This window comes from Hibiscus syriacus, unplaced genomic scaffold (assembly GCF_006381635.1).
Source record: "Hibiscus syriacus cultivar Baekdansim isolate YM2019G1 unplaced genomic scaffold, ASM638163v2 tig00109926_pilon, whole genome shotgun sequence".
Lineage (NCBI taxonomy): Eukaryota > Viridiplantae > Streptophyta > Magnoliopsida > Malvales > Malvaceae > Hibiscus > Hibiscus syriacus.
The window spans coordinates 1,418,116-1,487,748 of record NW_024062532.1 but is presented as its reverse complement, the minus strand read 5'-3'; the positions used below and the strand labels follow the sequence as shown (position 1 = coordinate 1,487,748).

Below are 69,633 nucleotides of genomic sequence, written 5' to 3'. Positions count from 1 at the left end.
TACGGTTGAGATAGGTGCACCACATGCTAGAAAGTGGATATTGTAATAAATAGGTTCACGAGCTCATATTAGGTTTCCAGAATACGAGCCTCTCTACCATTATTTTCTTACATTTAAAAAGAAAAAAATAACTTATGAAATAAAAGAGAGTAGGGTTATTTTTGAAGATTTTGAATTCGAATAGATATATTTATAGGGTATATATATATACATATATATATTGCTAATTGATTAAAGAAAAATTTTATAACGTTCGACGAATATCGATGAATACTGCTAACGATGAACACCGTTTGAGTTTTTCTATTTATGTATAATGAAATTCAACCATATTTATCTATTAAAACAATGTCTCCTTAACTATTTTATGCTTCCGAATGTAAATAAGATTAGTAGGAGCCTTCTTTTGCTCAGAAGATTCATACGAGCTTTTTTCAATCATATGAAGAAAATGTTTGAAGCTAAGGATGTACGAAGTTATAATTAAATATTAAGAGGTGTAAAAGAATAATTATTATTTAAATTAAATATAATATTAATAATTATCTTATAGATACTTATTTTCGTCCATTTTATTTTATACGTATATATATATATATATATATATATATATATATATATAGTTTGCAAACGGTGTTTGAAAATACATATATAATATATAGTCTTTAAAAAAACATTTTTAAAACCATATATATTATATAGTTTTTAAAACAATTTTTTGAAATATATATATTATATAGTTTTGAAAAATAGTTTTTTAAAATATATATATTATATAGTTTTGAAAATTAGTTTTTAAAAATATATATTATAGTTTTGAAAATTAGTTTTAAAAAATATATATTATATAGTTTTGAAAATTAGTTTTTAAAATATATATATTATATAATTTTGAAAATTAGTTTTTAAAATATATATATTATATAGTTTTGAAAATTAGTTTTTAAAAATTATATATTACATAATTTTGAAAATTATTTTTTTTCAAAACTATATATTATATGGTTTTGAAAATTATTTTCTTTAAAAACATATATATTATATAGTTTTAAAAAATATTTTTCTTTATTTATTTTTCTTTATTTCATTTATTATTATTTTTTCTCGTTTCAGGTCCAGAGTTATTATCCAATTAGTCCAAGAATATCGGGCCTGAATCAGTCCAAACAGTTAGGGTTTTCACGTTTGGGACCAATACCGCTCAATACGAAACCGTTAGATCATATGAGGATCAATGGCCAGGATTGCAAGGCAACTAGGGTTTGTCTAACCCCCAAACGGCCAACAGAGTCAAGCGAAACGGCCGGCCGGAAATCCCGGGACTGACCCATCCCAGGATGACCGGCCACAACGTTCACAACCCTCATATCATCGGAAACAGTCCCCGACGGGGCTGTATAAATACATCATCAAGCAACTCACAGGGGGTACCGTTATCGATCATACGAACCACAAAAATAACACACAGTACACAGACAACACCTATCATCATCGAGAGCACCATCGAGCAGAACAACCAAATACAACAAATCGGTGAGAACGCCGAACCAAATCCAAGCACAACCCACAAAAAACCCACACAAGCCAAAACTACACATATAACAAAAAAACAGATACAAAGCAAACCATTCGCACAAGAGGAAAGGCTCCGGTCATGGTGCTCGTTGGAACCGAGTGGGCTCGTCGGGAATTGAACTGTTTTTTGCAAAAAAAAGGTAAAAGGCTGAGACTTATTTGCTTAGATCTACGCCGAGATTTAGAATCTCGGGGGATGGTGAATGTCTCGGGGTGTCGACGGCCAGAGCGACGGCGGCACGGTGGAGAGAAGTCACCGGGCGGTGGCCGGGCTACGGCTGACTTAGGAGAGAGGGGAGAGTGTTTAGTTTTTTTTTTTTTTGGTGTTTTGGTGTTAAATGATAATTTTAGGGTTTAAAGGGGTATTTATATACCAATGATCGATTTGTAAATAGGGGATTCTTAAATTCTCTCCGCAGTCCCTGGTGTTTAGGCCTGTAAACGAACCGAACGCACACGAATGGAAGTATGTTCATGTTCGTTCATTTAATAAATAAACGAACACGAACATAAACGAACAAATTTTTTTTTGTTCATGTTCGTTCATTTAATAAATAAACGAACATAAACGAACACAAATATAAATAAACACGAACATAAATGAATATGAACATAAACGAACATAAATGTTAGAGACCCTACCTTCCATTGTTCTTTCTAGGGGTGTAAACGAGCCAAGTCGAGCTCGAGTATTGTTAAGCTCGACTCGAACTCAAAAACTTTAATAGCAAGCTCGACTTGACTCAAAAACTCACAAGCTTAAAATTATCAAGCTCAGCTCGAACTCAAAATATAATAATGAAACTCGACTCAAACTCGAACTCAAAAAAAATTCATCAATTCGAATAAAGCTCGACTCGAGCTCGATTGAAGCTCAATTTTGAGCTCGATTCAAGCTCAATTTTGAGCTCGATTGACCCAGTCCAGGTAAGTATGTTGAAAGGAGGTAGATGCCTTTTATTTATAATGTCAAATAAGTGGTCCACTCATGTACTTCCCCAATGTGGGATATTGCTTCAGCAAGGCCACTGAGCTATCGTGGGGCTGATGTCTTTATTCTTGCATTTTCTCTCATCAGCGAGGCCAATTAAGAAAATGTTTAACCACAATGACTATGATTTTCTTTTTGGTTAGCTATAATGTCCGTGCTTATAATTTGTTCCTGTGCATTCTGTGGGGGGAAGGCAGAAGCATCTCCTCAAGAACCTGGTATGTTTAACCACAATGACTATGATTTTCTTTTCGGTTAGCTAAAAACTAAAGCTTGAGTTGTGTGATTTTGTGCATCTTGTAAAACCTTGTAATAAGAATGCTGATTGATTCTGCATTACTGGTTTTAATTCAGTCTTGCAGAGTGCTTAGGTTTTTCTTTTCTTGTAGTAAAACCAAAGGCTGCAGATGCGGTTGCACAAGCATGGTCTCTTCCCCGCCCAAGCAACACTTGGTTTCTACAATATGAAGAGCTCAAAGAAGCAACAAACAACTTTGCACCCGCAAGCATGCTTGGGGATGGCGGATTCGGCAGAGTTTTCAAGTGTATTTTAACTGATGAGACGACTGTAGCGATTAAAAGGCTTATCAGTGGAGGGCCTCAAGGAAATAGAGAGTTGTAGTTGAAGTTGGGATGCTTAGCATATTGCTTCATCGTAATCTTGTGAAACTTGTAGGTTACTATAGTAGTCGTGACTATTCACAAAACTTGTTTTGTTATGAGCTTGTTCCAAATGGAAGTTTAGAAGCCTGGCTCCAAGGTAATTTGCCTCTCTATACTTGAACCACTTGGCAGCTCATTAAATGATGTTATCCTTTTTTTCCCTGGAGGGGTTTTTAATATGTGGAAATGACTCCGATAACAAGTTAGTGACGGTCGATAACAAGTTTAATTTTACACTTACTTTAATTTAATCATCATTCTAAAGTTAGTATATTTAGCTTAAATTAGTCATCACATTTAGGTTTCTCTTAATTTAGTCCCTGTTTAGGATTGTTTTCTTTAATTAGTTATGTATATTTATTTTGCACGTTGATATGTTTATGTATAAGTATGCGAATGATTTATTTAGGAGTCACATAACATCATTTTGCATAATTCGTATGTTACCTTCATGTGCATAACTTAACCCCCTATCACATAATCAGATTAAAGGTTTAGATTTTAGGGGTTAGGGTTTAAGTTTTAGGGGTTAGGGTTTAAGTTTTAGGTTTTATGGATTATGATTTAAGATTTAAGGTTTAGGATTTAGGGTTTAGGGTTTTTAATAATTAGATTAAGGGTCTATGGTTTATGGTTTATAGTTTTAAGTTTTAGGGTTTAGAATTTTTAATATATTTTTTAATAATGTAATTTTAAAAAATCTAAAGTTATAAAATAACATTATAACTTACAAATTGGTCACCAAAATTGATTTAAGAAGATTGGGTTAAACATAAATGAATGAACATAAACGAACGAACATAAACGAACATAACCGAACGAACATAACCGAACGTAAATGAACGAACGAGACCTATGTTCATGTTCGTTCATTTTATGTTCTCGTTCGTTCATTTAATTAAACGAACACAAAATCTTGTTCATGTTCGTTCATTTAATAAATAAACGCACATAAACGAACTTCTCGCCGCACGGTTCATGAACGGTTCGCTGAACGTTCAATTCATTTACAGGCCTACTAGTGTTTTGAGTCGCATTACAATTTGGTCATCGTTTGTAATTTCACCTCTGGATTCTCAATTCATTCAATTTAGTCACTATTTATGCTTTGCAAATTAACCCTCAAATTTTGTTTTTTTGCAGTTTGGTCTTTAGTATCAATTTCGGTCCACAAAGTCCAATTCAATTCATTTTGGTCCCTTTATCTATTTATTTACTTACTTTTTTTACTTTTTTTTCTTATTTTATTTTCCTAACATTTTTTTCACAACTTAACCTTTTTTTTAATATTTTTATAGGTATTGTCATTTCCATTTATTTTATTATTTTATTAATTATTTTTATTTTGGTATTTTCTCCTTTTATTTTGTCTGTTTTTCAACAATTTTCCCTTTTAAAATTTAATATCCTTTTCATTTTTAATTAATTTTATTCGATATTTTTTATTTATTTACCATCTAACATTTTTGATTTCCAGTAGTAACTCCAACCGATCAAAGGTAAGCAATTCGAATCAGGTTTTTAAATTTAAATTTAAATTTTTAATTTTCGCAACTAAGACAACCGACAAATTAATTGGTACCGAAAGGGCGGTTCAATGGTGCTAATCCTTCCTTGACCGTAACCGACTCCCGAACCCGACACATTTCTGGTACAACGCAGATCATGTAAGATGGTGTCCGACCCACCTAAATTTGTTTTAAAACGGTCGGTGACGACTCTAACCCAACCAATTCATTTAATCCAAGTCGAAGCCAAATTCCGGGTCCAACCGAAAGACGGTTCCGACATATTTAAATTCATAATTATTTAAAATGTTATTTTATCAAAACATTTGGGAGCACAACTTTCACTCAACAAATAATTCCGCTTTTATCTGATATGTCTGAATTAATTATATTTAATGATAATATATAAAATCATAGTACTAATAAAAATGCAATAAGTTTCTAGGCATGGAAGTTAACGAGGTACACATATAAAAATGATATATATATATATATATATTAAAATACTAAAACTTATAAATAAATATTTAAATTTATAAATAATTAAAAATATTAAAATTTTGAAAATAAATATAAAATATAAATTTATAAATAATTAAAATAATATTTTAAAATACTTAAACTTAAAACTTTCAACAGAAAATTTCTTAACGATCTCTTTTCAAATTTTAATTTATCAAATATAATCAATATAAAAAATTGACACAAAACTTTCTCCACAATAAATTTTAAACTCTTATTAGTATCATAAGTTCATTAACATTTTTTTTACTTTTTTCACTTAAATGATAAATAAACTCTTATTAATTTTTTAATTTCATATCAGTCAAGAGCAAATATGGCAATATAATAACAATTAATAATAAAATTTATTAATAAAACATAATATTAACATTTTTAAATCCAAAACTTCAATCAAATAAAAAAATTTTGTAATTAAGAAGAATAAAATACTGTTATAAGTTTTTTTAATATAATTTCACATTAATGAATGGGAATAAGATATGCATGCTTTAGAGATTGTACTTTCCGGGTTATGTGGTAAAGAAAGAAGAAATTAATATCCCAAAAATAAAATAATATATACTGTAACCCTAAATGAAAAAAATGAATAAATTATATTTTTAGCATCTAAATTATCAGTTTTGATATGATGTAGCACTTAAACTTAACGTTAAAATGGATAAATTATACCTAAAGTTTAATTTTTATTTCATTTTAATACACTTGTTAGAAGCTTAACTTTAAAATTTAAAAAAATAAAAGTCTAAGTACTAAAATAGATCAAAATTTATAGTCTAAATACAAAATACATAATTTACCCAAAAACTAATAAAAAAAAAAGGAGTCGATGTCATAATCTAGGGGGTGAAATAAAGGTGAAAAAGTAGGGGCCTAGGGGAAGGGATTTAAAGCATTGTCGGCTGACAGACCGAGTCTGAAGCAACATCGAAATCCACGCAACTTACCTATCAAATAAGGAGTGGCCCTATCTAATTATTTACAGTAACGTATGAATCCATGAAAACCTGGTCGAAGGGCAAACAGTTACCACACCAACACCCCCCAACCCCCCAAAACAAAAAGCACTAGGAATTTTCAATATTCACATGCAAACATATATATATATATATATATTAGAATTGGAAGCAATACCAGTTGTGAGAGAGCCAGATTTTGTGTAAGTAAATATTGTCATGTTGAAGAATAATTAATTGCCTTTGGCTTGGCCTCTTTCGATCTTACCTGGGTCAGCTGGAGACGCCCCCTTCTTCAGTTTATACAAATCACCTACTATCCCTGTATGTACAAACTCAAAAATATATTACCATTATTATTATTATTACTAATCCAAAGAAGACGAATGTAAAAAAAGAAAACAGAAAATCTACAAACTAAGTCGGCATCTTACTGTGTTGTTGGACTTGGATTCTCCTCTTTGATTAATGCCTATTTTTCCCAAATCGACAAGCATCATAATATATACCGTAATCAACTAATCATATGCTTTTTAGTGATTACGTTCCAAAATGAAAAGAAGCTTTTTAGCATTACTCAAAGGCAATATTTTACCATAGATACTACAACTTTAGCCTTTGGTGATAACCCTTTCATCTCAAATGGGGTACAAATACAATACAACTTTACTAATAACGTATCTAAAACGTCAATCGAGAAGATTCTAGCAGTCATTAAAAGTCTTTTCGCTAGTGCTAAAGTTGCTTTCCGTCAATTATCAAACCCCATTTCTATAATAGACCCTTTCAGAAACTCGGTTAAGAATATAATAAAGTAGGCAGCATCAAGAAATTATAAGGCACATAGACAAGCGAAGTGAATCCAGGCCAAGGGTGAGTGTGTTAGAGTTCAAGAAAACTCAATTTAATTTAGGCTATATATGCTTACCATAGCTCTTTCTCGTCATCTGTTACGGATTCCTGGGGGAACAATATCCCCAAGTAACCCTTCATCTGTGGGGAACTGTGGGGATGGTTCTGGCAGCTTACGAGAATCTACTACTACTTGCTTCGACTGTGTTATGCTTGGAGGAATTTGAGTGTGTAACTGTATCCCTGGAGAGTGAAATTGAAAGGCTGAAGGCGCTAATTGACCAGCAAAGGCAGCTTCATGGTTGATGAATCCACCACGGGGGAATCCAACTCTGTGATGACAGTGTTGACCTTCATATGTTGTAATGACAATGGTAGAATCTTCAGAGGAGCGTTCCACCATCTTCTTCACTGTGCATTTGCTATTTGTGCAGCGATAGTAGCTCCTGCCAAATCAGATTATGCACATCAATCCAATTTTTTCCACAGCAGATTATTTATTTTAAAAATCACTAAAAGTGGAAATAAGTGGATCCTCAAAGGGACTCATACCACTATGAAATTACCTTAGATCTACCTCAGAATATCAATCAATCCCCCTTATTACAAACCCAAAACCTAAAATTCATCTAAACTTGCAAACTCTGCAATAATATTTTGCTATCACCTTCTATTTGATAGCCTAATTTCTTTATAAATGTCCAAACTGTTAAACTTCCTTAGGTATGACTTTTTTATTATATTATTGAAATCCGAGTCAGATAAGAAGGAATTTACCAACATCCTCATTAGGTACTCTAGACAGAAACTTTCAAGTCATGACCTTTTTGAATTAAGATCAGAAGTTTTGAAAATTGGGAGTCCTAGCTATTACATATTACTGAACTGATGGAATCTCCCTTTTTAACAATATTGGTTTAATAATAAGTATTTAACTTTGTTCAAGAAGCATCATTAACAGGTGGAATCTCATTGCCCTATAACAAAGATCAAAGTGGGAAGCATGTCAGTTTTTTCTCTCTCTGAATTACCTAGGGAATGGACTATTTTTAACAGCCTTTTGTCCATATTTCCTCCACCGGTAGCCATCTTCAAGATGGTCGACTTCACTCTTGGTCATGAATGCAAAACGTGGCTGTCGAATTCGCTTTTGTCCCTTATACCTGACCTTACTCCTACAAAATGAAAAAACATATTCCAAATTTCCACTTACAACTATCAAAATGAAACAGAAAATCCTAAACATTAAGAGATTTGCTTGAATGTTAACGCATATGCTTCAATTAACTAACAAACATGCCAATACTAAACTAGATACTAATGTAGCCATCGATGTTGTAAAAAAGACAATTTTACTTCAATAACACAAGCAACTTGCCTTGAACATGAAATGCATTTGGAAGAAAGTAATCCATGATTTCATGAGATGCATGCCTCTGAGCAATGGCAAAGAATAGATTTCAAAAACCTAGTAAGTATGAAACAATTAAGTACACCATTTCCAAATTCCAAAAACAATGAAGAAAACCCATCAAAGATTCAACACTAGAATTCCAAATAAAATAAGGATCCGTTGCTTTATCTCATGGGATGAATTCAGAACAAAAGACAGACTTCATAGGAAAAAGAATAATTGAAACAATACTGTTAAGGTTTATATTTCACTAAAAATAGGGCTTTTTCCGAGCTATATTCATGCTTATTGCCTTTGTATTAACGTAACTGAAACGTGAAAATAAGAGCCGAAAGGGTTAATAAATAGGTAAAAGAAAAATAAAAAGGGGATTTTTCTAAACACCCCATTAATAGCTGCGGTGTTCAAGGCCACTTCGTTTATAAGTAGCCAAGAATTCCCTTTTATTTTTCAATCTTTATTCCCTCAATTGCACCTATGAATTCACTAAATTTACGAAGTAACCTTAACCTTAGCCTTAGCCTTAGCCCCCCAACTTGCATGAAACAAAGGCTGCTGCTTTTTTGACAGTTATCCAGTGTACGGACACCGAAGATTGCACCCATCTTCTCTCTCTCTCTTCATGACTTTTGATACGGTTGTTTTTATTGTTGCATCTGTACTTAATTATGATTCAGACCCCAAAAAAAACCCAAACAAGGAGAAACAAAAGAGAAACAAAAAGGGACATTTCTTTCCAGTTTTCATGCCAATTCTTTTTCCTATTTTCGTCAGTGATGACGGGTATTTTGTTCATTACTCACGGTATCTCGGACGGCTTCCCGCCGGAGCCAGTAGATTTCTCCAGCGTATCCTCTCTGGAGCTTGAAGGAATCAATGGATTCGATATCAACACGTCAGCTGACCCGCCGGGGATCGAAGACGCCACTGAACCCGAACCACAAGCAGCAGCGCCAGCGGAGCTCTCTGAAACGCTGAAGGTTCTCGCCAAATCAGGTCTGGTGTCGGTCCGGTCAAGTTCATCGCACCGCTCAATCTCTTCAGTATGATTAGGTTGTAGATTCCAATCGAACTCGCTCAGTATAGCGCTCTCCCTATCGAAGAAGTAATTGACGGTGTCGGAGACTGGGTCAGTTCCTCCGGCGAGTGCCCAGCTCGAACCGTTAGTAAATTCATTGAGTGGATCGCCTCCCTCTTGATCTTCCATCCTCTTAAACGGAAGGAAAAAACATAACGAAGGACTCAAAGCATCCAAACAGAATCTAGAAGAAAAGAATTGAAGGGGAGAGAGAGAGAGAGAGATGTAGGGTTTTGGTGTCTAAGTTTTAGTGCTGGGAAGGGACGCCCGGTTCTTCCATTTGCTTTTATTTTAAGGGTCGCGTCAATCCAAATCTAAAGCGCAGAGTAAAAACTGAAACGAACGCGCGAGTAGAGAGGTATAGTAGAATTTAGGAAAATATAATTAGGGATGATCTACTCGAGTAAAATGATTTTGAATTATTCGAATTTAAGATTTTTTATTTTATAATTTGAAATTAATTTAAAATTTTCTTGAATTGAGTTAAGTTAAAATTTTAAGTTTTTATTTAAATTTAATTATAAATATTTATAATATTATGATGTTATTTCGAATTAAATTTTATAACTTGATTTAAATTTAATTTTTTTAATAAATTCAAATTTATAAAATTATAACTTAAAATTATTTCTATTCAAATTTTCTCAATTCAGAGGTTTTGCTCGCGCATGACAGTAATAACGGCGTTAGCACGTGTAACTGCCGTTGGAAGGCGTAGAAAGAAAGGAGCGTGGAACCCACGCGCGTGAATGCAAAAAGGATAATTTCCAAGATAATCTCGTAAGAGCATGGCTGATACAAGACAGTTCGTGAGATATTCGAGATCGTTGTAAATGAGACGAGACAGATCGTGATCTATTCGAGATCGACTCAGTTAAGGCTCGATAAATAATTGAATGGACTAGACTCGAAGTCGAGCATGACTCGAATTCTTAACGAGTCGAAACGAGCTATTTAATACTCGACTCGAAAAGCTCGTGAGCAATTCGAAAATATAATATATTAAAATTTTATTTATTTTTAAATAAATTATTAATAATATTAATATTTATGTGTTAATTTTTTTTAAGACAATAAGGCTTTCATGTATTTATGGTTCAAGTTCGAGTTTGAGAATTCAATCTTGTTAAGTTTAAGTTTTTTTTTTCATTTCGAACCTTTTCGAGATGCTCACGAGTTTCAGTTCAGGATTTCGAGTTCGAGTCGAGCTTAAAAATTTTAAGCTCGCGAGTTTTCGAATTGAGTCGAGCTCCATTTCAGAGTTTTCAAGTCGAGTCTAGCTCAATAATACTCGACTCGGCTCGTTTAGACCCCTAGTAAGAGCAACATGTTAATTTACGGGGTTTTGGATCGGATAAGTCCATATTAACAAGATTTCGTAATTAAATTACTATGTATGATTTAATATATATATATATACATTATTTTTCATGTTTAGTTCAAGCTTTCCTTCTAACAATTTAATTTTATATTTTAAAATTTTATTTTAAAGTATAATTTATCCTTTCATTACAGCACTAAATATTTAATGATTCTGACTTAATAATTTAACCCTTGTATATTTTTAGAATTTAATATTACAAAATGAATCACATAATAATTAATTTTTTAAGTGCAATACCTATGACCCATAAGTTTACCCAATCGGCCTAATTACAACCTCTAGCCCACCTAAACCGTTAAAATTGGCCCAATACCATAGGCATACTAATTATTTAGCTAAATACGATACTAGATATTATATTTTGAAAACTACGACATTTGTTAAACTAACTTAAAAATCGTCACGTGGGCATGACAAGTTATAATAAAATATATTTTTTTCATTTGAATTTGTCACTTTATGTGAAAAAATTATAATAAAAAATTATATTTTTTAAAACTTATCATCTCGACGTGACCAATTTGAATAAAAAATATTATTTGGACAAATTCGTCATGTAGGCACGACGAGTTTGTCTTGCACTACAACATTTGCTATAAATCCCAAATTAATTTTGGAGATGACCTAGTTCGGATCAATTTTACCCACTTAAACCAACGCAAACCTAATTGTAAAATCCAATTAATAAAAATCAATGGTGTCATCAATCTTGATGAGCGTATGGGAGAACTTCAAAACATGAAAATGATAAAAATTTAATTTCGATAAATAAAATTAATTTTTGTGCCATTTATATTATCAAGACATTTATAATTCAATTGAAAATTTTATCCTTAATTTATCTGATTTATCAATAATACCTAAAAATAAAATATTATATTGCAAATTGTTGTTTTTAATATTTTTTGTGGTGGCCAAAATATGTTTGGTGTTGTTTTGTTCTAACTTGTTTAGTGAAATTTTAAATTTTTACCTTTTAAGTAATAATATTATAATATATTATATACTTTTATATGATATTTAATTTATTAAATAATATTCTAAATCTCAATAAAAAAAATTATATGTATATTGGATATAGTTAGAAAGAATAATTTAAATAAGAACCAATTAATAACATAACATTATAAATAATGGAAAATTCTACAACGCTCGAAGAGCACCGATGAACATTACTGGCGATGGACACCTTTAATTTAATTTATAAAAATTTAAAATTTTGAAGGACTTAACATATAATTATAAATTAGTTAAAAGTTTAAAAGTAAATTATTTAAAATAAAGTCACTTGCCGTTTTTATTTTAACCATCATTTTTGAAACTTTGTCAATTAGGTCACTCAACTATTTAAATGCATTCAATTAAGCCACTTGCCGTTAGTATTTAACTGAGATGTTGATGTGACAGTTAAAATATTTGGTATAACTACACATTTGATCATTGTTACTTATATATTCTATCAATTTGATCATAATTTTAATAAATTAAAATAAACTTAACCCTCAAATCAAGTGGTGCCATGTGTCACTGGTGCCTCTTCCACCTAAACTCTAAAACAAAACATGGTTACTGCTGCTCAAATCAGCAAAAAACGAAAGGCATCGTCTCCAATCTTCTCTCTTTTATCTTTTCTTCTATCTTTCTCCAACTGGTTTTTGTATATTCATTCTTTATTTGCCATGGAGTCTTCTTTGTGGAGCTCAACAAGGTGTTGACAAGGGAACTTGCTGAGGATGGATACTCTAGAGTCGAAGTTAGAGATACCCCCATGCATATTGAGACCATCATCAGACCCACCCGCACCCAAAATGTTTTTGGTATTTTTTATAAAAAAAATCTACTTTATTTTAAATATTTTACTTTTGAAATTTTAACTAATTTATACGTTAACCCTTTTAGAATTTTAATTTTTTTTATAAATTAAACTAATGATGTTCATCGTTAGTAGTGCTCGTCAAGCGGGACAGATTCATCCACAAATAATTGAAAAATTAAATTTGAATAGAATTTCAAATAAATATTTTTGAATACTAAAATTTCATAAATTTTAATTAAAGACTAAATGATAAAATTTAACTCGTCAACTTGATTAACTTAAATTTTTTTAACTCAACTTGATTAAATACTTACTCTTACTAAAAAAAGAATCTAGTTGATGGTGAGTAGGGATGACAATGGGTCGAGTCGGGTAGGAGTTTTGCCCGTTCCCACTTCGACCCGACAAAATGGAACCATAACCCATCCGAACATGATTTAAAAGACTCATGACTAAAAATTGTCAGATTTTTTAATAGAATAGTAAATATTTTTCAAAGTTTAGTTAATTTTTTTTTCGAACAAAAAAAAAATCGAAGAGACCAAGAGAACATCTGGACAATGAAACAGAAAGCAAGTTAAATGTTTTTAACCATCAAACATTTGAGTGATAGAGATTAAACTTGAAAGAGAGAAAAAAAAAAAGAGAATGGATGAAGTATGCGGCAGAAAAAAGAAAAAAAAGAGAACAGAAGTACAATGAAAATGAAACCTTATAATGTGTGTGTGGGGTATTTTTGTAAATAAGTTAATACATATAGTATAACATAATTAAAATTATTAGGGTTGGGTCGGGTCAATTTTTTTTTTAACTTCAAACCCGATTTTGACCTGAACCTAAAATTTTTTACACTTCACCCTGACTTGCCCGAACTCGATTTTTTTTAAATCGCTTCTATTTAGATCGGATTGGGTCATATCCGTCGAATTCATGTTAAATTGACACTCCTAAGAAATTTACTCAAATTATATTTTATATTCTCAATTAATATAAAATAAAATATACTTTTAAAATTTTAATTAATTTAAAGCAAATAGAATTTGAGTTATGTTGGAATCACTTTGAATATAAGTGTGGCCCTACACCTACAAAATTACGTGACAAATTTGATGAAAATTGGTTCCCCCGTTTCCATGTGGGACTTGCCTAGCATTTAAACCCTCCCTCCCATCACCATCTTTCCTTCTCTCCTTGACATCATTTTGTCTCTCTAACCCAAAAACTGAATCAGATAATCACTTCCTACTTCTCCGCCATGTCTTGTTCCCGCCTCTTCTTCTTCTTTATACTCCTCTTCCTCCTCTTGCTCCCACAGGCGGCCTCAACTCCGCCGCCGACCCCAAGAAGCCGCCATTCTTGTGATTCTTTCTCTCGACCAGAGCAACGCTCTTTGTGTTTTCAGCTCCGAAGATTCCACAATTCCCAGCCTCTCTTGCCGCCGCCGCCCTCCGAAGGTGATGAAATCGACCCAAGATATGGTGTGGAGAAGAGACTGGTCCCCTCGGGGCCCAACCCTCTTCACAACTGAATACATCGATCCAAGATTCAGCAGTAGTAATTAAATCATTAGTTATTTCATTGTTTCAGCTTTTCAATTTTTTTTCCCACTGGTGTTTATGTTTCTTTAGACGAAGGACGATTGCTATTTCCATACTTGTTTTTGGAAGAAATTTGCAGGCAGCGGAAACAAGCAAGGAAATGGCGTACCGTCGGTGCTAGTTTAATGAATAGGGTATATATATATGGTTGGGAAGATGATCAAGAGAAACCCATGACTTTCATTAATGGAGGTTTGGATTGGTGGCATGTAGGTTTTGCATTAAATACGTTCATGGACTCTTGTGTCTGAATCTATGACTGTTTATATGTTTGTTTCAACTTTTTGCCTTTTCATAATCCTAATTTTCATATTCAATATTACGGTATATATTCGATGTTTATATCTTTTTATATTACTGATGTTCGAATCGAGATCTCAAAAAATTATAATCCTTTTATCAACTAGATCGTAAAGTGGCTCATCTAGTCCAGGATTAAGGCATACTTAAGATTTAATTGAGATTTACATAGAAATTTTCAGATTGACCACTAAGAGTAACAGTTATATAATTGGAATTTGGACTTACAAACTTAAATTCTTGGATCCCAACTATATATAATTAATTAAAATTTATTAATTTAAATATTAACGTGATATTATTTATTAAATATAATAAATATTGAATGCAATAACAATTTTTTGATAATTTAATAATTAACATAATTTAAGCATCGTAAAAAAGTTGAGGATAATTGAATTTTGGTTAGGCCCTTAATTAAGGAAGAGCGAACGATTCAAACAGAAAAGTGCCACGTGGAATCCTCACAAGCTGCCGATGTTGTAAAAAGCCGAGGCCACAGGTCTTCATCTGAACCGATCAGGAAATTACAATAAATAAAAAATAGGGAGAACTATGTGATTAGCAACCAAACTATCACTGTGGTTCCGGTTTGGTCACTTAACTGTTTCTTTTTTCAAAATTATACCAAAACTATAGTTGGATGATTAAATACAAAGTTTACCCTAAAAAATAATGAGGCAACCCACATGTTATTACCTCAACTATCACTTCTGTTCTATTTTGGTCATCAAACTATTTTTTGATTCAAAATTATACCTAATTTTATATTTTGATTTCATTTTGGTCATTCACGTTAAAAAATTAATAGAACTATTGATGTGACATTTTTAAAAAACAATTAACGATAATTTGGTATTACCTTATGGTGATACGTCAGTATCATCGTTAATTTTTTAACGGCGGGTGACCAAAATGAAACTAAAACATAATATGAGGTATGATTTTGAAACAAAAGTGACCAAAGAGGAACAGAAGTGATAGATGGGATACCAATCGTGTAGTTTACCCAAATATAAGATAACAAACGGCTTACCAAACTTAACTGAATCCTACACACTTGCAGCAAAAGATCTGTGAACTCATTTTTCCAAAAATTTCCTTGTTTCTTTTTAGTTTTGATGATCTCCTCCTTCACTCTCCATTCCTCATTTTATTTTAAATACAAAGAACAGGGGAAAATGGCGCGTTTATTCACTCCGCTCTTCCTTCTCTTTCCGTTTCTCAACCTTTCCTCCTGTAAAACTCTCAAACGCGACGGTAATTTTCCTCGTTTCTTAATTAAAGCTGTTTTTTATAATAATTTTGATGGCTTTTTCTTGGGATATTGTTTCGTTATTGCAGTTAGAGCATTGAACGAAATAAAGTTGTCGTTAGGGTGGAGAGTGGTTTACGCTTGGTCGGTGACGACTGACGATCCTTGCGGCGACGGAAACCGCGGCCGTGGTCTGGCATCACCTGCACTCTCATGGGTGACTATAGAGTTGTCACCGGATTGTAATTCTCAATTTTCATCTCCACTTTTCAATTTCTAATCAATTTCATTTCTCCTCTGTTTTAAAATTAAAATAATCTTGCTTCGTTTTAATTTGCAGGGAAGTTTATGCGGTGTCGATCGTGGGGCCGTTTCCCGTTCCGGTCACAAATTAGTTCGATCTGACAAGACTGTACGAATATAATTAACCTTTTCCTTAGCAGTTACCATTAACGAATTCATTCTTCTTCTTTTTTCGAGTGAATTTAAAGCTATTAAATTGTTGCTTATTACAGTGATATGCATAATAACAAGCTGACCGGACCGATTCCACCTCAAATCGGGCGGCTCAAACGCCTTAAAATACTTTATGTTCTTTTATTTTAAATCTAGATTATGAGATAATGGGTTTTCATGTAATTTATTTAATAATATGTTTTTGTTGTAGTAATTTAAGATGGAATAAGCTACAAGACTTTATTCCTTCTGAAATTGGCGAGCTTAAGAGTCTAACATATCTCTAAGTGTTGAGATAGGTATAAGCTGTGTGTGCACGTGAGCTAGAATAATCTAGAATACTCGTGCATGTCATGCATGTAGATGGTCATGCATGTGGCTAGCCATCATAGGGAAGCTGTTAGGAAACGGTTTAGGGTGGTTAGTTTGTTAAGAGGTTGTTATAATTGTGCTATATATGTCAAGTGTAAAGGTGAAGAAAGTATGCCATATCAATAAAGAAAATGCCTCTCTTCCTCGTTTCTGTTAGTTTGTTTTCTGCAATTCTTAATTTGCTTCACATGGTATCAGACGCCGGACGTTTCTGAGGATTCTTGCTTGCTGTGCTAAGCTCGTGATCATGGAGACTTCTGTTGGAAAGACCTTCACAAACAAAAAAATTAACATCATTCTCGATGAATCTAATTTCCTACTCTGGAAACAGCAAATCTTGCTGACTGTGCGCAGCCATAGGCTGGAGCGGTTACTAACAGGCGTGGCACGTTCTCCTCCTGAGACAATTGAGGCTGAGAATGGTGATACGGTGGTGAATGAGTTGCATGAGGAGTTTGTTGCACAAGACAGTGCGCTTGCTTCCTGGTTATTGTCCACGATCAGCCCACACTTGCTGTCCCAGTTTGTTGGAGCGGAGACGGCAGCGGCGGTCTGGAGCAAGGTGTTGCAGTTCTTCGCGAACCGGTCAACCACAGCAGTCATCAGCCTGCATTACAAGCTTCAGTCACTCAAGAAAGGCAGTGACAGCATGCGAATGTACCTCACTCGCATCAAAGAGGTGTGCGATGCTTTAGATTCCTGTGACAGTGCTATTCCTCAGGCCGAACAGGTTGCAAGTATTCTCAAAGGTCTTCCCCGAGAGTACCACCCGTATATTGCCTTCATCACCACTATGAAAGACGCCTTATCTCTCGATAGGGTCTGCTCGATGTTGATCGATGCAGAAACACAGCTTGCGGGCTTTGACGCTCAAGAAGAACTTCTGCCAATGAGTGCTCACGTTGTTCAGTCTGACTCTAGCTTGAAGACTGCAAGTCACGTGTATCATGATCGGGCTTCTGGCAGGTCTGGAACCAGCGCTGGAGGTCGGACTGGAGGTCGGGGCCGTGGTCGACCTCGTGTTCAATGTCAATTATGTGGGAAAAATGGGCATCTTGTCGTTGACTGCTGGTACAGGTTCGATCAGTCATTTACTGGTCGGTCGGCTGAAAGAGCTGTAAGCCGTGGTGGTTCGGGTTCAGTGAACTGCACCAGCCTGGAACCGTCTACTCTTGATGGATGCGCTTACTCGTCACAGCCGCAAAGTCATATCGCTTCTAGCACGAGGGATCACTGGGTGCTAGACTCTGGAGCTACGCACCACGTGACTGCTGATTCAACCAAGGTCTTCAACTCAAAAGAGTTCTCAGGACCAGGTAAATTGCTGGTTGGTAATGGTAGTTTACTGCCAATTCAAGCTACTGGTAAATCTGTTTGTGCTCTTCTACTCGAGCTTTACAATTAAATGATCTTCTTCATGTACCTAAGGTAACTAAAAATCTTCTATCCGTCTCGAAGCTTGCTAAGGATAACGCGGTGTATTTTGAATTCCATGCATCACGCTGCTGTGTTCGTGATGAAGCTACTGGTGATGTATTGCTGCATGGGAAGGAGAATGATGGTTTATATCTGTTTCAAGTTGATGATAGTTGTAATAGAGTGCTTGTTTTGTAGCAAACAAAGTTGATTCCTCCAATCATTTGTATGACTTGTGGCATAGGCGTCTTGGGCACCCTGCTCATGCCACTCTCGAGCAAATTTGCAAACTCATTGATGTAAACTGTGAACAAAAGATTAATGAGAATTGTATTGCTTGTCATATGGGAAAAAGTCACAAACTCCCCTTCACGGATTCAACTACTAAGTATGACTTTCCTTTTCAGCTTATTTTTTCTGATCTTTGGGGACCATCGCCTGTTATTTCAAACGGGTTTAGGTATTATGTCAGTTTTGTTGATGCTTTCACTCGACACACGTGGCTGTATTTGCTTAAGGATAAGTCTCAGGCTACACAGGCCTTCCTCCTATTTCAGCAGTTCGTTGCAACGCAATTTGGGTTGAAAGTCCTGGCAGTACAAAGCGATTGGGGCGGTGAATATCGTCGGCTGTCGCGTGTGCTTGCAGAAGCTGGTGTATCTCATCGTGTTACCTGCCCACACACGTCAGAGCAGAATGGTGTCGTGGAGCGCAAACACCGCCATGTGGTTGAACTGGCTTTAGTACTACTTGCGCAGGCGTCCATGCCGATCAGCTATTGGTCCTATGCTGTGGTAACATCAGTTCACTTAATTAACAGGTTGCCTACGAGGGTTTTAGCTGGAAAGTCCCCCTTCGAGTGTTTGTTCAACAAGACGCCTGAATATGGCTCGCTTAAAGTATTTGGATGTCGATGCTTCCCCACCTAAGACCGTTCAACAGTCATAAGCTTGACTTTCGGTCGCAACCGTGCACGTTTTTGGGGCCAAGTCCTCAACACAGGGGTTACTTATGTCTCACACCTAATAAACGAGTTGTAGTGTCTCGACATGTGAAATTTGATGAGTGGTGCTTCCCATTTGCTCAGCACAGTTCTACTGAACGATTGGGAGTTCGTTCGCAGCTGAGCCAAGCCATTGACATAGTAGCTGATGCTAGCAAACTGTGTGCTACTTCTGCTCGACAGTCGGGACTTGCTGACTTGTCTGCAGATGCTTCTGGGCACGGTTCTGCACAGTCGAGTGATGTCCATGAGTCTGCTGCTACATCTGTCGGACCTGGTGCTGGTGAAGTCGACCTGGAAGTGCAACCATCGACAGATGAAAGAACAAGCGATGTGGTTGGTACTGGGCACCCTATGTTGACTAGAAGTAAGTGTGGTGTGTTTCGACCAAAAATATACACCACGTTTTTTGATGATATTGTCCCAGCAACGATTGAAGAAGCACTTCAGTCTGGCCCGTGGTCTGAAGCGGTGCAAGATGAATATTCTGCGTTGATTAAGAATGACACATGGAGCCTTGTTCCTCTACCTGCTGATAGAAGTGTGGTCGGTTGTAAATGGTTGTTTAAGATTAAAAGAAATTCAGATGGCACTGTGCATAGATATAAGGCGCGGTTGGTGGCAAAAGGGTTCACTCAAGTTCCAGGGTTCGATTTCACGAACACGTTCAGCCCTGTTGTAAAGTTCTCCACAGTCTATGTTCTTCTCGCCTTGGCAGTTGCAAGAGGCTGGGCGTTGAGACAGGTGGATGTCAACAATGCATTCTTGAATGGTGACTTGAGCGAAGTGGTATACATGCATCAACCACCTGGATTTGAGAGATGTGCTGAAGATGGAACTCCACTGGTTTGTAAGCTGCAGAAGGCCCTCTATGGCCTTCGACAAGCTCCTCGGAACTGGAATGACAAGCTTAAAGCTTGCTTCTTAGAGCTTGGGTTTGTGGAATCGAAGGCTGATGTCTCTCTGTTTGTTCGAGTCCAGGACGATTGCAGTACTTATGCTTTGGTGTATGTAGATGATATCATCATCACCGGAACGTCGGGTTCAGCTATTGATCAGGTCGTTCAATTGCTTAGCCTACGGTTCTCAATTAAGGACCTTGGTGAACTCTCATATTTTCTGGGAATAGAGGTCAAGAAGATTGGTGCTGGACTGCTGTTAAGTCAGCGTGCCTACATATGTGAATTACTGAAGAAAACCAACATGAGTCAAGCCACATCTGTGTGTACTCCCATGGTGGCCACGAAGATTGATGGTCAACCGAGTGATCTAATGTCTAATGCTCGCGAATATAGGAGTATTGTGGGCGCTCTCCTGTATGTTTGTCACACAAGACCAGATATTGCGTTTGCAGTTAACAAAGCAGCTCAGTTCATGCAGTCTCCGCGAACGAGTCACCTTGCAGCAGTTAAGCGAATTCTACGTTACCTAGCAGGTTCTCTTGATCATGGGTTGGTGTTCTCAAAAGGAGATGCTCGGCTGTGTGTCAAAGCATTTTCTGACGCTGACTGGGCTGGTGATGCCAGTGATCGTCGATCCATGTCTGGATATTGTGTCTTCCTTGGAGAGTGTTTGGTTGCATGGAACTCCAAGAAGCAGAAAACTGTCTCTCGATCAACCATGGAGGCAGAATATCGGAGCGTTGCTGAGTCTGCTGCAGAGGTGACCTGGCTTACGGCGCTGCTGTATGACCTTGGGTTGTCTCTACAAGAGGCACCTGTCATTTGGTGCGACAACACGAGTGCTGTAGCCTTGAGCGTGAACCCGGTTTGTCATGCTCGGTCTAAACATGTTGAACTCGATGTGCATTTCATTCGTGAGAAAATTGCAGCTGGTGCTCTTCGTGTTAGCTATGTCCCTGCTGAGTTTCAAATAGCGGATGGATTAACCAAACCTCTCACCAAGGCTGCATTTGAGCAGTTTCGTGGCAAATTACAAGTATTAGCTTGTTAAAGAAGAGGAGAAGAAAGAAGTGGAGAGAATGTTGAGATAGGTATAAGCTGTGTGTGCACGTGAGCTAGAATAATCTAGAATACTCGTGCATGTCATGCATGTAGATGGTCATGCATGTGGCTAGCCATCATAGGGAAGCTGTTAGGAAACGGTTTAGGGTGGTTAGTTTGTTAAGAGGTTGTTATAATTGTGCTATATATGTCAAGTGTAAAGGTGAAGAAAGTATGCCATATCAATAAAGAAAATGCCTCTCTTCCTCGTTTCTGTTAGTTTGTTTTTAATTTGCTTCACACTAAGTAGCACTTGGAAATATTTTTTTCACATTATGATAATCAAGATTGGTGCTTCCTACTAATCGGAAAATTGATTAGGTATATGAGCTTCAACAAATTTAAAGGGGAGATTCCGAAGGAGCTTGCGAGTCTACCGGAGCTTCGTTATATACATCTGCATCAAAACCGGTTTTCGGGCCAGATTCCGGCAGAGTTAGGCACTTTGGAGAAACTTCACCACTTGTAAGATAACTGATCTCCTCAAATATATAACGTTCCTTGGTAAACTTGGAACTAAAGATATATGTTCCGCTGGTACCTCGGATTTTAAGACCGTATGTTCGTAGGGATGTCGGGAACAATCACTTGGTGGGTACTATAAAACAACTTGTAAGTCTGTATGGTTGTTTCCCGTCGCTTCGAAACCTGTAAGTTCATGTGTTAAAACTTTTTGCATGTTGAATGAATGGCTAATTGCAGCAAATTTTCCTGTAGTTACCTAAACAATAACTACTTAACGGGAGGAATTCCCGCGAAGCTAGCAAGCTTGACCAATTTGGAAATCTTGTAAGTGCTTTAACCAGCTTTACCCTATGGGGATATAGGAATGGAGTTCGCCTGGTTTTAGGATACCCTTTTAACCGGATAGAATATTCTGGTCTAACTAGAATTTTCGTTATTCGATATACTGGTTGCAGGTACCTATCCTACTAACTTTCAGGAGAAATACCATATAGCATTGTTCATCTCCCACAGTTGACATCTTTGTAAGTTTGTTCGAAATTGCTGATTCATTTGCAATGCATTTGTGCTTTATTCCAGCTTTCTGAGCTAATTATGCATTGATGCATTCATATGCTACATTCGATCTAATTGGACCGGCAGGCATTTAGATCACAATCAATTTGTAGGAAGAATTCCTGAAAAAACTCTATAAGCATCCCTTCCTGAAAGAAATGTAAGTTTTCTTCAACTCTCCCTTCCTATTAACTTACGATTCTTTTAATGTCTATTAATTGACAATCTATCAAACTTGTTTACAGGTACATTGCGGGAAATTCGTTCCAGAAAGGAGCAAAATCCATCGGTGTCCCGAAAGTCCTGGAACTTGCTGACTCAGAGTTCCTAGTTTAGAGTCTAACGAGCTATATAAAATTCTTTATTGTTTATATCAGCTATAGAAATTTTGATTATATTTGTCAAGACACTGATTCATCTAGTTCTCTAGCAATGGAAATAAACAGGTTTACATTGAGTCATTTAAAAAGAAAGAGAAGATTATTAGTTTCTTCCACGATAGACAGAAGCAACAGACAATTTGCCATTGGCCAAAATAAGGAATGGCAAAATGCAGGCTTAAATCACCAACATTGAACCGAGAAGAGGAGATCAGGCAACAAGCTATTAGCATGTTTATGCTATTCCTGTATTCATTCTTTAACAGATGCCTGATCGCAAGACTCCTCATTCGCAATGCCATTCGGCTGTAAGTATACCTCTCCTCCTCAAAAAAGAAGAAGAAGAAGAAGCTGTTTGCTAGTTATATTCGTTATGCTCGACAGTACCTGCTGCTATGAATAAGGGCTCGGACCTGTGTAATGTAATTGCTTGTCCAGCTTCTCCAAAATCAAGTATATTTCCTCCATTTGTAGGTGGCTGTTCTCCCCAGCAATGAACTCATGAACTTCCCCATTTATTTTGATAGAGCTGCAACCCGGTGCCTTATTCACTCCTCGGCTTTTCATCATCTGTTTTATTCGTTTGGCATCATAATGTTTTCCGAAGGATGCATATAGATTCGAGAGTAAAACGTATACGCCGCTATGATCTTCTAGTTGCATGAGCTTCTCAGCGGCAACCTCAGCCAGTTTGGTTTGTTTGCTACTACAGTACGAACTCAACAAAGCTCTCCAGGCAATAGCTTCATCAGAGGGATTGCTTGAATCCGGCATAGTTTGAATTATTTGATTAGCTTCTTCAAAGAGTCCGCCCCGGACAAGTAGGTCAATTATGCACCCAAAATGTTCACTTTTAGGCTCGATGTTATGCACGTTACGCATTCTGTCGAGTATCCTCAGACCTTCTAATGCATTACCAGAATAACTACAAGCACTAAAAAGAGCTATAAAAGTAATGTCATCAGGTCTGACTCCATCTTTCTCCATTTGCCTAAACAGTTGAATTGCACTTTCTCCATCTCCATGCATCGCCAGCCCAGAAATCATAACGTTCCAGCTAACAACATCTCTTTGCTGCATTTCGTCAAACAGCTTTTTAGCAATATCCAAATTCCCACATTTTGCATACATATCCACAAGACAGGTACTCAAACGAAGACTCAAAGGGAACTTTTGATGATGATCCATATATTTATGAATCCAAATCCCAGAATCTAAAGCACCCATATTAGCACAGGCACTAATAACACTTACAAATATAGCCTCATCAGGCTCTACATCACTCATTTGCATTAGCCTGAACATATAAAGACTCTCTTTAAAGCAATTGTTTTTTACATATCCAGAAATCATGGCCCCCCAAATTCCTCTATCCTTCACTGGGGCCTCATTAAAAAGCAATCTTGCAGTTTCAATATCACCCATTTGCACATACCCAGAAATCATAACTGTCCATGAAACAACATCTAGCCTGGGAATCTCGTCAAAGATGCACCTAGCTACTTTGACATTATTAAACCCACAGTGCATAGACATCAAAGCATTACCCACAAAAGTATCGAACACAAAACCCAATTTCAAGCAATGACCATAAATCAATTCCCCAGAGTAGAAAAATTGTAACTTCGCACAAGCTTTCAACACAAAGGGCAGAGTATAATTATCAGGGTACATGCCTTTACTCAACATGGTGCTGTATAATTGGAGGGTTTCAAAGGTTTCACCTTTGAGAAAGATAGCTTTGATCATGGTGTTGCAGATGCAAATTGTGGGTTCATGAATGTGTTTGAAGAGGTTGCAGGCATAGGTAAGGCTCCCATGTTCTGGGTTTGAACAAAATGCTAAGAGCCTGCTTAAAGCAAAGGTATTGGTGCCGAGACCACACGTGATTGCTTGGGCATGAGCTTGACTTAGTTGCTTCATGTTCTTGCATTTCTCCAAAAGTTTTAGGCATCTCTTGCTACTGCTTGACATGAGTTCCTCCAGCAACTCAGTTTTACAAATTACAACAGCAAAGGTGTATTTCTGAAATCGTTTATGGATTTCGCTCAGGCTTTTATTAGGTGTTTACAATACGACTCGATTCGAAAAATTAAAAAAACTTTAATTTCGTGTTATTTGAATCGAGTTATTTGAGTTATTTATTCAAATCAACTTGAATTATAAATTCAGTTTTCGAGTTCGAATCGAGTTTAAATTTTGAAATTTTGAGTTACTCAAAAATAAAAAATCTGAATAAGTATTTTGACAATTTTACGATTTAGTATATGATTTCAATATTTATTCAATTTTCTCATTCATTTTAAGTCCATTTTTTTTACTAAATTTGAACTACATACTCCTAAATCACCGTATAATACATATGTATTTTTAATTCTTCTTTTTGATAATAAATTTTTTATTTTTCAATTTAGTCCTTAATTTTTTTATAATTTTCTTATTACTATATTTCATCATTTATTTTATTTTTTTATCAACTTTGAACTAAATGTTCATATACTGCAATAGAATACCAATGTAACTTCAATTGATATTTTTTTCTAAAAATATACTCTTTTTTTATTAGTCCCTTAACTTTGCATTTTACTTAATATGGTCTTTTGACTACAATTATTTACAAATTTTTTCTTCTCATCAATTCCTTAACTCTTTTATACTCTCATCAATATTTTACCCTCAAAACAATCTCTTTAAAATATAATATTATGAATATATTTCATAATTTTAGATTATATTTGATATATTTAATAACATTATAATGTGAAAAAAATATAATATATATATATATCTTATATGGTCGGAGAAAGTAAAAAATGGAACAAATAATTGTCATAATACTATAAACAATTATAATAAAATCAGTACAAAAACTCGAATAACTCGACTAGAAAAAAATTCAAGTTAAGTTCGAGTTATAAAATATGAATTGTCTACTCGAATAACTCAAAATTTTTTAAATCGACTCGTCTCGATCAAATACTCACCCCTACTTTTCCAATTTACAATATTCAATAAAACTTTAATTAATCGGAAAAAAAGTTAGGGTGATGTGGATTCTAATAAATTGTTTAAAAATTTACAATAAAATCTATAGACGAGGTTACAGTAAAAATTAGAAATATTGTGGGCAATTTTTTTTTTTAAAAAATAAGCCATTTGTTACTATGCACGTAAAATTTGTCAATTTTTTTTTATAAAATATATTAAAAATAAAAATCGTCATATGAATTAAAAAAATTATATAAAATACATCATTTTCTAATTACGAGTTTTAATTTATTATATTTTATGAAATTCGTTATTCTCTCGCAACGAGTTATATGCATGTTATAGTAAATGGTTTATATCCTAAATTAATCCTCAAACAGTTGTATTTTTCAAACAAAAATTCCGTTTGAAAGTTATGTTTTGCTTTGAGAAATTATATTTTAGATTAAAGTCCTATGTAGCTATTAATGATACTGTTAGAGCTAATAACAATTGTTATGATTTTGATTTAGTGTTTATTTATTTATTATATAATATAGAATTAAATGAAAGAAAATTATTTAATTCAAAAAAATTGAAAGAAAATTAAGATTAAAGAAATTAAAAGAATATTTTTTATTGATTACGATAATATTACCTACATCCATAATAATTTATTATATATAATAATTAGGATTATTCTGTCACGTTTGACGAGTACCGATGAACACTATTAACGATGAACACTATTAATTTAATTTAAGAACTTTAAAATTATAAAGTACTCAACGTATAATTAGAAATTAGTTAAAAATCTAAACGTAAATTATTTAAAATAAAATATTAATTACATTATTTTTTATAATCTTAATAATAATTAGATCAAATATTAACTCCTAAATTAAAAAATCATATCTTTTTTGCTTTGAAGCCGTCGTCATTGCCGTCGTTGTCGTCGTTGTCATCGCCATTGCCACTACTACTGTTATCGTTGCCGCTGTTGCTACTACCATCACCGCTATTGTCGCCGTTGTTGCTACCGCTTTGTCATCACCGCTACTACCGTCACTACTATCGTCGTGTCAAAGTAAAATAAAAGAATTTAGGATTTTTTGATTTAGGGGTTAATATTTGATCTAATTATTATTTAAAATAAGATTGTAAAAAATAATGTAATTAATATTTTATTTTAAATAATTTATATTTAAATTTTTAACTAATTTATAATTACACATTTGGTAATTTATAGTTTTAAAATTTTATAAATTAAATTAATCATACTCATGATTAATGATGCACATGGATACCCATAGAATGTTGTAGAATTTTCCTAATAATTATATATAGTTACATGAAATAATTATCAAATTTTCAATAGATATGCTGACAATTATTAAGCTTCTTGAATATTTTTCTTTAAGGTTTTCACTTTTTTTCCTAGAGTATCGTTTGGACTTTTTTATTAGTTTTGTCCATAGCGATATCAATCTTAGTATTGATTGTCGATTGTCAATATTTTTTTTTTATTTTTCACTTATTTTCTTATATCATATTTTTTTATTTCTAATAACTATACCTACATGACACAATTTTCTCTATCTTTTGGTACGTTTTCAAACTTCTCTATCGACTATTTGGTCGTTCTTTTTTGTTTAATTTTTTTTTCAGAATTGGATATGACATCGCCATAACTGATCAAAATGTTGATTATTATTATTTTTTGTTTGGAGGAGATAGGCGACTTCTTCTTGGAGTCTTGGTAACAGAGCTGCAATTACTGCTCATCTCTGTCTGCGTTTAGTGCCACATGACAGGATTTTCATTTGCTTTTGCTTCAGCAGTAATGTTTTGTGACGCTATATCGTGGGAATGCATAACTCCATAATTCCAAGGAGTTGATGCTTTTGAAGATATATCTATACTGTTCAAATAAGGTGGATAAGTTGGTTATCAAAAATAAAAGCAAAACAGAAGAGGCATCAACAAGGAAAGAGTGTCTTCACATATGGCAGGAATCCTCTTCTTCAAACCTCATCTTAAATCTCAGGCTAACGGTAAACTTATTTTTAACTAACTCCAAATATCTGTTTAACCCACTTGTCCTGATATTTTACACGAGAAAATATAAGAAAATTTTTACCTCAAATTTTGGCAAACCTGTAAATACCATACCTCGGCTTATAGCAGACAGCAAATAGGGTTTGTGTTGAAACCGCATGAGATGCAGTTGCAAGCGCTCCAACTTGCATGCTCTGACTTGAAATCACTGACGATGGCATGATGCTATGTTGCCGAACAACACGCCTCACTCCAACACGTAGCTCGTCCTTTTCCCATCTAGATAACCAAGTGTTAAAAGAAAAGCTCATTAGCTGCGCGAGAATGAACAAAACCACCAAAGGTCGGAACATGTTCAAGGTACACAAACACAAACAATTAGGAAAAAAAACCAAAAAAGATCTTCCTCAAAAAGATAAAAGCGTCACCAGCTACTAATCTCTTTAAAGTTACAAACGTACTCCATCCCGTTGTGTGCAAATGCCTCCTTGGTTGGCCTGCTCATTTAATCAGATACACATAAATAATGTGTCACTTGATGAATGCTGGAGGTGTCTTTTATACCAAGAGTATAAAAATCAGGTTAGTATATTATCTCTGAAAATATGCTTAAAACGCCATTCATAGCCATGAAGATCCTTAGCAACCAATTCCTAGATCGAGGTTGCATCGTTCATGTCCTTAAAGATACAGAAAACCCTCCATGGGTGCTTGTATCTGAGGCAGTTAAAACCTTACTGAATAAATGGACAGTAGGTCCTTGAGACTCCGGAGGGCAAGGATCAGTGACAGCCTATTTTCAAGAGGGCTAATTATTTTGAAGAAGAAGAAGAAGGGTCAAACAATCGGTCAAACATCAGCTTCCATTACTGTTAACATCAAGTGGCTATTTTGTAACAAACAATAACATTAGTGACCGATTTGTGACTTTTCAAACATTAATGATGAAAACGAACACTTACCGGAACATTAGTGACCATTTGCGAAGTTTACCTAAGATCTAATTGGTGAGAATTAATTTTCTTTTTAAAAATTCTAAATCTAACCTCAATCCTACGGGAACGAAAAAGATAACTGTAAAAAATGAGAGTGCTTCTGATGGGTTTAAAAGCTATGATCTAAAGAAATATGAAAGAATAAAGATAAATAGTTTAATCAATCAATCAAATGTGCTAGTTCGTGAGATTTAGCTATGAATATTTTTAGTTAATTAAAATTAAGTTATAATAGGATATAGAAACACTTACTGTTACACACTGAAAATTACACTATGAAACGAACCCATCAAATAGGCAATTGAAAAAAATATTCTATAACCTTTTTTTTTATCCTAAATAACAATCGATGACAGAAAAACTCAACCCTAAAGTGACCTAATTAGGGATGGGCATAGGTCGGGTTTGGGTCGGACTCCGGTCAACCCGACTCGACCCAAAAATTATATACCCTCCACTCAACCCTGACCTGACCCGAGAATTATACAACCTCCACCCGACCCTACCTTTTGAAATAAAACTCAAACCCGACTCGACCCGAAATAATATATATATAACAAATATTATTTTTTGTTCACTAAAAAATAATATATAGAGAAGTTTTATTGCAGTTATCCCTAAACATATAAGATAAATTTATTTTTTTCGACTTTGAGTATTTTTAACCCTAAACCCAAATCCAACCCGAACATAATCTTTAAAAAAAGCCCAACCCAACTTGATCATAACCCGATTTTTTTTTAAAAAAAGTCCAACCTGATCGGGTCGAGTTGGAATCCATCGATTTCGGGTCCCGCGCACATCCCTAACATAATGGAACCCTTTTTTCGGGGTGAACAACATTGGTTTGTGGTGAATCAATGACTGAATTTGCCTCTGGTAAAATGAAATGAACAAAAAAGGGAAAAGCTAACTGATGGTGCAAAAACAAGATTCTTCAACTTTTGGGAAATGAAATAAATAAGTGTTAAGAGACAGAATACGTATCTTGTTGTAGACTGAAGATTGGTTTAGTTTAAGAATATCCAAACCCCCCCCCCCTTTTGCATGCAAATTAAGCAATGCTTGCTTGCATTGCATTACATGCTCCTCTCATTGCCGTGAATTCTTCCTTTGCCCTACCATTTTTACAAAACAGCTCATTGCTTAAATACCTTCACATTTCTGTATTTCTTTCAAAGGAATCATCTGAAACAATTAATGAAGAATTTGCCAGCAAAACTGCAATTTCAGTAGCCACCAAGCACATTACCTACACAGATATGTAAATATCTCACCCAACATAACATATAACAAATTACATGCATCTGTGCTTTTCTGAATTCTGACCCTTCCTTTTGATTTTTGTGTTCTTTTTAATTCAAATTAAGATGAAATTTTGTGTTCAATCCCAGATAATGAATTAAGTAGAATATATGAAACATGAACTTCAAAATTACATTCCTCCTACATCACCATTTCCGAGAGAAAGACGGATTTCTTTCTCTCATTTATTTATTTATTTTGAAGGTAGGAAAAAGACATAAAGTTGAAGCTGTGATAACATACCTTAATTTCGGATTTTGCAGAGAAGAGAACACAGAACGGGTTTCAATATGACGAGTTGGATTCATGATTCAAACTATAGAACAGAGCGAGTAGTTGGAGTTGCAGCAGCTGCATATGTTGTTAACTCGATTGAAGAACAGAGCATTCGTGGCCAGAAAAATACCAGCACACATCTTGAATCCTCTTTGATCAAGGACAAGAGCAGAAAGGGAGATGCAACGTCTTCAACCTCAAAACTCAGCACCCTATCCAAACAATTTTTAGGTAAAGGTTAGAGACGTAAGACAGAATTCAGATATTCAGGTAATTAATTAATACGAAATCTGCTTGACGCTGCTTAACCAACAGAAATTAACAGGTCAAGGTTCAAAGAAAATTCCAGAAAGAGCAGACAGCAAAGTGCCAGAAATCAATGCTGCATATGAAAAGGAACGTAGACGTGTGTCATCATTTAAAAAACCTCTTAGTTTTTCCGATCAAATGGGCAGCTCTAGCCGCACACAACCCGGAACTTCCTCGAAACCTGATACACTTTACAGTCAACCAGATAGTGCAGCACCAAAACCCAAAAGGGCAGCGCCAAAGTCAGATCATCATGTTGTGAAAAAAGGAACTCAAGTGACAGAAGCTGAAAGACAAAGTGCAGCATATGCAGGGTCAGATCAGGCAAAAGCTGATGCTTGGGAGAAGGCTGATATGGCTAAGATCAAAAAACGGTAATAATACATTGAGGCCAATATATTTAAGCCAGAAAGAAACCTAACTACATTGAAATAACAAATGAAAAGCCAACAGAAAAAAAAAAGTTCATCTTTCAATTTATCAAGCAAATAGAAAATATTAGTACATACCATCTTCTTTACTTACAGTAAGTTACAGGTATGCGAAGTTAGATGAAAATATAGTGGCCTGGGAGGAAAAGAAAAAGAAGAAAGCCAGAAGCAAGTTGGAAAATGCAGAGGTTAGACTTGTTTTCCTTCTCTAAATTCGAAATAATTCTTAGAAACTAACAGCTTATTTTTTCGAGCAGAAGAGTGAGTCGGAGAAAAAGAGAGCAAAAGCCTTAAAAAAATTTAGAAATGAAATGGACTACATCAAACAAGTTGCAGATGGAGCAAGAGCAGAGGCAAAGGCAAGGCAAAGAAATGATGAGCTTAAAGCAAAGGAAAAAGCGAATATAATTAGAACAACAGGAGAACTTCCAGTGACATGCTTCTGCTGTTGAATTTAACTAATAATGTAGTGTCATGAGTTTAAAATTACATATGTGAAGATCATTTACACAGTGCTTTGACTAACTAAAGGATGCCAATCACAAGTAGAGACATCATAACCTGAATCATTTAGCACTTGTCTCAATCAAGAAGATTCTTCAAGAACCTTGTATAGCTTTACTAATATTTCTGACAACTGATGTTTGGTATGATCATATATGAAAATCCTAGCCCATGTCTTGGACAATACTCTGTTAAAACAAAATAAAATTTTAAAATGCTAATGATATGTTATGACGATAAATTGCAGAAATTGTTTTACATAAATTTGATCTTGAAGGAATTTGAATACTCCTAAAGATTGATGATAAACTACTACTTGGAACTGAAAAATATTTAGGGATAACAAAAGCATGCTGAGAGTTTGAAACCTTAGTTAACTACATCTTATCAAGGCTTTAGTTTGTGCATATTATAACATTAAACTATCACCACAAGATAAGCAATATTGCAAACCTCCATACTGCATTAGAACCACAACGTTCCTATGTTGAACTTTTCTTTTTGGTAGATGAAAAAGATCTCCTATATGATGAACAAGAATAAAATGATGACTAGCGTAACATTTAAGGTTAGTACATCAAGCATTATTTCAATAATGCATCAAAATCAAGTAGTAGAGATGAGACCAAGTTAAGCAAAAACAAGGCCATTTGCGCATTCTGATATAGTTAAAAAAAAGGGTAAACTACACCAGATACCACTGAACGTTAGGCGTTGTATCGTTTATACCACTGAACTTTGATTTTTATTTCAATTATACCACTGGGCTGTTAAATCGTTGACAGCTGGATCAAAACGACATTGTTTTGATGAGGTGTCTATGTCAGTAGCCGTTAGCTATGTCGGCAATCGTCAGCCACGTCACCATGCCGTTAAGGATTTAACGGTTCAATGGTATAATTGAAACGAAAATCAAAGTTCAGTGCTATAATTGACAAAATTAAAAGTTCAGTGGTATAAACGATACAACGCCTAAAGTTCGGTGGTAGTTTATGTAGTTTACCCTAAAAAAATGTTAACATATACTAGGCAGTAAAGCCATGGCCGCAATGACAAAAGCTGCAATAAGTAAAAGTAATTTTCAAGGTTTAAAAGATTAAGCAACAGGTAAAACCATTTATCTGACCTTTGAATCGTCTGCAACAATATCAAGTGGAAAATTTTATATCAAAACGCATAAAAAATTATGATAGTAAACAATAAGGAAACCGAAGTAACCACCACAATTAATTGCAAATTATATTCTTTCAAGAACTCAAGCTTGTACAACAGGTAGGTGCCATTTCACTGACATCTAATTAAGGGCATAACCACAATTGCCAAAACAAGCTTTTGAGGTCACAGTCCATAATGAAAACAATACATTAATCTGAAAGCTTCAGGATACTAAAAGAGCCACATTACCAGCAATGGAGCTACTAAATTTCAAGTAAAACCTGTGGAATGAGCATCGAAAGAAGGATGATGCCAGAGTACACCAATAGACGTGTTCACTTGGAACCATATATCTCATAGAACCTGAAGTGAGAAAGCAACATGTCCACATCTCATGAGGTGATTTCTCTTACCAGCCTTTCCAACGTAGGAAATGCAAAGTACATTACCACGAAAGACGGGATGGCAAAGAAAACCGTCACCAGCAAATAGAGTAATAGGATAACAGCACTCCCAGGTATTGCAAAGAAGACGACCAGAAGGAGAACGATGACAAATGGGAACTTGGATGTAAAGTGAATGAAGAAATCCAATGATTTATGAAGTGAGAAATGATGCCTCGCTGCAATATTTCTGCCGCCGTTATCTTGAGATCTCATTTGTTCAGAACGGTTCGCAGATGACCCTGACCTTACAACACCATGATTAGCTTGATTTCCCAGCATTAGATTACATCTCGGAAAGCCAAGACGTTGATCGTACCCAGACAGACTTCTCCTGGCAATGCCATACCTGTCCCCATTTAAGCTCTCGATCATCCACAAAATGAAGAAATTCTTGCGAGGGAGCTTGAGGTTCCCCTTATAAACCAGTCGCAGAGATAGCGAGTGGCACCATGGACAAGAAATGAACACGGGGATCTTGATTTTCCGAGTGTTGAGTTTCAAAAGAGCAGGCCGGAGACCCATCACACAATTTTGACAGAGAGTGTGACCACACCATAAGACGTAAGGCACATTCTCAACGATGTTGAAAGATTCCCAACAAATTGGACACTCTAATCCTTCATCACCACTACCATTTGAACACACCTCATCGTCTGAACACTCAGAACAAGCTAGACCAGTCTCTTTCGAACTCTTAAACCCAATGCTTCCGATGGTATTACAAGAAAAATTCCACATCTTGAAACAACAATAAGAAATAATAATAACAATAATTACCACAGCAATTAACTCGAGTCTTAACTACCTAGACCAGAAATCTAACAAACCTGAAAATTAATAAATAAAAAAGAACACGATTTTAGAATACTGAAGACAATTGTTCAAAATTCAAATATATTTGAATCCCTTATTCTTTTACTTTCGGAATCGGCATAATCATGCAATAATTATACTAAATCTCAGTGACTGTGAAAAGAGAGAGATTGGAGTCTGGAAAACAAAAGCTAAAATTGGAATCATAAATTTTAGAGGGAAAAAATTACCTTAAAAGCTGGATGAACCCGAGGAGATCCAACGATTTCTTTGACCTTACTCCAACTGTTTAAATAAAAACCAGAACTAGCAACCATGTCCACCAAAACGCCGTCGCTTCGCACTCCCCTTCACTCCAGCTGAAACACTGGTTTTTTTCTAATTTTTTCCGGATGAACTACAGATTTAGCACGCAACTTTTACCTTACTTCTGTTTCGATCACTAAATTTTTATTTTTTTAATTTGATCACTTAACTTTAGAGATTATTTTTAGGGTAAACTGAAAGTTTAGGTATTAAAAACGTTAAACTTTTAATACGATGATATTAAAATGAAACAAAAATTAAACTATAAGTATAATTTTGAAAAAAATTTGAAAATTTAAGTACTAAACCAAACTAAAATTGATAGTTTAAGTATTTAAACTCGTAATTGGATAAATTACAAGTTCAGTACCTAAACTATTAATTTTATTATATTATAATACCTAAATTTTCAATCATTTCAAAACCATACCTAAAATTTAAAACAATCTTTTATTTATTCCCCAAACCAACTTACCTCCGTAGTTAAATAAATCATTTTTGTTCCTAAAGATCACGAGTTCGTGCACCTCGTGCACCAACGACTACAGTAGAGTGATTAAACGTTCATTTTCAATTGATTGAGAGTATTTATAACAAAATCACCTTTAGCTTAATAAAAAAATCTTTTATTTATTTATTTATAATTAAAACAAACTAAAGACTAATATTTTTGAAAAAAAATATGGGTTTACATCATTATTCTTATTACGAATTGGGAGCATGTGATATAACTTTTTGGATTAGATTGGAACAATAAAAATTCAATCCTACACAATTGGTACATATCCTAAAATACAACTTAAACCATTTAAGATGATCTTTAATATAACATAGATAATTTATTAATACTGCATATTACACGGATTACATGGGACATCCAACATAGAGACAGAAACAAACATTAAAATAAAGTTCATAGAAGCCTAATAACTTGTCTACATGATTTTATTTGCCGAAGAAACCTTGAGCCATCTTCGTGTAATCCGCACCTCCAACGCCACATGCGGCGCTTCCAGCAGACTCTTTTCCCTTTTCTCCGTCATGCGACTCCGGCTTGGCGGGCGGGGCCGATTGATCGGAAGTCTGGTACTGGTGCAGGTAAGTCTCTGCCTTGTCGACGTATTGGCCGACACCCGTGTTCTTATCCAGCTTCCCGTAGTCTTGTGCAGCGTCCAATAGATCAGCAGCGGCACCGGCAACCTTGCCCTTGTTGAACTTGTCGGTTTCGTTGTTGATCGTGGATTTCGGTGCGTCGGCCTCCGTCTTAGCGCTGGAGGAGAGGTCGGAGTTGCTTGGTTTGTGGTCTTTCTCCATAGCGTGTAGCCTGTAGGATGATATGTGCCGATTTCTTGCTTGAGAGTTGATGAGGATGATATCAATATATAGATAGATTATATGATTTGGATATTTAAGGAGTGTGGACCACCCTCTTAACTTCTTCGTTGTGTCGGCAACACGTACTGTTTCTTTGTGTAGTTGAGTACCTCAATTTGCCACACATTTGTTTTTTCCCTTTGATTGACCTCAGTCTTTGATATATTCATGCCAACAAGTTACGTGTTTCAATCACAAATAAGCACTAAATAAGTATTTAAAGTATTATTTAATTAATATCATATATTTTTAAATTAAAAATTATGTTAAACCAACTTGAGTTGGATTTTTAATTAAATTTTCGAATAAAAATTAAATAAAATAAAATTATATTTAAGTTTAGAATGATATCTAATCCAGCAATAGGGATGGTAACATGACCTGAATCCGATGGGAAAATTCGAATTCCGGTCAAGTTCGGGTCGGGTCGGGTTGAATAATATCTGGTCGGGTCGGGTCGAGTATCGGGGATTTTTTCGGGTCTGGTTCAGGTTCGGGGTAAGGTATCCCCGCCCCGACCCTCCCCGATTATATATATATATTATATTTTATATATTTTATATTAATTATATATAAAATATTTTCGGATTCGGGTTCAGATTCGGGTTTGGATATAATATTTCGGGTCGGGTTCGGGGACGGGACAAAAAAAATTCTCGATGGGACGTCCCGATAAAAAATCTGTCGGAGCTCGGGTCGGGGTCAAGAACGGGGATTAATTTCGAGTTTAGAGACGGGACGAACAAAACCAGCTCCGAACCCGACCCGTTGCCATTCCTATCCAGCAACCATTTCTTTCATGAGGAGTCCTGGATCTTCCCTCTTCTACCATTTCTGTACGATCTGCCGACAAGCAATTAAAGAGGTCAGTCCATTATCATTTTTGTACAAATTATATGCACAATCACACGAAGTTAGTATAAAATTTATCAAGTTTTCTGATGCTTTTCTTTGTGTAATTTTCGGGACCCAAGAAAAATTAAAAAGTTTATGAGATAAATTAAATATAAAATCATTGTTCAATGACATATTTGATGTTTTAGTAGTAGTTCAAGGGTAAAATTAAAAATTAACCTTTTTAACATTTTCACCTCAACAATTTAACAGGATGATAGTGAAATCATCATTTTGTTATAAATCGATAATGTTGGCGATCATTTTGTTATAAATTGATAACGTTAGTGATTATTTTGTTATAAATTGATAACATTAGTGATCGATTTGTTATTTTCAAAACTTTAGTAGGGAAAACGAAAATTTACTCAAACATTAATGATCATTTGTGATGTTTATCCTTTTTATAATATAAATTTTATATAGTATAATGTAAGTAGTATTATATACAACATTTACGATAATAAGATATTTGATGACTATCTAGCCGCTCTCCCTTTCTTTTTCTTTTTTTGTGATTTTTTATAGATCAAAATAATTTTTTTACTTTATTTAATAGACGGCGGTATCGATTTTGATACGTTACCAACTGCCAATTTTTTTTCTTTATTAGTTTTTAGTTTTTTAATAAGAATAATTTTGTCTTTGTGACACGTTTATCCCTACTTTTCTGGACGTTTATCTATATCTTTGTACTACGTTTTTCATTTTTTTCTCCCTCATTTGGTTATTCTTTTATTTATGTTTTCTCATGGTTGAATTTGACGGCCCCACGATTGATCAAGATTGCGTTTATTTGAAATCTTGTTGTTCTTCTCTGTTATGGACCTTCGGATTAAATTTTGATGCGCAATTTTGCGTTCGTGGATAGTTAATCACGATGCTCAACTCTGGTTTGTAGTTCATGTTGGTCTTTCAATAACTTAATTTCATTTTGTGATTCGTTTTTCGATGAAATCAGATTTGTTCGTATCTATTTTTGTTCGAGTATTTTGGTTGGGGTTTTAACCTTTTGCATATATGGTCCGTATATGATCTAAAGTTATTAGTTTCAATGGCATCGATTTGATGATTCTGTAAGCTATTGAAAACCCTTTGTGCTGTTAGAAGATCTCCGCACTTGGCATACATATCTGTTAAAGCTGTACCGATATAGAGATCCGTCCTTTCACCGTAGGTAAGCAGCTTGTGGTGAAGCCATTTCCCCTCCTCCAGGTAACCCAGATTGGAGCATGCTTGAAGCACACTTAAGAAGGTCTCATCATTCATCTCAAGACCGTTCAAGTACATTTGATCGAAGAGGCTAATTGCCTCCACAGAATTTCCATTTTGATGGAATCCACAAATCATGGGATTCCACATTACAGCACTCTTCTCTTTGATCTCATCAAATATCATGTATGCTAGTTCTGTTAAACCACATTTCAAGTACGTATCAATTAGCGAATTCTAGACAAACTCATGCGAAAGGCCTCTTTTGATGATATGACCATGTATCTGATCTCCAAATAGCAACAAACCTCCATCAGCACAAGCTGAGAGAGAACTTGCAAGGCTAAATGAATCAGGCATTAACCCCCTAGTCTGCATTTGCACAAAGTGTGTCAATGCCTCTCCTATCAACCCTTTCTCAATACAAATCGAGATGATTTCCATGCCACACTACTTCCTCCTCCGACGATGCAAAGAACGTTTTCGCAATAGTTTAACTCTCCACATTTCATATATAGTTCTATGAAAACTGACCCCAAAACATCATAGTCAAGATCCATTTCTCTCCTAATTATGTAACAATGAACCAACTTCCCTTCTCTAAGCCATCCTAACCCTGCAAAAGAGCCTAAAACACTCATCATGGTCACCGAATTGGGTTCGACGCGAGAGTCTAACATAGAAACAAAGGATTGTAACGCTTCTACAAACCTATCATTCCTATGATAACTGCAAATAATCGCTGTCCACAGTGAAGTACTACGTTTCGTTACATTTACAAAGATTCTCTCTGCACTACCCAAGTCACCACATTTGCTATACATTGGAACAAGAGAACTGGCCAATGATCCATCACTTTCAATCTTCCTCCTCACTATATAACAATGGATAGACCTTGCTAATTTTAAGAACCCCAAGTCACCACAAGCCTCAGCTACGCTAAGCATTGTTACGGAGTCCGGTCTAATACCTTCCAAAACCATTAAACGGAGCATATACAATCCTTCATTAGCCTTCCCATTCTCCACGTAACTCAAAATAATCGAACTCCAGGAAACCAAGTCTCTCAGTCATTTCATCAAACATTTTCTTGGCAATGCTTAAACATCCCATTTCGCTGTACAACGAAAGAAGTGAAGACTGAATAACATAATCTTTTCCAAACCCATTTTTTATAATGGTCCCATGAACCGTTTCACCAATAACCATATCACCAAAACCAGAACAAGCCCTGAGAACCGAAGGAAATATGAAGTAACTGCTATGGACTTGGTCATTTTTTATCACAGTGAGGTAGAGAAAAATGGCTTCTTGAAATAAGTTGCTCCAAACAGAGCATTTTATTAGAACACCCCAGTTGAAAGAATCAGGGTTGGGGAAGGATTTCAAAACGAGTTTGGAAGATTGAAAAGAACCCATTTGGGAATAGGATTCAATGAGCTTGGTGGAAGGGAGTGGGTCATGGAGAAGCCCAGTGACGAAAAGGTGGCCGTGGAGTTGTGCTAGTGAACTGAGATTGGTGCATGATCTGAATAATGGCATGAAAAGGGTGGTCATCCGAGAAGCGAAAGAGTGAGAGTGAAAAGCCAGAAGTCGAGAAGAGAACGAAGAACGAACTGACCATTGTAAACACAGTAGAGAGGGAAATTGTGCCCTCACAGAGCCTACGAAGAGTATTGCAACCAAAGTTCAAAGGTGTCTCATAATTGAGGTATCTGTTAAGTTCAATTAGTTTTTTTAAATCGAAAGCTTGATTCAATTCGATTCGTTTAATTTTTTTTTTAAATATCTGTCTTGCTCTTACACTCTTACAATACTCGATTTCATTGCTACTGTCATTGGAACCAATCTCACCCTAAACCCAATTTTCTGCACTAAAACCATAAGTTAGGCTTTGATAAAGAAACCAAAGTAAGCACAAATATGAAGATTGGTTAAGCAGACTTGCAGAGGGTTGCTATCTTCAGAAAGCAGAGTGGGTATTACATTCATGCACACAATCTTCCATACCTCGAACTTCGAACTTCAAAGCCCTCCCCTTTCACTCTGAAATCTACTAAATATTTCAACTTCAAGATTTGAAGATAAATGATCAGGACTGTAATGTTGAAAGCTTATCTCAGTTGGAGCATTCTCAAACTTAGAAGCTTCAGTGGTGGATTGCTTCCAAAGTCCTAGATACTTGCAAGCTTTTCAAGCATGATTCCATTGTTCACACAGCCAAAACCCTCAAATGAATCAATTCACAGATTTTCAACATATTTCTTACACAAATCATATACCATTGCTCTCATATCCAATTCAAGCAACATATCAACAAATTAAAAAAACAATTAACATTTTATGATTACATAAGTCAAGGCTTTTTTGAACATTATTTCACACAACTTTCTTTTCAAATATACTAGTAAACAAACACTAAACAAGTAAAGGAGCTCCTATTGTCATCAACCATAAACAACAGATACAACATGAGGAACTTTCTCATCATCAAAAGGTAAGCTTACATACTCTCTTGCAAACTCTTCAGCAATTTCCCAAGCAAGCTCTCCATGTATAGCCTTTGAATACATGTAAAAAACTGTAGTTGCAGCCAAATAAGAAAGCATAATCGACATGAACAAAGCAGAAGTGAGCACAATGTGTAGAATAAATGCCGAATTTTTCCATTTAACAGCAGCCGCATTATCCCATCCTGCAGCTGAGACCCACATTAAAATCCCACTGAAGAGCCCAAAAAACAGAAGCATAGAAAAAGAAACTCTTTTCAGTCCTCTAACTAGATTTTTACTTCGTTTTAATGGTTCAAGTCCCCAGCTTGATTCAACTACAACAACAACTTGAGCAAATGACCACTTAATTTGTAAATAGAACACAATAAGCATGAAAGTAATAAGGAAAACTAAACAGAGGGAAAGGAAATAAGGTGAAGCGTAATTAACTTGGAAGCCTAAAACTTGGGTTAATTTGAGTAATCCCAAAAAGATTAAACCGAGAATTACAAGGATCCCAGAGAGGATAAGCTCCATCACAAGGCAAGTTGAAAGCAAAGGGAAGAAGGAAGTGAAAGCTGATTTGATAGCAGATACAAGCTTTACGGGCCGGCCGTAAAAGCCGTGGAAAACGCTGTAAGTGATGGAGCCGGTGGCGAAGAGAGAGAAGATGAAGACGAAGAGGATGTAAAGGAGAGTGAAAAAGTATTTAATGGGAAAGATAGGGGGGTTTTGCAAAGGGTTGTAGAGGAAACTGAAATGGGTTTCGATGGAGGGTGGAGAGGATTGGGAAAAGAGTTGATTGATGAAAGGGTAGGCGGAGAAGGAGAAGGAGAGAGGGAGGAGGAAGAGGACGGAGAGAGCGAGGAAGTGGCGGGAATGGGCATTGATTATGCGTTTAGATTCGGAGAGGATGGGCCAGAGATCTATATGGACCGCCGCCGCCGGAGGTGCTACCGTTGTCATGGCTGAAGGGGGAGACGATAAAGATCGGAGATTTTGACCCAGAAGAGGTAATGCCGTAAAGGATATGACAACTTGAAGCTGCAATTGCGCATTATTCATAAATGAATTCTATTTGTTTTATTGTTTACCATGAAAAAAAATAATTATTTACAAATTACTAAATTAATGCATTATTTAAAAGGCTTTTAAATGTAAGAGTTAAAAAAATTATTGTTATCTCTTAAAATTTAAAATTTGAGTATAGTGTATGAGCTAAATTAAATTAATATTGCATATTTTTTATCAAAATATAACATTGTTATTTTTATTTTCCAAAATATATCAAAAGCTACAACAGGAACAGAGCTAGAACTAAATATTATAATATTTAAGGAAAATGTAAAGACTTATTAGGTATTTAAACTCAAAATTCAGCACGAATCAAACGGCCTTAGTGATTAAGAGATTGTTATTATCCTTGAGGTCTCGAGTTTGAACACTGCACATGTAGGGGTATGAACGTTCATTGTCAAATAGTTAAGAATCTTTATACAAATATTATTTTGTATTCACCATAGATTTATAAAAAAACAAAAAAAACTCAAAATTTACAAGATAACACCTAAATTGTTATTAAACCAAAATTTTTGAGAATACGAGATTATCCTTTTTTTAGTTTGTTCATTACTTAATTAAATATTTAATAAATTCTTATATTTTTTAATTTAAATATTTATTTTTACATGAATCAAAATACTATTAGACCAAAATTATATCGAATATACAAATTTTAACAAGGGTCGAGCCCCTTTGGACTCTCACTAAGCTCCGCCCTGAGCTACAGTGAATCTAAAAAGGTATTGAAAGCATGCCATCTTCACTATTCAAAAGAATATTTTGAATTAAAAATTCAGGACGACAGGAGTGCAGGGCATCTTCACTATTCACAAATTAATTCGAAATAGGTGTAGTTGAAGATAAAGTGTAAGAAAAAAATTGAAAAAAATGGTATGATAAACATTTTAAAATTTTAATAATTTTTCGTAATTTTTGTTCATCATAATAAATTTTGGTCAAAATTAGTTTTAAATGCAAATGATATATCTCTAACAATTGATATTAACTTTTCAAATACTTTGATTTTATAAATTTTAAATTTTTGACCTAAATTTAGATGTGTATGCATGTGGTTTAAATGAAAATGATATCTCTCTAACAATTGACATCAAACTTTTTCAAATGCATAACATTCTTGAAGATCTTTATGCATATGTACTTAATTTCAACAATTAATATTGCATAAAGTATTTTAGACTTTGATATATTGAATTTCATGAGCTATTAACATATTTGCTCTTTTATGTTGAAATTCAACTTTGTTTAAGTGCCAAACTCGAAAAGCTTAATTTTGTTTGGAATACATTTATTGAGGGATAGCTTTTATTTTTCAAATAAATTTTAAATGTCAAATTTATCACTTAATCTCCAATATTATTTTAGAACTTCAAAAGATTGAATTATTTTTGATATAACAAAAACAGGGAGAAGTCTGGTTTGAAAAAAAAATCAATTTCTTAATGAAAAAGGGGAGTTTAACATTTTCATATATTTTTCAAACAATTGGTAACAATTGATGTCTTTCTCATTAAACATTTTATTAAGGGGGAGTTTTGTCAAAAACAATTTTTCAAATGTTTTGTTATATCAAAAAGGGGGAGATTGTTGAACTATATTTTGATATAACAATTTATGGCAAAATGTTTTTGGACTTGAATTGAATTTATTCAAAGTTTTCAAAAATAATTCAAAGTCCATTTAATTTAGAATTGAGCACAAAAATATTTTTATGAATAGTAATGTACTGTATGAATAGTGCATATATTGTGTGAACAGTAACGATATTGTATGAACAGTAATGAGCAGTACTGATGCTCAAAAACATCGAATGTAAAATGTGTATTGATACTTCTACAGTGTAACGATACACTGCTACAGTAATTTCAGCCCAACGGTCATAAAATTTGAATTTTATGAAGGGGTATTGATACACCTTGGGAGTGTACCGATACACCCTGTTCTCGGCAGTTTTATTTTGCAGAAAATGAGTCCCCAAAGGTTATATATGACTTCAAACTCATCTAGTTTGATTTACAAATGTTTAATCTTACTCTCAAGATCAATGTTGGTCTTGGATATGCGATCATTTTCGTTTTTCAGTTTTGAAAAATCATTTTTGTTTTTCAAAAATAATTTCTCATAGTCCGAAGTCAACCCAGTGTATTCCTCTACTAACTCATCAAAAGAATAATCTTCGAAATCAAATGAGTTAGAGGTTACCTGAGAATTTTCCCGGTGGCCATCAAGCGCAGGTTCACTACTTATTGTTCCTCTTCATTTGATGATTTATCATCACTCCAAGTAGCCACGTGTGCCTTGTGCTTCTTCTTGGATTGCCCGCAATAAAGTAAGGGAGAGTAATTTTCAAAATTGATTTCAAAAATAATTTCAAAGAAAATCTTAAAATTACTTAAAAGTTTTGTTATATCAAAAAGGGGAGATTGTTGAAAACATTTTGATGTTTCGATATAACAAATAAAGTCCTATTGAATTTTAAGATTTTATATTTGATTTCAAAATTAATATTCGATTAAATTATTCGAATATCGAAATGTTACTCCAAGTTTTCAAATGTCAAGTTTTCAAATGTCAATTTTAAACCTTACTTAAGTGTAAAATTATGTTTTAGTCATAAAATATTTTTGAAGCAATTTTTACAAAGTATTTCAAACCACAATCGGGTCAAAAATTAATTTTACAAAGGGATGTATCAATACACTCTTGTATGTATCGATACACACCCAACATCGAATGTATTTTGTGTACTGATACACAACAGATGCATCGATACACTCTAGCTCTGAAAAACATCGAATGTAATTAGTGTACCGATACACCTGGGATGTACCGATACACCTGGGATGTACCGATACACCTGGGATATACCAATACACTAAGTCTGCCAACGGTCGAAATATTTGAATTTTACACTAAGACACCCCCAACATCGAATGCATTTTGTGTACCGATACACAACAGATGCATCGATACACTCTGGCTCCGAAAAACATTGAATGTAATTAGTGTACCGATACACATGGGATGTACCGATACACTAAGTCAACCAACGGTTAAAATATTTGAATTTTACACTGAGACACTGTGTATCGGTACACAAAATGCATTCGATGTTGGGTGTGTATCGATACATACAAGAGTGTATCGGTACATCCATTTGTAAAAATAATTTTTGGCCCGATTGTGGTTCGAAATACTTTGTAAAAATTGCTTCAAAAATATTTTAAGACTAAAACACAATTTTACAGTTAAGTAAGATTTAAAATTTTCTTAAAAACTTGTTTAAAAACGTTTTATAGAGACTTTTTGATTTAACAAAAAGGGGAGAATAAAGTAAGGAGGAGTATCAAAATTGATTTCAAAAATGATTTTCAAAGAAAATCTTAAAATTACTTAAATGTTTTGTTATATCAAAAAGTGAGAGATTGTTGAAAATATTTTGATGTTTCGATATAATAAATTAAGTATTATTGAATTTTAAGATTTTATTCAATTTTAAATCATATATTCGATTTAATTATTCGAATATAAAAAAATATTACTCCAAATTTTCAAACGTCAATTTTAAACCTTACTTAAGTGTAAAATTGTGTTTTAGACTTAAAATATTTTTGAAACAATTTTTACAAAGTATTTCTAACCTTAATCGGGCCAAAAATTATTTTTACAAAGGGATGTACCGATACACACCCAACATCGAATGCATTTTGTGTACCGATACACAACAGATGCATTGATACACTCCTGGCTCTGAAAAACATCGAATGCATTTTGTGTACCGATACACAGCAGATGTACTGATACACCTGGGATGTATCGATGCATTAAGTCAACCAACGGTCGAAATATTTGAATTTTACACTGAGTGTACCGATACACCTAGAGAGTGTACCTTTTGGGATTTTCGGAAGCTCGATTCGAAAACTGGAACGGTTTGTAAAGATGGGTCGGAACGGTTTTTGAGTTTAGGGAGTAAGGAGATTGAAAGATAGAAAATTGCATAGCGATTTAGAGTGGTTCGACTTTCTAAACCAAAGTCTACGTCCACTACCTTTGCTCCTCACCAAGGATTTTCCAACAAATTCACTAATTTGTTCTTTCTTTTGAGGACAAAGAGATAACCTTACAACTCCCTAGTTTTTTCGGGCTAAACTAGAACCTTTCCCTAGCTTTTACACGGGATAAGCTAGAACCTTTCCCCTTTATAAAAGGATAAAATAAGTAAACAAGAAAACCTCTCTAAGGTAGGTGTTTACAAGATTGAGCTCACAAGAATAAAATATTTATAAGAGAAAGATGAAATAAGAATGAAAAACTCTTCTCTTGTGTTTGATTGCTTAGATAGTTGTTCTCTCACTTCTTCAAGTGTCCTTAGCTTGTATTTATAGCTTAGAATGTGTTTGATGTTGTATATAGCCGTTGGGGATGTTTTGGAGCCGTTTGGGGATGATTTTTCTACTAAAAAAGGCTGCTCATAACATGGTGCATCGGTGCACTATCATGGTGCATCGATACCCCTTCATTAAATTCAAATAAACTAGTCGTTACTAGCCGTTGCAGCCTTCGTGCATGGATGCACAGCAGGATGCATCGATGCACAGCCTTGATGCATCGATGCACAACCTTGATGCATCGATGCACTGATTGCATTCGGTGTTTGAGTGCATGGATGCACTGCATGGTGCATCGATGCACTAGTGCAAGTGCAGGGATGCATTGCATGGATGCATGGATGCACTGCAGGGGTGCATGGATGCACTTTGACACCCTTTAGCATTTTGGCTCAAATCAGAATTTAATGGACTTTGAATTATTTTTGAAACCTTTTAAAACTTTGAATAAATTCAATTAAGTCCAAAAACATTTTGTAAATTCAATTCAAGTCCAAAAACCATTTTGCCTTAAATTGTTATATCAAAACATAGTTCAACAATCTCCCCCTTTTTGATATAACAAAACATTTAAAAATTTTTTTTGGCAAAACTCCCCCTTAATAAATTATTTAATGAAAAAGATATCAATTGTTAACAGTTGTTGGAAAATGTTAAGCTCCCCCTTTTTCATTTAGAAATTGAATTTTTAAAACCAAACTTCTCCCCCCTTTTTGTTATATCAAAAATAATTCAATCTTTGAAGTTCAAAATAACTTTGGAGAGTAAGTGGTAAATTTGACATTTAAAAATCATTTGAAAAATCAAAGCTCCCCCTCAATAAATGCATTCCAATCAAAATTTAGCTTTAAGAACTTGACACTTAAAAAGAAATTGAATTTCTACAAAGAATAACAAATATGTTAGTAGCACATGAAATTCAATATATCAAAGACTAAAATACTTTATGCAATACCAATTGTTGAAATTTGATATCAATACCATTTGTTAAAATTAAGTGCATATGCATAAAGTTTTCCAAAAATGTTATGCATTTTGAAAATTTTGATATCAATTGTTAGAGAGATATCATTTTCATTTAAACCACATGCATAAACATTCAAATTTAGGTCAAAAATTTAAAATTTGTAAAATCAAAGTTTTTTAAAAAAAATTGATATCAATTATTAGAGAGATATCATTTGCATTAAAACAAATTTTGACCAAAATTTTATTATGATGAACTAAAAATTTTGAAAAAATATTAAAACTTTAAAATTGTTCATCATACCCATTGTTTTCAACATACATGAGATTAAAACAAAACATAATCATTTAATATCACAACTCATGCATGCTTAAAATCAAATAAGCAACCAAATAACCAAAAAAGCTTAGAGGTTACGCATTCCTTTTTCATGTGTGGCTAGAGCGTCTTGAATATCATCACTTTCATCACCATTGCTCTCACACACCTACAAGAGACATTTATTTCGATTTTGGTATCCAAATTACTTTGGATCCTTCAACGTTAATTTCAATGCCTCTTGTTCCTTTCGGAACCCATACTTGTCTAATTTTAAAACGTTTTCCTTTATTCAAAGGACAAGTATGTTCCTTATGACCATGAAAATGACAATGTGAGCATTTTGTCATTTCTAAACATAATAGGTTGTTTTTAGAAATTAATTCTTTTTCTTTTGTTAAGCTTTTAAGCTTAACTCCTAACTCAAAATTTGTCTTTTCTAAATCATTTATTTTGATTTTTGAAAGCTCTAAATCATTTTCAAAATTTCATTTTGATTTTCAAAATCAACTCTAGCTTTCAAAATCGATTTATTTTTAATTTTGAGTTTTGAAATTAATTTCGTATATTTGGAATTCATGGTCTCAAATCCCAAATACAACCTATTATAAGCATCTTGTAACTCATCAAAAGTAAATGAATTAAATTCAGTTGAGTTAGAAGATATCTCGAATTCTTCTTGAGTGGCCATGAGGCATAGGTTGACTACTTCATCTTCATCATTGGAATTATCTTCATCGCTCCATGATGCAACAGATGCCTTCTTCCCCTTTTTCTTTAGAAGAGGACATTCATACTTGACATGGCCCTTTCTTTGACAACTGAAGCATATCGGGGGACTCTTCTTCTTGGTTGATTCATGTTTCACTTCCCTGGAAATCATAAATCTCTTGAGTTCCTTCAAGAGCTTGACCATCTCTTCTTCTTGTTCATCATCGTCTTCATCCACCTCATCACTTGAATCTTGATAGCTTTCATTGGTGGATTTGAAGGCAATGCATACCTCATTCTTCTTGTTATTTTTCTTCTCTTCCCTTTCTTCATTTTCCTTCACCGTCATCTCATGAGTGAGAAGGGAACCAATTAGCTCGTCGAGAGTGAGAGACTTTAAGTTTCTTGCTTCGATAATGGCCGTCTTCTTCGATTGCCACTCCTTTGGAAAAGAGTAAATAATCTTCCTCACAAGCTTCTCATTAGGGATTACTTCTCCATATCCATTGAGACCGTTGACAATCACATAAAATCTATCCGCCATAGCTTTGATGTCTTCATCGGGTTTCATCTTGAAGTTCTCGTAGCTATGGTTGAGAAGACTTTTCTTTGATTCCCTCACTTCGTCGGTTCCTTCATGAGTGACTTAGAGCTTATCCCAAATCTCTTTGGCACTGGAACAAGATGAGATTCTTCCATATTCATTTGGGCCTAAAGAACATAATAGAATATGTATAGCCTTAGAGTTAAGCTGGAAATTTTTATGCTCTTCTCTACTCCAATCGTTGTACTTGCCGGGTGGAGAGAAGTAACCGTCCATGATTGAGTTCCAAGATCATAGATTTTAGGATTGAATAAAATACATCATCTTATTCTTCCAATGTGCATAATTTTCTCCATTTAAGAAGGGTGGCTTGTTGACCGGTTGTGAATCCATAATAGAATATTCTTCAAGATAATAAGCACCGGTTGCGTCGGAAATTGGTAGAGCTTCTTCGAGGATCGTCTCAAGGTGGTTAAACCTTATTAACGAGTTAGGCTCTGATGCCAATTGTTGGGATTTTCGGAAGTTCGATTTGACAACCGGAACGGTTTGTAAAGAGGGGTCGGAACGGTTTTTGAGTTTAGGGAGTAAGGATATTGAAAGATAGAAAATTGCACAGCGATTTAGAGTGGTTCGACTTTCTAAACCAAAGTCTACGTCCACTACCTTAGCTCCTCACCAAGGATTTTCCAACAAATTCACTAATTTGTTCTTTCTTTTGAGGACAAAGAGATAACCTTACAACTCACTAGTTTTTACGGGCTAAACTAGAACTTTTCCCTAGCTTTTACACGGGATAAGCTAGAACCTTTCCCCTTTACAAAAGGATAAAATAAGTAAACAAGAAAATCTATCTAAGGTATGTGTTTACAAGATTGAGCTCACAAGAACAAAATATTTACAAGAGAAAGATAAAATAAGAATGAAAAACTCTTCTCTTGTGTTTGATTGCTTGGATAGTTGTTCTCTCACTTCTTCAAGTGTACTTAGCTTGTATTTATATCTTGGAATGTGTTTGATGTTGTATATAGCCGTTGGGGATGTTTTAGAGCTGTTTGAGGATGATTTTTCTACTCAAAAAGGTTGCCCATAACATGGTGCATCGGTGTACTATAATGGTACATCGATACTCCTTCATTAAATTCAAATAAACTAGTCGTTGCAGCCTTCGTACATGGATGCACAACAGGATGCATCGATGCATAACCTTGATGCATCGATGCACAGAACGATGCATCGATGCACTGATTGCATTCGATGTTTGAGTGTATGGATGCACTGCATGGTGCATCGATGCACTAGTGCAGGTGCATGGATGCACTGCAGGGATGCATGGATGTACTGCAGGGGTGCATGGATGCACTGCAGGGGTGCATGGATGCACTTTGACACCCTTTAGCATTTTTGGCTCAAATCCGAATTTAATGGACTTTGAATTATTTTTGAAACATTTTAAAACTTTGAATAAATTCAATTAAGTCCAAAAACATTTTGTAAATTCAATTCAAGTCCAAAAACCATTTTGCCTTAAATTGTTATATCAAAACATAGTTCAATAGTACCGATACACCTACGCTCCCAACAGATTTTTTAAATGATAATTACACCATAACAGCTCTATTGACTTCACCAATGATCCCCAACGTTCAGAAGTGATCCAATGTGTATTTAAACAAGCTGAGGAGCCATTGATCAATAACAAGAAACAAGAAATCAAAGAGAAAACCTTGAACTTATCGTTTGAGCATTTTCAAGCCTATTTCCATTCAATATTCATTTTGCTTTCAAGAATATCATTTGTACTCAATTGTATTCATTATTGAGTGTTTTTTCTTTATTCTAAAATTGTGCAAACATCTTGCCTTGAGAGGTTTTTCTGTAAGTTTGCGAAATTTGTATTCTTCTCTTTCGAAGAGAGTGTTCTCAAGAATTTGGGGTATAATTTTTGAGGGAGTTGTAATGTTACTCTTTGTTCTCAAAAGAAAGACAAATTAGTGAATTTGTGAAAAATCCTTAGTGTGGATAGCTAAGGTAGTGGACGTAGACTTTGGTTGATAAAGTCCAACCACTCTAAATCACTGTGCAAATATTTTCAATTTTATGCAAAAGTTTCCACCGAAATTTTTATTACTAATTCACCCACTCTTGGCCGATTCATCGATCGATTAACTCGACAGATAGTTTATGATCACTAAATTAATCACAACTTCGATAAAAATACAAATAAATACAAGTGTCGGACCTCGAATTTATATTTTATACACTAATCTACATGTGAATCATGTAAAATATATAGAATACAAAACTCAAAATTCTGGTTTATTTTCGAAGACATAATGATGGTAAAAAATGAGATGAACAAGTGTGATCAATCCACTAAAAAATGGCTCCTGATTAGTTTAATTCAACAATATTTTCTCAAAAAATTCAGATAATTTTACTCTATTTAAAAAAAATAAAAGTATTTTATCAAAATCATCATTATATATAAACGAATTTAATCAATACTGTAAAATTTATCGAAATTTTTGTGGGAAAAGGTGTTGAATTGTGGGTTTTTTGAGTGAAAATTTGAATGTTCGATTCTAGTAAGGTAAGCAATCGGGGATGATGTTGAGACCACAATTGATGAATCAATGGTGATCAAGAGTGTGGAAGAATTGATTTTCTTTTACCTGTAAGGGGATGCCAATTGCCATGTAGGGTGATATACGTAATCTTGAGTTATGTAAGAGGTGGAGAAGGAACATGGATTTGGGAATTTAGGGTTAGGGTTTAAGGGGAGTTTTGCAAAGAAGAAGAGTCTGCAACCCATTTGGGAAAAATTTTCAAACACTAGTTACATATTAAAGCAAATACATTGAAATAAAAAGTAATTTAAACTTTGAGTTATTAAAATATTAATAAAATAAATATGAGTTATTAATAAAATATTAACAAAATAAATTTTAGTTATTAATAAAATATTAATAAAATAAATTTGAGTTATTAAAATAAGAGCAATTCTATAGTTTAATAATTAAATTAAAAAATTTAAATTTTAGTGACTAAAATAAGAGTGAGAAGATATGAGTGATGAATAGTATAATTTACCTAAAAAATTAAAAAACATGCTTTTTTAATGTGCCACATGTTATGGTTATAGGGTTCCACATAACTTCCCGTGACGGAAATGGGTGAACCTGTTAACGGCAGAAAATATTATGTAGTTAATCGAGATTTTTTAAACTTTATGTATAAAACTGAGAATCGGATATAATTTATGTATGAATGAGATAATTAACTCTTTTTTAAACGCACTAAATTCGTTAAGTTATTTATACCTAATTAAATTTTAACCCAAAAAAATATTTCTATTATAATCAAATTTATCTAATTAAAAAATTATAAAAAAATCGACTAATTTAGTTAATCGACATAAATAATTGAACTTTGTTCGGTTCAATTAATATTTTCAAAAAAAAGTTTAATTTGATTAATGGTTAAAGAAAAAAAAATTCAGTTAATGATAATTCAAATCTGACAATGATCAAATTAACCGTTTGAACACCCTAACGTTAATCGATAGGATGAGGTAAGGAAATAAACAAAGCTTAAAAAGCACATCAATGGAGGATAATTGTTCTCTAACGGGCGACCTAAAAATGTTAGACAACTAATTTATAAAATATTATGAAAAATCCAAATAATTACTTTTATGTATTTATAAAATTTATATTAAGCTATCCTAAAAATTTTATTTACCAATATTATGAAAATATTTTAAAATATTTAGTTATTTTTTAAAATTATATTATTTATTTATTTAAAATAATATTAAATTAAAACAAAGTTAGTCATCCAACTGAATGGTGATACATGGTACCGGTGGCACAAGGAATCATTCGATTGGAGTATTAAATTTATTTTAATTTATTAAAAATATGACTGAATTGAAAGAATATATAAGTAACATAGACCAAATATGTGATTATACCAAATATTTAACGACGTTTAACTCGTGGCGACTACTATCCTACCTCAGTTGGTAGAGCACAAGGTTCTTAACCTTGGGGTTGTGGGATCGAGTCTCACGGAGGGCATTTCATAATTCGGAGGTATCTTACGGAAGCTGCTCTCAACCTGACGTTGGGGGCAACCTACTATCCTATCTCCCCTTACCCCATTACATATGGGAATAAGGGTAAGCTAATTTTTTTTAACTCGTGACGAATACATTTTAATTAAATAAAAACAAAAGTGATCATATATTATATATTTTAATTAATTTTAATTTAAGTTAATTTATACATTTAGTATCCAACTATCCCTTTGATTAGTCACATATTGATATCATGATATTTAAATTTTAATTCATCAATGTATTATAAATTTGAATGTATGGATTTTATTTCGAACATTGAACTTCATGAGACTATTTTTATTAAATTACTATATTCTTTTATTTTAAAAAATAATTTAAGATATATTCTTTCGATAATTAATTGAAAATAAATGTTATTTTAATATTTAATTTTTTAGGGCTGCACGGCTAATTTAGCCGAGGGTCGGAATGGGAAACACTCTAGTACAAGATTATTGCCTTTTATAAATAAAATAAAGGACAAATTAATCATTTAGTACCTAAAATATTATTTTTTATCTGTTTTACTATCTAAACTTTCAAAATTTTCAAAATCATACTTAATATTTAGTTTTTATTTCATTTTAGTATCCATCATTTAAAACTTAACACGTTTAGTACATAAACTATCAGTTTTAGTCCGTTTTAGTATTTTAACTTTTGTTCTTTTCAAAACATTGCGTTAAATTTTGAACGGGATGCTAAAATGAAACAAAAAGTAAAGTTTTTAATGTCGGGATACTAAAATGAAACAAAAGTAAAAGTATAGGTATGATTTTGAAAAACATACAAATTTAGGTACTAAAACAGACTAAATGTGATCGTTTAGGTACTAAATGTGTAATTTACTCTAAATAAAAATACTAATATAATGCCAGTCTTGGGCCTCTTGCCGCTTGCAAAAGATGAGGCCCCTCCATGGCTGGAGGCCTGCTGTAACCTTCCAAATCCTGTCGACTAATCTCTCTTAATCTAGAAAAATAAGAAACGCCCATTATAAGCTGCTTTACACCGACGATCGTCGGCGTCAATGTGAAAATGGCACCCAATTTCGTTACTCCTTAGCCATATAATAACCCCTTCGCTTTTTGAGTGTGATCACTGTGGTTTTCTGGAACTTTATCCGAAGTTACAGAGGTGGGTCTTAGCTCTAACAGGTCTGATTTACACCTTTTGTTTTCAATCATTTCCTATTTTTGTTTAGCTTCCCGGATGGATTGATAGTTTCTGGGTATTGGCTAGAATGGAGATCTCTAGCGTTACTTCTCCACGAATGAGATCTGATCATTTAGAAAAGGAAGGATTAAAGGAAACCCATGGTGAAAATTTTGAGCTAGAATCATCACATGATGCTACTGATCCTAACGACCGATCCCATTCCATGAATGCTTTGGAGATCTTAAGAGAAGCCGTTAGGATCTTACGGTACAACTGTTCTGGTTTTATGATCGTTTTAGCTTTGTTAATTTGTCCTTTATCTGCAGTGCTTATGTCTTCTAGTTTGATAGTTGGTCAATCCGTTGTGAAAAGTCTAACAGTTAGGCTTATGTTAGCTGCTGAAACCAGTGGAGTTCCATTGAGACCTTTTATCAAACAGTCGTGTCAACATTTTGCTGAGACCGCTGTTTCCTCAGTAATTTGCTTCCCTTTGTTGCTTCCATTTGCCTTGTTGTCGAAGGCTGCAGTGGTTTATTGTGTGGATTGTACTTATTTGAAGGAATCGCCTGTCGTTTCGAAGTTTTTCATGATAATTAGGAAGCTTTGGAGGCGCCTTGTTTCTACCTATTTGTGGATGTGTGTGGTAATTGTTGGTTGTGTAACAACTTTCTTCGTTTTTCTTGTTGCGGCGTGTAATGTGCTTTCTGCTATTGGGTTTTCGCCTGATATAATTGTCTTTGCGATGGTAATGATGGGGCTGGTATTCTCCATCGTTTTCGCAATTGCTGTCGTTGTCTGCAATGTTGGGATTGTAGTCTGTGTGTTAGAGGAAGTTTCGGGAATACAGGCATTGGTTCGGGCCTTTGTTCTAGTCAAGGGGCAGGCTCGGGTTGGTATGTCGATATTTCTTGGATCTACAATTGGCTTGGCATTTGTGACTGGGTTGTTTGATCATAGGGTAAAGACATTGAGTTATGGAGATGGGTCTTCTAGGATCTGGGAGGGGCCTTTGTTGGTGGTAATGTATTCGTTCGTGATGCTCATTGATTCCATGATGAGTACGGTTTTCTATTTCAATTGCAGATCGATCGCCGCGGAAACCTCAACTGGTGAACGCCAGTCAATGGTCTGATGAATTGCTGGGTGTTCAATGAGTAGATTCAGATACAGTTCCATTCTTGGATTACCAATGAAGAGCAATCGTTGTTGTTTCCGCGGAAGTCCAACAAGCAGGAAGGATTGCTGCTCTTGATCCTTCAAAAGGTGCATAATTTCTTGTACTCTAAGGCTAGACATAAAACAATTTGGTTTTATATAAATGCATATAAATATTCATCAATCATGTAAGGTAGAATTTCTGATTAAATTGGTTCAAGTTGTTGGACCATTTCATGTTCCTTTTTTCAATCCTGGTGCTTTCTTTTGTACTTTTCAAGTGCTCTATACAAAAGTTAAAAATAGAGCTTGGAGTATTGGCCGTTGATCTTGAGAATGAATTGGTGTGGAAAAGTATGTTGGAAAGCATTAAATTACTGTCCTTTAAATTCTTTTTGTTGAAGAAGAATCATATGAATCCAATCATACTTACTGATCCGTTTGTCATTGAATAAATCCATTGTTGATTGCTCCACTTAACTTTAGACTTCATATTTCAGTGGTAAAAAGAAATATTGTTCTCTCTAGAGATTCAGAATCAAGTAGCGATGTCTGTGCATTGTCAATGGTATAAGAAAAATCTTGAACAAATAGGATATTAAAATTACAATGTAAAGATCATATAAGATAAATATAAACAACTAAACATATAAAAAAAAAGTGTAAACTATACGAAGACCATACAACTATGGGGTTGGTGTCGATATGATATCATTTTCAAAATTGAGTCAATATGGTCACTTAACTATTTGTCAATTTTTTTTTTGAATTAATCACTGATATCTAATCTATTGACTGATTAATCTATATTGGGTACTGTATAGGCAAGGGCGACCCTCCCACCCATTAGCAAACGTTAGGATTCGAACCCTTGATCTTGCTTAAGGGACCTAGTGTCTCATTCCACTAGATCAACTTGTTGTTGATAAATTTAATTGGTAATATATGAGGTTTAGAACGGGATGGTCCAAAACATCAAGGTCAGCGGCTTTGTCAAATACATTAAGGCACATCTACACAAAAACAACAACAATAGAGATCAAATATGATAAACTTTGGTCAAATAACCAATGATTGGTGAATTGGATACTGATCTAAGCCTAAACCAGCTAGCATATAAAGGTTCACCTAAAGTACTTCCATTTTGTAACAAAAGTGCTATAACAGTATAGGTATCTACTCGTCATACGTTGACACGTGTCATCTATTGATTTGATAATTAATTTATTAAATAAAATTAAAATTAGGATCAAATTAATTGAACGTACAAGTATTGATGATCAAATATGTAATTATATCAATTTTGTTACGTAAGCATTCCCATTACATGTTAATGGCATGGGATTATATTGGAACCAATTGAATAGTTAGGTGGTCATATTAACTCAATTTTGAAAATGATCGTCATATTGGCACCAACTCCATAGCGGGGTGGTTATTCATATAGTTTACCCAAAAATTATATGGCCATCGCAATAAAAATATTAGAAATATAATATGCACCTCCGGCTCTATTGCAATTAAGAGAATAGTGAAAAAAATTAGATTTTAGTCCTTAAATTTAAGAATTTATTTTCATTTAGTACCTAAAAAACATTCTCTCCGTGTAACATAAAAGGACCGGGGTTTAAATAAACTAAGATTGAACAAATAATGTTATGTTTGTGTTCGTTTGCTTATTTTTTGAAGATGTTCATGTTTGGTTCGTGTTCGTTTAAGTTTTTAATATTGTATTCGTGTTTATTTTTTTTTGAATGTGTTCATATTCGTTTATTTATTGTTCGCGAACATATTCGTTTTAATGTTCGTGAATATATTCATTTATATGTTCATTAAGTATTCATGAATGTGTTCGTTTAATGTTCATTTAGTGTTTGTTTATCGTTCGTTTATATGTTTAAATTTTGGTTTTGCCCTTTCGTTTGCAAGTTAAATAAAAATGATAAAATTACGTCACTAGTGCTTAAACTCCTTAAAATTCATAGTTCAAAATTCAAATTTTACCATATTTTCAATTTAGTCAATATATTCACCAATATTTAAAATGTAAATAAATAAAACGAAAAGGAGAATCGGATAAACGAGTATATTCATAAACATAAATGAATGAATCGATAAACAAGATCTTAAATGATCTCTTAAATAAAGAAAAGTGTGGGGAAGGAAGAAGAATTTTTCTGTTGAAAAAGTAAAACGGTTTTATAACGGATGATGAAAGAAATGATTTATTTTTATTTTTATTCGATCAAATCTCCCTCGCAAAAACGAGAAATATTTCCGGATATACAAGAGATCAACAGATATAACTCTGAGAGCTAGAAATTACTTTGTCAAAGTAAGATGTACTTAAATGAGCTTCCTTCTCTGGAAGAAGGTTTTCAAGTACCAGAACTGTATTCCTGCAACTGACAAGCCAAGAAAGAGAGAGAGGAAGGACAACCAGATCATTTTGGTGGTAGTCTCTTGGGTCAGCTCCTCCATTTCTTCTTCTCTGCAGAGACAACAAAAACAATCAGCAACTCATGAATCCGAGTTAGCCATATTTTCTGTTAGTTTTAACTGTTTAAGCGAGAAAGATATTAGCCTACATTTCCCGGAAATAAAACAGTTCCTCATGAATGGAATTAACAGTTTGATGCAACTTTCTCAGCTCCAGTTCCATGTCCTGGTATTTACAAAGCAAGTAAAGATTTAAATCGAGATCACGGCTGCGTTTTGGACCGCGTTGTGTTTTTCGCAACCGCAACAACAACGAGTGCTATTGCAGTCATTGTGAACGTCACAACTATAGGAGACGTACTTTTATTATACAACAGATATTACTCTAATAACGGACGACTATTTAAATTCCAGCGAGAAATAAATAAATTGAGGTAACGAAGACTTACATCCACTTGGCCTTTCTTGGCGATATTAACCCATTCCTTAAACTGAACACTTGTCCTCCACTCAAAATCAACGGTCAACGTCGTCGACGGCGAATGACCCGGAGCCGTAAAGCAAGTCATGTAATCTCCCTGCTCCGCCGTCGTAAACACAAATTCCCCTCCCCCCACCTTCTCCGCCGACTGAATAATAAGCCCATGCGTCCATCTCACCTTGACGCTAAGAAGGTGATAATAACCCAAGGGCCGATCGTCGTTGGGGTTGACAACACGGTACGTTCCCATCGTCATTGAATTTCTTTTGATATCTTCGGAGATGCATTTAGTCTCTCCTGATTGCATGTCGAATCGCAATGAATGTGATAGAAGGGGCAATGCCCAAACCATTAGAACCACCACTAAAGCCGACCTAATCATCATAGTCAAAGCCTCAATGTCAACTACGATACCCAGAGAAATATGTAATATTTATTAGAGTTTTGTTTTTTCCAGATGCGAAATGCAAATAAGTTATTAATAGATAACTATTAATTATTTATCAGATAAATTTTAAATTGATTTTTAAAAACAAATAAATTAAATAAATTATTTATTTATTATTTTAAAATTATAGGATCAATTTTAGCATCAATCTTTCTACTTGTCGAACCTTAAAATGTGTTCTTGTTTTAGTCCTAAGAAATTTATCTTTTTATTTGTTTGTTTTTAAGTCACTGACGGGATGATGGGATGGCTAACGGTTGCTGATGTGATGTGCCACAAGTTTGTTCTGATGCCTAAAACGATAACGTTTTAGACATTAAACTTTATGAGTGTATCGATTATGCCACTGAACTTTTAAACGTTTTTCTTTTTTACATTGCATTTTTGGCCGTTGGAAATAACTAATCGTCGCCCGTCACTGATAATCTTTCGCAACAAAATGGATACAAAAATGTTCGCATTTGACTCCTCATCTTTCTCATATGATTAGTTTTTCATGAAACTCATTCAAAGTCGACAAAACTAAACACAAAAAATCTATAATTTTTTAGATGTTTGGAGACTTTATGAGATTTTGGGTGTTTGTTAAAAAAATGAACAATGAAAAATATTATTTTGAGAAGATGAACAATATACCTCAAAACTAGCCTCATCGATCGGTCATTGAAAGAGATCAGAGTATTAATACGTTGAACTTTTAATTGATTTTTTTGTCGATTTTGAATGGGTTTCATGGAAAATCAATCCTACGAGAAGAAAGATGAGTAAAAAATGAACATTTTGGTATCGATCTTATCGCAACATATGATCGATGAATGATAATGCTTGGCTTTCGGCAGCGGCTGAAAAGTGTAGTGACAAAAAATAAAATTATTTCAAAGTTCAATGGTCAAATTGATACACCCAAAGTTTATAGTCTAATATGACGTCGTTTTAAGCATCAGAACAAAAAACCAAAATGATGTCATTTTACCGTGGCATGCTACGTCAGTAACCGTCAGCCATGTCATCACCCCGTTATTGACTTAACGACATAGTAATATAATTGAATGTAAAACTAAAGTTCAATGCTATAATTGTCAAAATTGAAAGTTTAGTGGTATAAAAGAGTCAACAAGCAAAGTTCATAGGTATCTAACATAATTTATCCTTGATAATATTGTTATTAGGGGTGAATTAAAATTAGACAATGAGATGTGTTAAATCGTTTAACTTCAACTTAATAAGTATTTCATCTTAATCCATTGAGTGATCTCAATGATAAAAGAAAATAACGTTCTCCCTATAAGTATTTAATCCAAAATTTAAAAGCAATAAGATTTAATTTTACAAGTAGTGAAAAAAATTAAAAATCAAAATATATAGATTAAATTTTAAAAAATTAAAAGATACTAGACTAGGGACATAATTAGACCAAAATTGTAAGATTTTGCCAATTTTTCTTTATAGTTTTTAATATATATTTTAACTTTTAAAGGAGTTTCTCAATGTTAAAAACTAATCTTATTTGATAAAGATTTGAATAACATAAAATTATATTATCATCATTCAAAATTAAAAAAAAAAAAAACTATTACAACCTTAAATTTTCTCATAATCATTCATGATTTTTTGTACAATATCATTTATTTATATTATCATCGTTTAGAATTAATGGAAGAGCGGATGGGAATATGTGATCCCTAGTTGTCGGTATTAGGGGTGAATAAAAGAACGGGGATCACTGTTTCAGAATCGGAATCGATCCCAGCGGTTCCAATTTCGGGTAGCAAAATAAGGACTATGTTGACATCGGTTAAGGTTCCCAAAATTTTGGAATCGGAATCGGAACCGGTTGGGTACCCGACTAAAAGCGGTTCTAATATCGAGTACCCTGAAATCAGAATCATAATCTCTTAACATGTACTTTGGGTTAGTGTTTTTATTACTATTTAAGTATGAAATGGTGGATAAATTTTGTATAAAAAAGAGTCCTACTTGTGATAAATAGTAGCATTTTAATTTAATGAATTAACAGGTTATAAAATGGTTAATTTTAACATGGAGGCGTCATATCATCCCACTTAATATGTAACAATTAACAGGTTGAATGAGAAAACTGTCAAAATAACAGGGTACCCGGTACCGGTACCTACAAGTTCCGGTTCAGGATCTCAATTTTTAGGAACCGGTTGAACAGGTTCCGGTTCCCATTTTTTAGGAATCGGTGCAACAGGTTCCGGTTCCCAAAAAATAAGCGGGTACCCTGTGTTGCTCACCCCTAGTCGGTATAGTACCCACGGCTTGGTTCTAGGGGTATTTATCGAGGTAGTCGATCGAGAGTTGGATAGTGTTCGATTCGTATTTGTTAAAAATTTTGTTGTTTAACTCGACTTGTTGCTCGTTAAAATCGTTAAAATTTTGCTCGACTTGTGTTCGTTAAGAAAATTTGTTGGTCGAATCGTTACTCGTTAAGCACATAAAGCTCGTTGCTTGTTAAACTCACCAAAATTTTTATTTTATGTTTTTAACTATAATTAAAACCTACTAATATTATATAGAATTTATTATAAACATAAATTAGTAAAGTTAACAAAAATTATCAAAAGAGTATGAAATAAATTCAAATTCCAAACATCAAAATAACAATCAATAAATACATTAAAACAATAATTAGAGTTTATTTTTTTTATTAAAATAATAATAATTAATTAATAATTTAATATATTTAATTATCTATTAGAAATTTAGTAGATTAATAATTTATCATTTTTTATTATTTATTGATAAATTAGTAATTTTTGAATGAAATATCTTTTTAAGATAATCACTAAAAATTAATTAAAAAAAATTAATGAGTTGTTTGCGAACTTATCAAGTTTAGTTTGACTTTTGTTCGACTTAACTCGTTAAGGTCTCGAGTCGAGTAAATCTGAGTCGAGTTTTGACTGAGTCAAGTTTGAACTGCTCAACTCATTAAGCAAACACCCCTAGTTAATTTAAGTGGTAAGTATTTTGATATCGCTTAAACAAATTTTAAGTTCGAGTTTATATGTATATAAAAAAATTTCTTTAAGAGACCCACTCATTAAGATTAAGTGTATGACCTAGATTGGTATGTACTAATAAGATAAAGCCATGGTAACGAGGAAAAAAAACTGTCGGATCATTAATTTCATGGAATATCTCTACAATTAACACCTGCTTTTACTCACTTCAAACATGCATATAAAGCAATGTTTGCATTAAAAGCATATGATTATTTGAAGCAAGATCGACCCAGATTCGATGCAAAAGGGTTTGGGTTCTCAGTTTTATTCCTATATATGTCCATTGAGATTCCAAAATGATAGGTATATAGCTTGTCATCTGCCTTTTATATAATAATATGTTATAAATGCATGTATGAGTTTCACATTAAAGGAGAAGAAGTGGTTTTGTGAATCAGCTAATAATTTCATGTTGTTGATCTGTGGCGACGTGGGATAGTATTTAGCATCTTCCATTAGTGTAATGTTCTAAAGGTTTGATCTTTTTTTCTTTCTTTGGCTCACAGCTGATCGATGCTTTTGAGGACATAGTCGGGGTTTGTATAAATAGCCGGTGGGATGGATTTTTGATGGGATTCGAAGTATCGGTAAATGCTAAATTTGACGAATTTTATCGATTAGATTTATTTAAAGGGTTATAAAATTTTAACTTCAATTTTCTCTTTAATTCTTTGATATTTCTCGGTAACCAAACAGGCCTGAACTATCATGTTTTAAAATTCAAGAAACGGGAAAAAGATAAAAGAGTAACTTTCAAAGTTTTTCTTTTTCCTCCTCCGCCAAAAAAAAAAGTTTTTCCAGTTATTATATGTTTGGTTGGTGAGATTCATTTTTTTTTGTCAAATTAATTTGATATTTGTTTGTTTTAGCCATTTAGACTCGTGATCTCTTTCTAGGGTTTTTTTTAGAAAGAAAGGGAAATCGCGTATTTCTTGAATTGATAGATATTTGTTCAAATGAAGAAGCGGCAATGAGGAGCGAGGAAGAGAAATGGAGGTTAGATCTGAGAATAATATACAACAAGTGAGGTCCGACAAGTTTCCTAGTCAAGCGCTTCATCGGACTCGCCTCCGGGTTTGGTTTTTCAGAGTTTGTTCCAGCATTTTGCTCTGGACTTGTTTGGTACACGTCGTCGCCGTCGCCGAGCTATGGCACCCCCGTTTGCTTACCCGTTTTACCGGCGGCGTTTCGCGGATCACGCGTCCTCCTCCTGATTTTCAACACTCCCTCCATGCCCCTCCCCATTCAGCTCCTCCCAGTGAGTTTACCTCAGTACTCCTCATTTCGTTCTTTTGCTTAGATTTCCTAGAAATTTCGATGCTGTCTGGGAAATTCCTTGAATTTGAGAAATAATTGGTATGAGGAAATTTGTAGTTTCTTTAGGCTTTTAAGCAGCAATCTCAGTTTACATTTCACTAAGTTTCTGGGTTATTGATCATCTTCTTGAGTTACTTATGTTTACGGTTGCTTTGTGGGGAAATAGTTGTTTCTGTGTAATGTTCTAGTTTAGAACCTTCATAACTTATTCTTATTCGGCAATTGAGGATTTGTTCACTGATATCGAATACCTTATATATGAGTCCATTGATTCTATTGAAGGAAAACTGTTTTTGCTTTTTCATTCGATCTTGGAAAAAGTAATGCATACATTCTTTTGTATATTTGCAGGAAACTATACAAGTAACGGTTTTCTTAAAGTCTCTTGCAATGGGGGCTTGAATCAAATGCGTGCGGCGGTCTGCGTCGTTTTCTCTAGCTCTTGTTTATTTTGTTTCTTCCTTTTGGTATTGTGTTCGTTATTGATCCGGTTTGGCATTTTTAGATCTGTGACATGGTAACTGTTGCCAGACTCTTAAATCTCACTTTGGTTGTTCCGGAGCTTGATAAGAAATCATTCTGGGCAGACCCTAGGTGTGTTTATCATTCTGAAAAGATTACATTGCCGTTTCCTTCTTACGCGGCTGCTTTAAATGCCTTTGACTTGTGATCTGTTTTTGCAGTGATTTTGAGGATATTTTCGATGTCAGACATTTTATTGATTCGTTAAGGGATGAAGTTCGCATTATCAGAAGGCTGCCAAAGAGATTTAGTAGGAAATATGGGTTTGAAGCTTTTGAGATGCCTCCGGTTAGCTGGTCAAATGAAAAATACTATTTAGAACAGGTTGTTGCTCATTTTAATCATATCGTTTACATTTCCAACAACAGGAAACTAATAATTCTCTCGATGGATGGATAAGATTGTGTCGTGTGTTTATCTATTCTATTCTGTCTTTTTTTCCTTTGTTTTTCTCACGAAGTAGAATCAATTGCCTTTGACATTATTTTACAGATTCTACCCCTGTTTAGTAAGCATAAGGTAGTACACTTTAATAGAACTGACGCCCGACTTGCAAATAATGGGATCCCACTCGATCTTCAGAAACTAAGATGCCGTGTTAATTTCCAAGGACTGAAATTTACTCCTCAGATTGAGACATTGGGGAACAAATTGGTTCACATTCTTCAGGAAAAAGGACCCTTTGTGGCTTTGCATCTGAGATATGAGATGGACATGTTGGCCTTCTCAGGTTGTACACATGGCTGCACTGTGGAAGAAGCCGAGGAGCTAAAACGACTGAGGTTTGTCATGTTTGAAGCTGATAGATTCCTGTCAAAACACTGATTATCTTAGCAAGGATCGATGTTCCCACTATTTAGGAGACACACACTAGTTACCCCTAGCGTGCCACATGCAAACAAGATAGGAAAGCCATGTGCTGCTTCTAATATTGGCATTTTTCTTAAGTGTAATGTAAAGCTAAGATGCTTCCAACTATTGGTAGTTATCAATGACCAAATTTAGTTTTTGAGAAATATGATCATGGTGTATCCCTCCCTGCCTTGGTTCAGCTCACATAAAATATTATAATTAGTGATTACAAAAAGTAAGTCTTAACTTTGTTATATTAATTATCTCATCATAGCATCGTTATCAATAACAAGTATCTGAGAATAACGAAACAAAATGTAATTAGATAGCTACCCCTTCCTTTTAGGTATGCATACCCTTGGTGGAGAGAGAAAGAGATAGTATCTGAAGAGAGGAGACAACAAGGGTTCTGCCCCCTGACACCCGAGGAAACAACATTAATTTTGCAAGCATTGGGTTTTGATAAGGAAACTCAGATTTATATTGCTTCGGGTGAGATTTATGGCAGTGAACGGAGACTAGCACCACTAAGAGCTGCATTTCCACGCATTGTAAGTTTATGACCCTTAAATATGTAGCTTTCGGTATTAATATGTTTTCTTGAATGCACATCAAAGCACTGGATTCTATGTTTAGTAACATTTTTTGGATATTGGAACTCCAAGCTTTTGGTAGAATTTTGCAAAGAATTTGTTGTGGTAACCCGACTCGTCATTAAAGTCATTTTTTATTCCTATGGTGATGAGGCATGCACACATATCAGAGTTCATTTATCATGAGTTATTTTCACTGTGCTCAATTGAGTCGCTGAATCCTTAAATCTTGACCGGTGTGCAATTTTACCGATTTAGTGGGATTAGCTCTACTTTTGGCTCTTAAGTCAGGCACCCTTTTATAGTGTAGTTGTTGTGTTGCATATGATTCTTGTAGATCTCAAGACATTATTACAATTTTAGGTTAAAAAAGAAACATTGTTAGATCCATCAGAGCTGCAGCAATTTCAGAACCATTCATCTCAGATGGCGGCATTGGACTTTATGGTATCAGTTGCCAGCAATACTTTCATTCCAACATATGATGGGAACATGGCCAAAGTTGTAGAAGGTCATCGCAGGTAATGTATTTTTTCTGAATTATCTAACGAGGCAGTGGGGGATTATATTCATAGCCTTGACAAGCTTTTCTTTAGGTATCATGGGTTCAAAAAGAGTATCCTGCCAGATCGAAAGAAACTTGTTGAATTGCTGGATTTGCATCAGAATGGGACACTTCCATGGAATGACTTTGCGTTAATCGTAAGGCAAACGCATGAAAAACGGATGGGACAGCCCTTCCATCGTCGAGTTATTCCAGACAAACCAAAGGAGGAACATTATTTCTATGCAAATCCTCAAGAGTGCCTTTGTGATGGAACAAAGTGTGAAGCCCCTGGTGAATCAAGTAATGCTACAATGACTGTGAGTGAGCAGCTCTGAAACTCCGCTCGAAATGGTTTCCACAACTCTTTCTATACTTTGTGCACGATATTCAGTCAGGTTTGGGACAAATGCCCTAAACGACCGTGTATAAATGTACTAGGGAGAGTTCTGTAAGAAACTGCAGCAGAAAATCCTCCAGCTCCCATCTGGGCACAAAAAGAAAAAGGGAAAATATTTTTCCACTTTTGCTTATAAATTTATTTGTTTTTTTATCACCCTCTTACCTGTTGATTTGTATCCAGTACTGTCACAAAATTTAACTGTTGAATTAACCAATATTTGTACAGTTTCCTTCTCTCTATTCCCTCAAATGCCTCATTGTGAAGAATTGATTTCACACCTAAACCAAGCACAAATTATTACACAATAGGGATTGCATAACCAGGAAATCATTAACAATTTATAAGCCAATCGGGTCACCAGATAGGGTCTATGCAATTCAATATTAAATACTACAGCAACACCAGACAAGATTGAAGGGTATTGTTTAAACTGGTATGCCAACTAAATTTGGATAGAATTGCCATGGACCTTGACATGTCCTAGTTGGTCTCCCAGAAGATGAGTTCACCTTGCTCTCCAACAAGACCAAGATCTTTGAGCCTTCTTTCTTGGTAATATTCCAACAAATCCAATTCTGATTCCCTTCCCTTAAAGATCTCGTCAATTTGCTGCAGCACCTTCTTTTCCCCTGCTCTTACTCCTACTGCAATTTTCTGCCTCTGATCAAGATTTCCCTCTTCCATCAGCTTTTCATCCTGCAATTAACTAGAATTCAGTATGACACGCCCTTCGAGACAGAGCGGATTTGCAGATTTAGTAAAGATAAATTGTTACCTCTTCAATGGTTGTATGATAGCCAGACAGAGCAGATTTGCAGGCGTCGCGTACTACCCGACATATGAGCTCTTCATTGGCACGACTTACAGGTAAATCGAGGTGGCCCCAAATTGTGTTTCTAAAAATAGATTCCAACAGGAAAGCATCAGTTCCCCCAAGTGCCACCAGTCGTAGATATGGAATCAGTGCCGGTGGAAGAGGACGACCCAAAACAATGTCAAAATAGGCAGTCTCTCCCAAACCATTCGTCTCGGCAATGTCGAGTTTGTCTCCGAAAAATGGGTCTGACTCCGATATCTCCAACGTGAAGGTGTAAGCATTGCGATCAGATCTGGATTCTATGAATCCATAATCAAGTGCTAACTCAGCATTACTCTTGTCTAGATCATATTGAATCAAAACCTGTTGAATTTTCTTCTCAATCAGTCCATGCAATTGAACATATTTCATATTATCATAATCCCTTTGTATTAATGGAAATATGCATGTTCCAATAATGAAGAGCCTTGTCAGATAAAATTGGAAAAACTCACCTGCTGTCCAGCCTTGACAGAAACAGGAGAACGCAAAGAAAACAGAAGATCCCTAGAGAAAAGTCCAGCTCCTTTAATCTCCCATGCATAATCTTCTGTAGTTATGCTAGGGCTATGATTGATCTGATCAATTAATAAACAAGATTTGAAGAAAAGTTAAAACATGAAACTAAAGGCAGCTAAAGACAATATAAATAAGTTAAGAGTGTGCCAATATCATGTTAGTTACTGGGAACATGTTCCAGGACTGATCTCCCATAGTAAAAGTAAACATAGCCCCATGCTTGCATGTATGTAACTTGTTTTATTTCTGACTATTTACTATTGTCTGTAAAATGTTTTATACGAGAATTCGACCGTGGTTCCGTATTTATTCTGTGTTTTTTTATCTGCAACATAATTTGGAGAATGATGGAGGCTTACCAAGTCTGCAAGAGGTATCAAAACAAGATTTTGACCATGAAGACGGGAAAATGCCCTTGATCTGAGAATACCAAATGCCCAGAAGAAGTCATCCAATGTTATAGGGGAGGGAAATAGCTGCTTATTGGGGAGTATTATTTCTTCTTCTACATTTAAGAATTCATTCCGGACATATTCTTTCACCCCCATTGTTGTGCTCAACAGTTGAGTTCCTGTGCCATTGAACCCAACACTGCTCATTGGAATATAGTATGAACTATGAAAACTGAAACAAGAAAATCTTCAGGTTATATATATATATATATATATATATACACACACACACATTTATAGAACATCTGAGACCATGAAAATCTTCTTCAAATCAACCGAAAACTCTGTTTCTCTGATTCCAATTTTGCTTAACAAACATGACACACAAGTTTCTTAACAGTTACACGCGAGACTATGAAAAGCTAACCTTGAAGCTCAGCTAGCTCCTCTTCTGACCTGCACTGGAACCATTAAAGCAACACTTTATCAACCCCAAAGATCTAAATCCAACTAAAAACATAGAATTATAACCAAGGCTGCAGATTTAGAAAAGAAAAAAAAAGAAAAAAAGAAACGAAACCAAGCCACACCCACCAAAACACAGTGGAATCTGTTGACTCTGGAAGTATATCGAGATAAAGTTTCCATTGAGAATCTTCCCTCAACTTCTCCCTGATCAAGAACAGAGCAACAGCCACCCAAGGCTTCAATCCACTACACACACTTGCAATCTCAGAAGCAGCAACTGCATCCTGGTTAATCCAAAACCGGTTAGGAATTTCCAGGACAACCTCGCTCCTGGAAATGTCCTTTTTCGCAACGAGTCCAAGTCCTTCAGGGACCATTCCGGGTCTGACAGGAGACTTGGCAGAGACTACACGCTGGTCCTGGAACCATTGCCAGAAGGTCCGGACCTCCGGTGGAGGGTCACCGGTTGGGGGTGGTGAGTGGAGAGAGGTGGCTGAAACAGAGATGGGTTTCTTTTTGAAGTGGATTGGAAGTGTTGGTTTAGTGGAGGAAGAAGAAAAGGGTTTGAGAGTTGTTGAAGAATGGAGGAAAGTAGAAGGCGAAGAAGGTGATGAGAGATTGAAAAGTGTTGCTGCCATTTGTGTCGTGTGGCTGAGATAAGATGTGGCGGGGGAACTTTATAGCTTGTTGTTTCGGATAAGAGGAGAAGATATTGTTTCGATCAATTTTGTTAGTTAATGTCAATTGGATTCTAAAGCACTTGCAGTTAGGAGTGTATTCGGTTTAATTCGGTTCAGTTTTTTATCAAAAATTAAACGAATCGAAATAAACAGTTTTTTAATATTTAAACCGAAATCGAAATCGAATGGTTAAAAAACCGAAATCGATTTTTTCGGTTCGGTTCGGTTTTTTTAACGGTTCAGTTTATCAGTTTTTTAATGAAAAAATCACTTGAAATTATAATTTTTTTTAAAAAATTGTCTATTCGGTTCAATATGGAACAACTGGATTCTATATGAAAACCCAAACCGAACCGAATCAAAAAAATGAAACCTTTAAACCGAACCGCATAATACCAAACCGAACTGAACCGTTTTACTCAATTCGTATTAATTTTTTTATTTTCTCGATTTCATTGCTCAACCCTACCTGCAGTGCGTTTGAATATATGTATTAGTTCCCACTTTGTTAAATAAATAGTAATTTTAATTCATATTCTAAGAATAATGGATTAATGTTAGACTTGGTACTCCTATTTTACCCTAATGTTTCATTTTAAGAGAATAATCTCTTTGTGAATGTAAAACATTGATCAACAAACGATTAACACTTAAAAATAATGATATTTTTACCCTAAATTAAAATTTTATGAATAAGATTTTATAAAATTAAAATTCATGTATAACATTAAATATTTGACCAAATTTTTGTACAATTTTAATATATATCTCAAAAAGTAAATTATTTTTTCGATTAATCTAGTGTAAGTACAAGATGATATATGTTCGAAGATAATTCTTGACCATTTGATATTGAATGCTCACACCTCTGACATTCTTGATGCTCGAACTCATGACCTCGTGAAATAACAATAATTATTTTTTTGATTAATTTAGTGCAAGTACAATGATGCTTCGGTTTGATGGATCCGTATTTTCAAAATCGAAGACTGAATTTAAATTTTGCTTAATCTTCTATTCCACTAAACATGTGTTAAATTCTCATTCTATTACTATATAATTAATTCATGTAATGTATAAAAGTTCTAATAAATAATTTTGTGTTCTTCACGTGAAATGTAGTTATCAAGTTAATTATGTAATTAAAGATAAAATATACCTTAATGCTGGTTGTTGTGGTTGGTATTTTCTTTTTATCTTACATCTTTATTTTTTTCTTTATTTTTAATAACTCTGTCTGGATTTTATATGCTTTCATAAAACGTTTTTCCTCTGTCTTTTGGCACGTTTTTATTTTCTTTTCAATTGTTTGTAGTTTATTTTTCTCTCTGGATTGGATTTGACGTCGTCACAAATGGTCAAGGTGGTGTTCATTTGTTATCCCGATTATCTTCCTTGATTTGGATCATCGAATTGGATTTGGATACACAACCTGCGATCATAGATAATTATCTCATGATGCTTGGCTTTGATTTGTGTTTTGTCGGTGGTCTTTAAGTAATTTTAAATAGCATATTGTGGTTCGTATGTCGTAGCAGTCAGAT

General features: G+C 34.4%; 11 protein-coding genes and 1 long non-coding RNA gene across 12 annotated transcripts; 4 read left to right on the top strand and 8 right to left on the bottom strand.

Moving 5' to 3' along the window:
- Positions 1–6,361: 6,361 nt before the first annotated feature.
- On the bottom strand, positions 6,362–9,804 carry LOC120210592 (probable WRKY transcription factor 57). The gene is made up of 4 exons (XM_039209290.1): positions 9,285–9,804; positions 8,099–8,242; positions 7,144–7,513; positions 6,362–6,537 (listed from the first exon to the last, which is right to left on the bottom strand). Exons 1-3 carry the CDS (start codon positions 9,686–9,688, stop codon positions 7,159–7,161), a joined length of 903 nt encoding a protein of 300 aa, XP_039065221.1. The 5' UTR covers positions 9,689–9,804; the 3' UTR covers positions 6,362–6,537; positions 7,144–7,158.
- Positions 9,805–16,252: 6,448 nt separating this feature from the next.
- LOC120210582 lies at positions 16,253–22,639 on the top strand. The gene is made up of 4 exons (XR_005524511.1): positions 16,253–16,324; positions 21,484–22,151; positions 22,270–22,342; positions 22,428–22,639. It is a non-coding gene; the product is annotated as an uncharacterized LOC120210582 (long non-coding RNA).
- A 193-nt stretch (positions 22,640–22,832) lies between these two features.
- On the bottom strand, positions 22,833–24,556 carry LOC120210703 (pentatricopeptide repeat-containing protein At2g20540-like). The gene is made up of 2 exons (XM_039209402.1): positions 22,915–24,556; positions 22,833–22,880 (listed from the first exon to the last, which is right to left on the bottom strand). Exon 1 carries the CDS (start codon positions 24,534–24,536, stop codon positions 22,956–22,958), a length of 1,581 nt encoding a protein of 526 aa, XP_039065333.1. The 5' UTR covers positions 24,537–24,556; the 3' UTR covers positions 22,833–22,880; positions 22,915–22,955.
- Positions 24,557–29,643: 5,087 nt separating this feature from the next.
- LOC120210764 lies at positions 29,644–31,448 on the top strand. Its single transcript, XM_039209451.1, has 5 exons — positions 29,644–29,814; positions 30,151–30,394; positions 30,489–30,846; positions 31,010–31,091; positions 31,161–31,448. The coding sequence occupies exons 1-5, from the start codon at positions 29,644–29,646 to the stop codon at positions 31,353–31,355; spliced, it is 1,050 nt and encodes a 349-aa protein (XP_039065382.1). The 3' UTR covers positions 31,356–31,448.
- A 1,173-nt stretch (positions 31,449–32,621) lies between these two features.
- Positions 32,622–34,077, bottom strand: LOC120210706. Its single transcript, XM_039209404.1, has 2 exons — positions 34,052–34,077; positions 32,622–33,835 (listed from the first exon to the last, which is right to left on the bottom strand). Exon 2 carries the CDS (start codon positions 33,744–33,746, stop codon positions 32,955–32,957), a length of 792 nt encoding a protein of 263 aa, XP_039065335.1. The 5' UTR covers positions 33,747–33,835; positions 34,052–34,077; the 3' UTR covers positions 32,622–32,954.
- Positions 34,078–34,941: 864 nt separating this feature from the next.
- On the bottom strand, positions 34,942–35,470 carry LOC120210707 (nodulin-related protein 1-like). Its single transcript, XM_039209405.1, has one exon. It carries the CDS (start codon positions 35,439–35,441, stop codon positions 35,073–35,075), a length of 369 nt encoding a protein of 122 aa, XP_039065336.1. The 5' UTR covers positions 35,442–35,470; the 3' UTR covers positions 34,942–35,072.
- Positions 35,471–36,298: 828 nt separating this feature from the next.
- LOC120210763 (putative pentatricopeptide repeat-containing protein At1g69350, mitochondrial) lies at positions 36,299–38,590 on the bottom strand. The gene is made up of 4 exons (XM_039209450.1): positions 38,033–38,590; positions 37,916–37,979; positions 37,405–37,804; positions 36,299–36,344 (listed from the first exon to the last, which is right to left on the bottom strand). Exons 1-4 carry the CDS (start codon positions 38,588–38,590, stop codon positions 36,299–36,301), a joined length of 1,068 nt encoding a protein of 355 aa, XP_039065381.1.
- A 1,394-nt stretch (positions 38,591–39,984) lies between these two features.
- On the bottom strand, positions 39,985–41,164 carry LOC120210762. Its single transcript, XM_039209449.1, has one exon. It carries the CDS (start codon positions 41,162–41,164, stop codon positions 40,055–40,057), a length of 1,110 nt encoding a protein of 369 aa, XP_039065380.1. The 3' UTR covers positions 39,985–40,054.
- Positions 41,165–53,148: 11,984 nt separating this feature from the next.
- LOC120210705 lies at positions 53,149–54,843 on the top strand. The gene has a single exon (XM_039209403.1). The coding sequence runs from the start codon at positions 53,477–53,479 to the stop codon at positions 54,521–54,523; it is 1,047 nt and encodes a 348-aa protein (XP_039065334.1). The 5' UTR covers positions 53,149–53,476; the 3' UTR covers positions 54,524–54,843.
- Positions 54,844–56,887: 2,044 nt separating this feature from the next.
- Positions 56,888–57,872, bottom strand: LOC120210596 (transmembrane emp24 domain-containing protein p24delta9-like). Its single transcript, XM_039209294.1, has 3 exons — positions 57,435–57,872; positions 57,135–57,211; positions 56,888–57,037 (listed from the first exon to the last, which is right to left on the bottom strand). The coding sequence occupies exons 1-3, from the start codon at positions 57,849–57,851 to the stop codon at positions 56,893–56,895; spliced, it is 639 nt and encodes a 212-aa protein (XP_039065225.1). The 5' UTR covers positions 57,852–57,872; the 3' UTR covers positions 56,888–56,892.
- A 3,966-nt stretch (positions 57,873–61,838) lies between these two features.
- Positions 61,839–65,399, top strand: LOC120210701 (rhamnogalacturonan I rhamnosyltransferase 1-like). Its single transcript, XM_039209400.1, has 8 exons — positions 61,839–62,201; positions 62,612–62,679; positions 62,766–62,854; positions 62,944–63,106; positions 63,275–63,564; positions 63,981–64,185; positions 64,591–64,748; positions 64,824–65,399. The coding sequence occupies exons 1-8, from the start codon at positions 61,934–61,936 to the stop codon at positions 65,107–65,109; spliced, it is 1,527 nt and encodes a 508-aa protein (XP_039065331.1). The 5' UTR covers positions 61,839–61,933; the 3' UTR covers positions 65,110–65,399.
- LOC120210702 (fructose-bisphosphate aldolase-lysine N-methyltransferase, chloroplastic-like) lies at positions 65,360–68,059 on the bottom strand. Its single transcript, XM_039209401.1, has 6 exons — positions 67,536–68,059; positions 67,369–67,397; positions 66,909–67,120; positions 66,486–66,608; positions 65,950–66,354; positions 65,360–65,870 (listed from the first exon to the last, which is right to left on the bottom strand). The coding sequence occupies exons 1-6, from the start codon at positions 68,045–68,047 to the stop codon at positions 65,655–65,657; spliced, it is 1,497 nt and encodes a 498-aa protein (XP_039065332.1). The 5' UTR covers positions 68,048–68,059; the 3' UTR covers positions 65,360–65,654.
- Positions 68,060–69,633: the final 1,574 nt, after the last annotated feature.

Coding starts and splice junctions, on each gene's coding strand:
- LOC120210596 (XM_039209294.1), bottom strand. CDS start 57,851: ATGATGATTAGGTCGGCTTTAGTGGTGGTTCTAATGGTTTGGGCATTG. Junction 57,212..57,434: donor CCAAGAAAGGCCAAGTGGAT/GTAAGTCTTCGT, acceptor TGTAAATACCAG/GACATGGAACTGGAGCTGAG. Junction 57,038..57,134: donor CTGTTTTATTTCCGGGAAAT/GTAGGCTAATAT, acceptor TTGTCTCTGCAG/AGAAGAAGAAATGGAGGAGC.
- LOC120210764 (XM_039209451.1), top strand. CDS start 29,644: ATGCTTGCTTGCATTGCATTACATGCTCCTCTCATTGCCGTGAATTCT. Junction 30,395..30,488: donor CCTATCCAAACAATTTTTAG/GTAAAGGTTAGA, acceptor AGAAATTAACAG/GTCAAGGTTCAAAGAAAATT. Junction 30,847..31,009: donor ATGGCTAAGATCAAAAAACG/GTAATAATACAT, acceptor AGTAAGTTACAG/GTATGCGAAGTTAGATGAAA.
- LOC120210763 (XM_039209450.1), bottom strand. CDS start 38,590: ATGGTTTTGGAAGGTATTAGACCGGACTCCGTAACAATGCTTAGCGTA. Junction 37,980..38,032: donor CATGGAAATCATCTCGATTT/GTATTGAGAAAG, acceptor GTGCAAATGCAG/ACTAGGGGGTTAATGCCTGA. Junction 36,345..37,404: donor ACGGACCATATATGCAAAAG/GTTAAAACCCCA, acceptor GCTTGTCGGCAG/ATCGTACAGAAATGGTAGAA.
- LOC120210762 (XM_039209449.1), bottom strand. CDS start 41,164: ATGAATAATGCGCAATTGCAGCTTCAAGTTGTCATATCCTTTACGGCA.
- LOC120210707 (XM_039209405.1), bottom strand. CDS start 35,441: ATGGAGAAAGACCACAAACCAAGCAACTCCGACCTCTCCTCCAGCGCT.
- LOC120210701 (XM_039209400.1), top strand. CDS start 61,934: ATGGAGGTTAGATCTGAGAATAATATACAACAAGTGAGGTCCGACAAG. Junction 62,202..62,611: donor TCCCCATTCAGCTCCTCCCA/GTGAGTTTACCT, acceptor GTATATTTGCAG/GAAACTATACAAGTAACGGT. Junction 62,855..62,943: donor TCATTCTGGGCAGACCCTAG/GTGTGTTTATCA, acceptor CTGTTTTTGCAG/TGATTTTGAGGATATTTTCG.
- LOC120210705 (XM_039209403.1), top strand. CDS start 53,477: ATGGAGATCTCTAGCGTTACTTCTCCACGAATGAGATCTGATCATTTA.
- LOC120210592 (XM_039209290.1), bottom strand. CDS start 9,688: ATGGAAGATCAAGAGGGAGGCGATCCACTCAATGAATTTACTAACGGT. Junction 8,243..9,284: donor GGGAAGCCGTCCGAGATACC/GTGAGTAATGAA, acceptor TTCATTTTGTAG/GAGTAAGGTCAGGTATAAGG. Junction 7,514..8,098: donor AAAAATAGTCCATTCCCTAG/GTAATTCAGAGA, acceptor CTGATTTGGCAG/GAGCTACTATCGCTGCACAA.
- LOC120210703 (XM_039209402.1), bottom strand. CDS start 24,536: ATGTCAAGCAGTAGCAAGAGATGCCTAAAACTTTTGGAGAAATGCAAG.
- LOC120210706 (XM_039209404.1), bottom strand. CDS start 33,746: ATGTGGAATTTTTCTTGTAATACCATCGGAAGCATTGGGTTTAAGAGT.
- LOC120210702 (XM_039209401.1), bottom strand. CDS start 68,047: ATGGCAGCAACACTTTTCAATCTCTCATCACCTTCTTCGCCTTCTACT. Junction 67,398..67,535: donor ACAGATTCCACTGTGTTTTG/GTGGGTGTGGCT, acceptor GTTCCAGTGCAG/GTCAGAAGAGGAGCTAGCTG. Junction 67,121..67,368: donor GGAGCTAGCTGAGCTTCAAG/GTTAGCTTTTCA, acceptor TCAATGGCACAG/GAACTCAACTGTTGAGCACA.